The following is a 51,695-nucleotide window of genomic DNA, read 5'->3' on the forward strand; positions in this document are numbered from 1 at the left end:
TGTTGAAGGGCAACTGCACTGTGCTGGAGCAGAGAGGAAACAATTCCTCCACTCGATCATTATTTAACCTTTAATGCTACAACAAGAGCGGCGGCATCACGCCCTCCAACCGCTTGTTCGGAGACCCAAGATAAGATGCCCTTTCTTGTCGTTGTTCTGTTTTCGTTTTCCCTGAAAAGCAAACAAACGCGAGCAGCGAACCAAGTCCTCGCAAACACTCCCAGAGCCACCCTCTGGACGACTCGGCACCAACTTCGGCCGCAGCCCCGCGGGCGATGCCCTGACGCCTGCGGGAGCCCCGGGACGGCTCCCCCGGGGCTGCGACCCCCGGCGGGGTGGCGACGGGACCGCTTGGCCCCCGCTGCGGCCGGGGGGGCTCTGGGGAGGGGGTCTCGTCCCGGGGAAGGGGGCGGCCGCCGCAGCCGCTCCCGCCCTAGGGGGGCGGCGCGCTGTTACCGGCGTCAGCCCCCCCGGTTCCCCCCGTGCCCCCTGCCGGCGGAGGGGCTCGGAGGAGGGAGCTGCGCGCTCCCCCGGGCGGGGGCATCGCGGGGGCGTCGCCAGCCGCCGATGGCAGCCGCTGTCCGCCGGGCACGGCCGGCGCTGCTACGGGCAGGAGGCCGGCGGAGCATGCCGCCGGCGGCGGGGCGGTTCCGCGGGGACTGACAGCCGCGCTGCCGGAGGAGGGAAGGCGCCAGCCCCTCCGCCTCTCCCCGCCGCGAGCGGAGGCGATGCCGCAGGGCGCTCCGCCGCCCGGCCGCCACCCGCTGTCGCCGCTGTCGCCGCCGTGAGCGGCGCGGCCCCCGGCGGGACGGGGCGAGGAGCGGCGGGGCTCCGCAGCCCTCCCCGGCCGGCGGCTCCGCGCGGCGGATGCGAGTGCATGAGCTCTGCAGCGAGCGGGCGCAGGAAGCGCCCCCGCTCCGCCGCCTCCATATTCCCGGGCAGCAGCAGGACCTCGCCGCACGGCCGCGACTCCGAGCGGCGGGGCAGCGGCTGCGAGGGCGCCTGCACGACGCTGAGAGCCCTGGACGACTGCAAGATGGTGGGTACCGCGGGAAACGAAACAAACAAACAAAAATTATTATTATTGCTGTTATTTATTTATTTATTTTCTTTTATTTTTTTCCTTTTTTTCTCTCTCTCTTTTTTTTTTTTTTTTTCTGAGCGTTTCCGTGGCTGGCAGCTCGCCCATTCCCATCACGTGCAGTTGCACTATTTTTAAAACTGCAGTCCCCCGCCGGGGGGCTGCTGCCCTGTCGCGGGAGGCGGGAGGGAGAAGCGAGGTCTCCGGCCGTACGGGTGGGTCGGGACCGGAGCCCGGCTCCTGGTCCCGCAGGAGCCCGCAGCCCCGCACACGCTGCCTTCGCGGCGCTGACAGCGGGTGGAGTTGCTTTTTTTTTTTGCTAGATACGGCCCGATCTGTCCCCAGACTTGCACTCACTGAAGCCTAAACAGGTGAGCACTTGCTTCCGCGGCATCAGCACACGCTCCGCTTGCTGTCCTAGTGGGGAAAAAACAACAACAACCACTCTTGCCCTATAATCTTTCTAACTGAATCCAGAATTTGAGGCCACAAAATTCGTTCCCTGACATGCATGGTACCTGCTTCCAGTCTACCCAGAGTAGCTGACTGCAATTGTAAAATCTCAGGTCAAGCACCCGCACCTGTGCTCTTTTCAGAACATCATGTTACAATATAGCATTTTTCTCCACTTGTGCTCAAAGTGTTTGGATCTTGACACTTCCCTCCAAGCCAGCAGCATCTGGCTCCTCAGGCTACAGTCAACTGGGTGTTGGGGCCCAAAATTGCTCATCTCACCCGTCACAGAAAACAAATGTAGTTGCTGCTACTTTACCTCAAAAATTTGGGTCTTGCCACACACCTCTGTCCAGTAGCATTGGACATGTGTCTGCCACTTCTGCTCTGCTGAACTCTGGCAATATTTCTCTCTAATACTCCAAATTGTTCTGGCAGATATCCACTCTGATACTTCAAAATCGGCAGCAGCTCCCAGTGCACCAAAGAACAAAAGCTGCCACGGTAGCTGTATAAATATATCCAACAAGTGGATCCTACGGGGTCCTGCCTTTTCTCTCATTCCCAGTAGCTTAACTTGGTTAGTTAAACAGAACCGCTAGCTTCCTTTCTTCGTTCTTTATCTGGTAGAATTCAGTGATTAGAAATATAATACGATTTACAGATGGATTGCCAATATGCAGTGAGATTGAGGAGATCAAATGAGTGCATTTTTTCTTGTTCTGTCTTGATGCTGCAATATCAGCATGGTTTTGTTTTCCTTGGCAGTGCTGAGAATGCTCTGTTTAGACAGGGGATATCAGGTGAGAACCAGCAAAATGTGTCTGTCTTACCAGTGGCAGGATGAGAAGCTTTTCTCATGTTCTTAATACGGAATAATTATACCACAATGTAGTACATCTTTTTATCCCCATTGGTTTCTTGCATCCACCGAAGCTACAGAACAGGAGAGTTGAAGCCACATTTAGCAGAGTACAAAGATTGTGTCTGGGGCTTTGTTTGGTATGTGAATTTGGAGGGGGGGGGTGTTGTTTTTTGTTGTGGTGGTATTCTTGCAGATGTGTTGGAATGCATTGGGATTGTTTTGCTGCTCCAGAAGCAGTGAAACCTATTTGCTACTCTTACAATTAAATTTGAGAAAACGTGGCTTAAAATAAATAAATAAATAAATAAATAAATAAATTGGCCCTGATACTAGTTCTTAGTTATGCAGAGTAATTATAGTAGTACGCATGAAGAGCCAGCATGGAACTCTGCAGGAGAAGTGACTCACTTATTTTCTGTTTCTGAGTATGAGAATTAGAAGGCTTGACTTTAATGTTTGGTAAAACTGATAGAATCCAGGTCCCAGACCTGTTTTTTCACTGTGCTTGTATGCTGGGATATGTTGAACTCCTGGTGGTAATGATGGCTGCAGAATTATTAGCAGTCGCTCTTGTCTGGTTTTATATTTTGGAAATTGAGGTCAAATTAGCAAAACAAAGATAAATACATATTTTGTTCTAATGCTCCCTTCCTTCCACCCCCGCCACCATGTGGAGCAAATGGTCTGATGTGCTTCCTTTAAGATAGCAAATGCTTTGTTTCCTTAAAATATCATCCCACATTGTGATCAGTGGAACTAAACAATAATGATCTTTCCATCACTGAAAAATAACCTATGTATCCAGTAGCATCCGTGTGTATCTGCTGTGTATTAAATTTCTGTGAAAATGTTGAAACATTTATTTATTCCTTTGTCTGTTTTTCTCCCCACATTGGAAAAAGTGCTTTCTAGAATCCTAACTGGAAAGTGTGTATCTGGTACATCTTCTCAGCCAATAACTCCCAATCAGTTTCAAGTCTGAAATCTGGGTTAGAGGCCAGTGACAGAACAGAAATCATTACAAAATAAATTAGCAAAATCTCCAGTGTAAAAGCAAACGCTACATTCCAATCCCTAAATGTGCTGTTAATCAGGAAGCAGGAGGAGCAAAGGCAATCATTTCTGGAGATATTTTTGTCTTTAATGATAGCAAAAAATAACCTCATGCTACTAGTAAAACAGCTGGTTTTCTGTCTGCTTAATATTTAGGACTAATAACTCACACTTCCAGAGATTAAAAGCAGAAGCACTACTTTCCTGCAAATGAACATTTACAGCACACAGAAGAGGCAGCTGGCATGGAGGCCCTAGTCATTTATTAAATCTTAGGCACTTGGTCTTGTACTCTATGCATGCCTGCCTGGAAGCAGTAGGAACAAGCCCTAAATTAGGCATGTTTGTGTTTTTTTTTGTTGTTGTTTTGTTTTGTTTTAATTAAAAAAATAATAAGTTTTTATCAGTGTAGCTAATTGTCTCACGTAAGTAAATTGTCTTTGTTTTTCAGCTTGTCCAGGAGTTCAACACCCAGGTGGCTCTATACCGGGAGCTGGTAATTTCCATTGGGGATGTCTCAGTCACCTGTCCATCTCTGCATGCAGAAATGCACAAAACTCGAACTCATGGATGTGAGATGGCCTATCAGGCTCATCAAAAACTAGCAGCAATTTCCGGGTAGGAGACTACTTATGTTTAATTAAAGCAGTACTCTTACGCATGTCTTTGCTAAATATTACATTGAGGAAACATTCAGCAAGAGCATTAACTTGTGTTTCTGTTTTAGTCATAGAGAAATATGGCCACAAATCCTGCCGAATGTCTTATGTCCCTATTATAGTGCAATTTGGGACCAAATCCTGGTCCCCTTATAAAGGTGGTGTCTGACTGATTTCACTGGTTGCTGTTATTTAAGGTGAACGTGTTTTTTCTCTGTATCACTAGACAACTTAAAAAGATCAGCCTTGCCTCTCAAAGCTGATGTGGCAATAACTTCCTTCCCAGTTCTTCATTGAGTATATCTAACTGAACAGATTGTGACAACTAATTCAGCTCAGCTAGAAACTTGGCAAAACCAGAGGTAAACATAATTAGGTGAAAACTATGTAAGTCTAATTATTTATGTTTTTTTCACTGTATGGCAAGTGGGGCATTTATGTTAACACATAACACCTCCCGAGTTTTGTCTCACTGACCATGCTTTGCCAGAGTTTTCTGCACCTGCCTTATCCAACATAAACCACTGCACACCACGGGAAAATCTTTTCGGCAGCTATGACTAATCCCCACTAAAGTTCTTTCATCAGTTTAACATATATGAGAAACATGTCACAGATTTAGTAGAGCTGTTGATGTTTTCAGATGCGATTTTGAGCAAAGACTCTTCTCTTAAATTGATATCACAAACTCCAATTTTTTCCTCAAACATATATGCTTTTAAGACACTAAAGTCTGTAAGAATTTTTTTAAAAAAAGGATACAGTTCATTGTTACCAGTATACAATACCTCAAAACTATAGCACTGAAAGTGTGTAAACAAACAAACAGTAGTGAAATTGATTCTATGTACTTTTAAACTCAAAAAGAGAGACTAATACAAACAACAAAAATAGAAAAGGAGTAGCAGAACCTAACTTGGATTTTTTTTGTCTTTTTATTTTATTTTATTTTATTAATAAGGAAAACCATAGATACATGCTTATTTAGAAATAGAGAATTAAGTAATAATTTCACAGCTGGGAGCCTGTCATATACACAAAGATGTCCTGAAGGTTGTGCAGTTGCTGTGAGATTGACATTTAGCTAATCTAAAACTGTTTTAGGTAACTGTGATAATAATATGATATGCATAACAACTGGTAGGTGTTAGAAACCCTCTGGAAATTATTTGTTTAGTCTGACAGACATTTTACAAGATGTGCTTCACATCCACACCCTTATACAGCTGAGGAAAGCTATTTGAGCCACCTTATTATTATCTGTGAGGAATTCAGCGTAGAAAACAAACAGAAGGAGAGGAGTAGTGAATAAACATAGAGGTTCAGTCTTTAATTCAGCAGGAAGAGCGATATAGTGCATATGGCATTGGATCTGCAATGGGAACCTAACTTGGTAGGAAGAAAAACAAGAAGGAAGGAAAATATTTAGGTGCAGGAATGCATTAAATCATCCCCAATATTAAACAGTCAGGAGGGTAGTGTATTGCTCAGAAAACACTTGATAGGAGATGAGACAAAGGCTCACTTAGTTTGCTGCTTTACTTCAGAATCTGCAGCACTGCACTGTGCATACTTCTGGGTAACACTACCGATTTCATCTTCCAAAGCTTGGTAAAGATAGCTATTGCTTTCTCAGGCAGAGATAATAATAAAAAATAGCTAATTATGTTACTAAACTATAAAATTTCATTACACACCAGCATTTAATTAGTTAAGCTCATCTGTAACATTCAGTTAGTCACCTAACTAACCCGAGCATTTGCAGGGCACTCTGACTTTCTTTCAAGAAGGTGGCATCACCATATCAGACAACATTAAGTTCATTCATCTTGATTGTGTTGATATCCTCCTTGGAAAATTAGCAGACAGCTTTGTTGCTTCCTGTTTGAATACATTAATGTTTGAGACTCAAACCCACTCCTGATTCAGGCAGCACCTATTTCCCTCTTGGCTCACCTGTTCTACCAGACTGAGGAGGGTAACAAAGAGGAAAGGTGCAAAGACTCAGAAGGAAAGAAACAGGAACAACCCACTAGCACTGTTAAAGACAGCTTTGGAAGAAAATTTGGCAGTTGTTGGAAGAGAAAGAAATGCTGAGGTGAAGGCATTACATTATGAATTGGCCAAGAGAAAAGTCATGGAGAAGAAAAGTTTGGTCATGGGAACATCAATTCTGGAATATTAAAGGGACATCAGAGGACAGAGGTTTAATTCGAACAAAAAGAGAAGACTCTAGCTGTAGCTACTTTTGCTACAATAAGAAGCTAGGGAAATGGAGAGACTGAAAGCCACACTTAAATTAAAAAAAAAAAAATAGGGAGAAAGAAAAAAGAAAGAAAAAAGAAAGAAAAAAGAAAGAGATGATGACAAAGATAAGGAAGTAGCAAGGAAACATAAAACCTTATGAGACTGGACTGGATTAGATCATATCACCCCATCTAGCCCAAATCTGACAGCAACCACTAGCAGAAAGTCAGTAAAAAAAAAATAAAAAACAGGCTGTACATAGAATGATGCCTTCCCTAGCATATTTGCCACTTTTTGGCAATCAGTAGTTTAGGAGCTTCCTGAGTCAAAGACCATATCTGAACAACTAGTGCCTGACAAATGTAAGCTCTCACAGAAGATTTAAGGATTTGTCTAAATATTAGGGTCTTCTACATAGAAAATGCAGAGGATGACTAATGACATCTATACACGTTGGTGTGTATGAAAACTTTACAAATCAGTTTATTTATAAAAAAAAAAAAAAGAAAAAAAAAGAGAGAGATTAAGCTTATTGAGAAGAGAAACTTAAAATTCAATCTCTAATTTAATAGGATTTCATAGCTATTACATCCTCTTCTCAACTTGCTCTGTTATGTATTATTCTCTATGTAGAGAGAGATGTAATTTTCTTAAAGAGCAGAGGCATACCTGGGTTTACAAACACTGTCACAGCTTTTAGAGAATAAAGATTAGAAATAGAAATATTTTAAATTGAACTATTCTAGTTCTAGCAAATAATCTTTGAGTCAGATTGAGCTGTTCATTCAATGGTATCTCAGGACTTCAGGTCAATTTCTGCACACTATACTCACAATTCATACCAAAAAATCTTATTGATTTTTAATGAGACTGTCTTCTGAGGAAAGCGAGCAAGCTCTGGTCCTTTCATTACATTTTCTACTATATTAATGTAATGTAAATTAAATAACTGAATTACATTGTGCACCTTGTAGTACTGGAAATTATAACCAAACCTGGAGAAGGTAAAGCAGCAAGAAAATGGATTAGCATTTTTAAGTAAAGAAAGCTAAACGAGTGGGAAAATACTTGAAACAAAACGAAGAACAACAACAACAACAAAGTAAACCTCTATTTTAGTATCTGTTTTTTGGGGATGATAAACACTCTGCTAATATTTTAGATTAGAAGCTATCAAGCAGAGACCCAGCTTTATTAGCTGAAGTACACTATGGGATATAAACAGAATAATAACTCAGAACTGTGTTTTAAAATACAGGTCTACACAACCACGTGCACACTTTTTTAAATGTCCCTTTCATATTCCCAAGCACTTGATATGCTTACATAATGCAAGTATTTCTGTGCACTCTTGGCACACTGGAACCAGAACTGTCTCTGTGGTGGGCTGATATATATGTTGACAGTGTATTTTTCTTGGATGAAATAAAACTATGTGAGGAGCCCAGGGGTGGACAGCAATTTATGTGTGTGTGAATGTAACTTTCAAAGTGATTGTCCTGTGTTGTTCAGACTGGTACTGAAAACTTCTGAATCAAGGAAGGAATAACCCCACTCACCAGTACAGGCTAGGGGCCAGCTACCTAGAAGGCAGCTGTGCAGAAATGGACCTGGTGGTTCTGGTGAACACTATGTTGAACATGAGCCAGCAGTGTGCCCTTGTGGCAAACAGCCAACAGCCTCCTGTGCTACATTAGGAAGTGTCACCAGCAGGTCAAGAGACATGATCTTTCCCCTCTGTTCAACACCAGTGAGGCCATCTGTGGAGTACCATGTCCAGATCTGAGCTCTGTAGTAGAAAAGAGAAAGGGACATACTGGAGGGGACATCGTCAGTGGCAATGAAGGTAATAAAGAGCACACAGCATACAAGGAGAGGCTGACAGAGCTGGGACAGTTCAGCTTGAAGAAAAGTCTTGGAATGGGGATTCTATCTATATGTATAAGTACCTGATGGGGGAGTGTAAAGAAGACACAATCAGGCTCTCCTCAGTGGTATGCAGTGACAGAAAACTCCACCACCGCTCCAGTGTTGCCTGGAGAGGTTGTGGAGTGTCCATCCTTGGAGATACTCAGAACTCACCTGGGCATGATACTTAGTGACCTGCTCTAGATAGCACTGACTTCAGCAGTAGAGTGGACTAGATCACCTCTAGACGTCCCTTCCAGCCTGTGATAAAAGTTGCAGTAAATCTCCTCCTCAGGAAAATTCCAACATAAATGTTTGTCATTTTACATTGTGGTGCATTCATTACTTTTATAATACAGTTGTTACATGTGGCTTTTCCTGAGTTCAGGAAAGTAGAGGAAGTAGACCTAAAAATCACATTCTGATTGCATTCTTTCTTTGTGGCACTACACAGAAATGCAGCCACGGTGTTTTTTAGTAGCTTTAGTTCATTTTTACTTTTGTTTTCCAATTCAGTCTACACTAGATTTCTAATGTTTCCGTTAAGCAATAGAAGATAGTTTCTCAGACCTAATTAATACTAAAGCAGCTCCTAAGGTTGTGTTCAAACACTTTATTGACACCCAGTTGTGGCCAAATTTGTGTTAAAATGTCTGAATTTTCCCCAGATAATGACACTAAAATTAGTACCTACATACTAAAGCATATAAGCAAACAAAAAAGACTGATCCATAACATTTTAAAAATTAAAAGAAAAAGAGACCATGCTTGTAAGTTAATAAGAGCTCTGTTAAGACAGACATAATAGAATCCATGTTAACTATTTAACTTAAGATGTTAAATAAAGCACTGCTGACAGGCAGCATAGATCAGCAGAAACTGAACATAGCAACACTCAGCTCAACAGGGAAGAATTTTTATAATCATGAATCAAAACTAAGGTAATGTTAGCAGACAGAGTAACAAACTAGAACTCTTCCCAAGATACATATCAATCATGCAGCATGCATGGAGATCTCTGCCTTCCTCGTGTCCTTAAAATCCCTGCCATTGTACTCCCTCTCTAACCATATGTACCAGAGGTTAACACTGATCCCTGGAGATCTGAATTACAGGCACTAGCCCTGTGTCCTCCCTCAGTTAAAGTCAGTGCTTTAACAGCCAAATGAAAAGGTAAGGATAAGGTAAACTTTTCATAGAGGTTGCACCATGATAATTAGAATATGACCTATTGAGAGTATAAATAAATACTAAAAATAATGTGATGAAATGTAAGAAAACAAAGAAACATGGAAATGTTTTGGGAAGTAAGCTCTGATTCGGATATACCATGAACTAAGTTTTTACAGACAAGCTAGAGCACAACAAGTGTAAAACAGCTTGCCCACCTCTGAAGAGAATAAGACTCACATACATTGCTCTCACAAGGTTCAAAATGTCTCTACACAACAAAACTGGTGCACCTGAAATGATGAAAAGGGGGCATCAAAAAACTACAGTAATTTTCTGTGGAGCTCAGTCAAGACGTGTCCTGTTGTTGAGAATAACATCTATTTCCTCAATTTAAGTTGCAGGGGAAAAAAAAAAAAGAAATCGTTTAAGTCAGATGTCTCAAGTTTAATAGGCAAATTTAGAAAGCAAATAATGGAGGAGAAAACAAGGTTACTTACTAAAGCTAGAGTTCTCAGAATAGCTAACCTCCACAGACTCACTTTCCTTTGTATCTTTGTCTTTATGCTGTGCTCTTGTAGACAATTGGGACTTAAATATACAAGATATTAATATCTCCCTTTGTGGATTTGTTTTTTGTAAGTGGGGCCAGGTTTGGTAAAGGACAGATGTACCTAAAATTGTATTTAGCATTTACTTCTCAGTGTGCAAAACAGAAATTCTGAAAAGCCTGAAAGTTCTATAACGTTGTTTTCAGAAAGTGGAAGAGCTAAGCACCTTGCTTAAGGGTAAACCTAAACAGCAGGCAGAACTGGGGCATTCCTCCTTGTCCAAGCTCTAACAAGCTTGATCCCATAGGCACCATCAGAGCATCCTTAAAGCCTAACAGTTTTGTACTCGCCAGAGAACACAGGGGCACCCAGCACTTTCTTTTAAGGCAAAGCCAAAGGTGAGTAAACCTAATTTTTAGAGCACCTGTGCCTACCTCCCAGAAAAATGCCCAGGCTTCCAGACTACAGTCATGGAGAAGAGGAAGCTAAAAGCAAGACAGGCATCATCTTCATTGATCATGAAGAAGTTCTTGGCCCCTTCCTTCCATCTCACGCTTAAACAGCACATTCACTGCAGCTCCCTGGGCAGCATCGCCACCTCCACAGCACTTGAGGACCGCACAGGCTGGGTAAGGTAGGTAGATAAGCCTGCCTCTTAGTGGAAGGGTCCTCTAACAGAAGAGAAGCTGTGTCCAGCCCTGAAGCCGGAGACTCTTCCTCATGTTCAGGGATCACTGCTGGTAGGCAGGATAGGCATTGTCACTTTTCCTCTGTGCCATGACCTGAAACTGGGAGGTAACTGCAGGGAAGGAAGGGGCACATTGGCATCATCTAGCCCGGTTGGCAGAGTATGGTGCAGCAGGGAGCAGTATGGTGCAGGGGTCCGCACTCTGCCTCTGTTTCAAGCAGTTCTAGTGTGGATAACACTGAAAACTCTTTAAGAAAATTCCTTGCTAGTAAGGAGAATCTGTATTCTAGTCCTTGCTGCTATGACATTTCTGTGTTTTAGGCAGATAAAACACAGAAGGATACAGGGGAGCAGAGATGGTGAATTCGTATGAGTGCTGAATGTTCTTTAGTGTTCTGATTTTTAGCCTGCTGAACTGTAAATTCATCTACATAAAACTTTGGTCTAGGGCTGAAGTAGGCTGCAGGATCAGGGTGGTTTGGCTTCTGTGTTGACAGGACTTCTGCATTCGACACTCTATTCTAAGTTCCGAACTCCAGCATGGAAGAGGATGTCAAAAGGTAGGATGCTATCTTAAGTCCTCAGTAGCACACGCTTTGATGTTATGCACATGCAACATTCCACTACAGCTGAGTGTGTGTTTCTCTAAAGCTAACTCAGGAACTGTGGAGTGTTACAGCTGTAGTTGAGCCTATGGTGTTTTATGTTCCCCTTTTTAGCTATACAAACCTTTGACATCACAAAATTGAAGTGAGAGAAAACAATATGTTTCAAGCATTCTCTAACTTCATGCTCTTCTCTTGCCCTATTTTGTCCTTCTTTCTGACTACCTAGCAACACTGTTGGACATAAAAGCTTTTCATGCTTCTTCTGTGTAAGCAATTTTCTTAGACAGTAATCAGCAAGAGGATCCAGCTGTTAGGTACATCTATAGAAGCAAGAAACATAGGGATTTTGAAATGCATACAAAAATGTATTGACCCGTTTACAGTTGCTGTTACCTTAGCTTCACTACAAATTTTCTCATACCCTCTTCTCCCTTGTTTTCATGCCTTTTCTGCAATAGTTCTCTTTCTTGCACTTTTTTCTCCATCACCCATCACCAAACAGTAACTTCAAGGCAAACACAGTATGTACGTTTTACTATAACAAGTTCACCAACATCCATTTACATTTGTTTCTTTAGCATTACCAGTAATAACAAAGATTGAAACGAATAAAGAATGTTTTGAATATATATATATTTGTTAAATTCTGGGAAATCTTGAAAATCTTTCATTCAGCCTCTGCTAGATCCTTTAGGTTAATCATGCACTAAATAGGTGTAGCAGTACTTATTTTCTTTGAAAAACACTGTGTATATTATTTAACGCTTCTATCTCAACTTCCAGTCTTTTGAGAGAAGATATAATATTAAAATATTTTATTATCATAACAGGGTTTTCTAATTAAAGTATGTGAAGATTACATGTTTATCATGTAATTTTCCTAAATTATTTCTTTAAGATCTGATTTTAAATTATCAGTCTGATGGAATATTAGACCCTAGCACTTAACAGCACATAGCATTCCTATATTTATTTTCACCCATCACAAGTGTAATCAGTCATTCCTGAGCAAAAACTTGAACAATACTAACTTACATCTGTAAATAATGCTTGAAAGGGGGATTTAGAAGTAAATTTTAAAAGGTATTAAAAGACTAAAAGGCTAAATATGAGGTATCCATATCATGCTAATGACCCTAAGCCCAGAAAAATAAGGAGCACTGAAATAGCCTACCGTCAGGCTATCATTTGAACTCATTAATTACATTGATTTGATATTTTGAACCCGTTAATTAAAGACCTACTGGAAATAAATGTTTCATCTCAGTATTTCAGAGATAAGATATTTTCTTGGAAAAAAATTTGTTAAAAACGTCTATTGAAAAGCAGTTACACTGAAGCTTCATGCCCAGCTTCACAGATGTAATTGAAAGTTGGTGGGTTGGACTGGTAAAGCACCATCCCTGTAACCACAACAGCCACAAAGAGCTTCCTTCTGTTCCATATAGGTCCTCTGCTTTGAGATCTGTCTCACCAGCACATTTCAGTAATTTTCTTCTCTAGATCTCTAGTTAAGCACAGTTGTGGCCATGCTGAGATTTAGTCATGAGTTTTACATGCTCCTTTCATGACCATTTTCTTAAACATTGATTGATTTAACAAAATCCTACATTGCTGAAATTTTTAGTTTTAAACACTCTGCTTACCTTGGTTCTGTATTAGCTTTGATTACATTGTTTTCAGAAAATTACTTGGGATTCTCACAGAAGTTCTAGTAACCAGACTATTTTAGTGAGATGTTGATATATCCTCAAGGAAGAAAGAACCTGAGATAATAGCTGTGTGTTAGAAAGACTTAAACATGGGGCCCTAGAACTACCTGTTTTCTGGTGATTTTGTTTGTTGTTCTTTTTTTCCCCCAAATTCCTTAATTCCTTTTTAAGTTTTATGCTGAAAATTTCCAGCTAGCTCAAGTAATTTTGCTAGTTCTCAGTATTCCTCTAGATTCTGTAACATTTTTCTCTGATTATATTTTTTTCTGTGTCTCTCATTGAAATCAGCCAGCACAGTTGCTAAGTTAATTGTACAGCCCATGCAATTAAATGTGTGTCCTCACAATTCATGTTCTCTCATGTGCCTTCAAGTGTTAGACTTCTTGCAGTCTCTTCTAAAAAAGATTTCCTATTTATTGTGACCTCTTTGATGCATGGAGATTTGCTCTAGCAAGCAAGTGCCAAACGATAAAGGATAACTGCTCTTAACAGCACCATCAATAATTTGCAAGATCAGTTATCCAGACAACCAAGGAGGATCTCAGACCTGTCAGGGAAAATTGTAACCAAATCTGAATTAATTTTAAGGTGTGTAAAATTTGTTCAAGTTTTTCTAGTTACTTTATTATTCTTTTTAATAATAATTAAATATTTGAAGCTGTTATTAAGACATTAAGGTCTCAGCTGAACAAAGCATTAAATTAGGCATTCCTTACTCAGGAATTGGTCCAGTACTATCAATTAAATGATGTGTAAATCCATGTTTTAAGAGTAAACAAATACTGAATTGCTTCTGGCTATTATTGGATTCTATTTCCTCTTTCCTGGATATACTTGCAGATCTACATTTAGATTTTCTACACCACTTCTAACTAAAAGAGAAATAATATGATCGTTTATTTGTACACAAACAATTAAATCAGTGTAGTTCTTCCTTTCTTTTGTTCTGTGTTTACCTTGTTATTCTTATCTTCTTTATGAATACTTTCTGGATGAACAGCATTTCCTGACAGTGGATTTGGCATAAGTATTCAAATGCTATCACATTATACTAAATGATGTACTCAAAGTTGTTGAAGAAACTGCCTTCCCGTAGGAGAAGAAAATTTTGTTTATATCAGATGAGCAAAGAAAAGCTCATGCTTTGTATCGCTATCATGCCAAGAGAGATTGTTGCAAGTGATCTGTTGTTAATGTTGCCAGCATAGGAAATAGTTAAAAGGCAAAATACTGTAAAGTGCTGTGTTTATACAGCAACCCCCAGTTCTGTTGCTGGAGCTGTTCTTGTGAAGCAGAGCTATCCACTTATACTCATTTAACTCCTTCCTCACTCATCCACAAAAAAGCAGTACATGCATGTTGAAGAACACCAAGGCTGCAAAGTCAGGGGTCTGTTTCAAAGCCTGTGTATTTAGTTTAGCTGCAGACTTACCCAAAATAGCATACATACGACCTCGCTATTCCTTTTACATCATTCAGGAAGTAGAAATTGCTAGTATATCTATGCAACAGTTAATGCAGAATACTGGATGCTCGAGGAAGATTTTGTGAAGGCATTCTTGCTTGTTCCCCAGGAGGAAATAGGAACTGGGAGGGGGGGTTGGGAGGGGGGGATGTGCAGAAAGTAAAGCCAATTCACAAAGTCAAGTGGAGACTACAGCAGGATTAAAAAACTCCAAAGTGAAAAAATGCAAAGTTCCTTATGCTAAAAACACTGCTTCCTGAACACATTTTATCAACAGATGGTTTTAAAAATTTCTTTCTCTCAGTACGAATTTAAACGTTTCAGGAAGCTAATCTATTTCTTTTTTTTTTTTCCTTTTTTTTTTTTTTTTTTTTGACACATTCAAGTTTTCTCACAGTCTCTCAGCTGTGATTTTTAGCTTAACTACTCATATAGATTAGATCTGTGAAATATATGGTGCGGCTGTGTAAGATACTTCTTTATACCACAATTTATTTTTCACATGGAAGACATTTATGTAAAAGTATTTGGATATTTGACTAGAAAAAGGTTAAAAAAAATAATCCATGGCATAAGTATGACCTGTTCAAAGCACTCCTAGAAGCATTTGATACAGCCAGAATCTCTCAACCTTATTCTGAGCAACATAGTAGTAATCTGTTCGATGGACTGTTTTCCTTCCAGTGTATGCTGCTTCTAGTGTAGCAGTCACATTGACTACAAGTAATAAATAAATATTTTATTTAAAAAAATTAATGAGGATGTATGGATTTTTTCAGTAGTTTTAATGCAGTATTGTGCAGTGTTGTTCTTATCTGAACCCCAGTGGAGCTAACAGAACATTTTATGTTTGGTTTCAGTGGTTCTTATTGCAAACAAAAGCATCTTTTTTTCCTTCTTTTTCTTTTTTTTCTTTTTTTTTTTAAGGAAATACAAATATATTTATCCTCTCTTCCTCTCTTCACATCTCATGTTTTTCTCATTTTGACATATGGAAATCCAGAAATTTAACTTACAAAGAGGTAACAGGTATCCAGACCACACAAGCGCTTTATGGAATGCCCTTTGGAAAAATCTTTTTAAAATTTATATTTGAAGTACGTATTAGAAAAAGAAAAAGGGAAAAACAGAGGTGTCATAAAATCAAAGCAGTCAACTGGTTTAGTGTCCTGTGCATGGTCAACAGCAGATGGCATCACTTGCCTGCAGCAGACTTCCTTCTAAACCCCATATGTTAGTAGTTTGTTATGACCTAGATCTTGCAGCAACAAATACCCGAAGCATTTTATTCATTTTCAAGCTTTTCTGGGAAATCTGACCCATCTGGGAAAATATGTTCACACTGATCAGAACAAATTTTCATAAATTGTTCCACAAGAGATAATTGTTTTAATACTTGTCAAAGATTCAAACATTCTCTTTCCAACTATTAACCAAAGGTACTAGACAAGAGTGTAAATGTGGATTCTTAGCATTTAAGTTTTGCATACTTTTGTGATGCAGAGTTTAGAAATTAATGAACAGTAAGCAAATAAGGACATTTTAAAGAACTTGGAATCTTAAAATCAAAGGGGAAATCTATAGACAGTATGAGTTTTATTTGTCTAGACAGGTTATAAGGGTCAATATTGAAGTAGACTGTGTTTGAGCCCATTGGCACAGGCAACCTTTCTGTGTTCTCATTACTGGTTTATCAGAGAAACTTGTTTGAGAATTACTTGCATTTAGATGCTGACAAAGCAGGGTGCTGAATACGAATTTCTTCATGAAACTGAAAAATGGTTGCATTCAGCTAATCTGACTATCTCCTTGGTCATCACAGATGTTTCCTGGTCTGTGCCAAAGCTTGGGTATATCTATTAATTAGCAGTGTCTGTTGTTTTATCTGAGGCAGTGAAGTGTTGAGTCAGATTGCTGGTTCAGAGCAGGCTAGAGTGAGGCAAGGCTGATTTGAGAGCTTATCCAAGTGACTGCTTTCATCTAACTTGATGCTACCTCTTCTCAATGAGGAGCCTGATAACGTGCAGAGAAAAAGGTCCTGTTCAGCTCATCATTGGATAGCTCAGGGTCTTATGGATTTCCCTAATGTGAAGGCAAAGGGCAATGAGTTGAAGAAAAAAATGATGGCTTAATGAGGCTTATCATTAGTTTCTGTAAAGGTATGCTGGTCATGTCCTGCATTTACTTTTTTTAGAAATCTTCCAGTAAGCACAATTACAGATGCCTGTGCAATTTCACTTAGAACTCTAAGTGCTTAGAAGTAGCTTGTCAGGAATTTTAATGTGGTTTGGTTTTGTTTTTATCTTATTTCCTTAAAAAACAAACAAACAAACAAACAAACAAACAAACAAAAAAGCTATGATAATACAGTACTATTTGGCTAGATGTTGTTGCATACTGCATTTTAGGAGAACTGTATGAGAGACTCTCTCTTACACCTTCTAGGAGCTCTGGAAAACTTTATCCTTCTAGGATGGACTGGGGTTAGGACCATAGTTAGGTAAATGCTATTGCCCTCAAGCAGGAATCTTGGAATATAAAGCCCAGGCGTAACTTGCTTTTGGACAATTGTGATGAAGGGAACAGCCATTCCAGGAATTCTAGAAACAGCAATTCCAGCTTTGCCCAAGGAAGAAATTAACTGTCTCCAGAATGCCCACTCTGGTTTAGTTAGTGTGGTGGATTGGCATTTGCCAACAGCCAAAATCCTACCCAGCTGCTTGTTTACTTGGTGGGAGCAGAAAATAGGAGGAACAGGAATGAGAAAGCTCATGGGTCAAGACAAAGACAGGAGAGTTGTTCGTCAATTACTCTTGCAGGCAAAAGGGACTTGACTTCAGGAAGATTAAACAAAACACACGAACAAAAAAGAAACAAAGAAACAAAACCACAAACATTAAAACAGCACCTTTTCCATGTGAGGGCTTTTCCATTCTCGGTTTCACTCCTTCATTCCAAACTCCTCTACCCACCCCTTGAGCAGCACATAACGGAGGATGAGGGCTGAGGGATTATGATGAGTCCTTTTGTGGTGCTCTTTCCACTTTTGTGGTGTTCCTTACCTCTTTTCCTTTGCTGCAGCCTGGGCTCCTCCACAGGCTTCAGTCCTGTTAGAAAATTCTGCGCCAGCATGGGCTCTCCACCGGTGGCAGTTCCCTCAGAAATATCCATCTGCTATGGCATGGAGTCCTTTGTGGGCTGCAGGGAATATCTGCCCTGGTGTGACCCTCTCCACAGGCTGCCAGGAATATCTGTTCTGCCACAGAGAACTTCCTACTACTACTTTCTCTGACCTTGATGCTCCCTCTCTTGTTTCTCATGCTTTTTCTTCCCTCCTCTCCTTCTGCGGTGTCTTCATCTCCATTTCAAGTAAGTTTTCAGTGATATTTGACTGTTGGGCTGTTGGCAACATCCTGCAGTGAGGCCTCTGTGGAGCTGGCTAGAGCTGTCTGTGTCTAATAGGGGACAGAGGCCACCTCTAGCACATGCCAACCTGCTGTGGCTACCGAAACCTCCATCCAGCTAGTCTTGCCTAAGTGCACTGCGGAGTGGGTTTGAATAACATTTCTTATAGTGCTGTTCTATGTACATTCAAGAAGTTCTGTCAACTGGTCAGAACCTGTTTGTTTTCAGGTAGAAAAGTTTGGGTAGGCTTGTGATAATTCTTGTCCACACTTGTGCATTCAGCCAATAAATTCACTTCTGAGAAAATCTACACTAAATCTAACAAATCTAGAAAATTTCAGTCTGTAATTCTGATAGTTTCAAAACAGATTTTCTGAATAGCACCTGCAAACACTGGATAACAGCACCTGCAAAGTATATGCACAACTCTTAAAAGAGTTTGATATTTACTTGCTCTCCTGATAACAAAAAGTCAGGGATGTGGAAGAATCACAATATTAATGAGTATTTAACAAATTAATTTTAAAGGCAAGATTACTGTGTCTGCAGCTATTATCTCATATTGTGAGTTTCCAAAACAATTTTAGAACTTTGAAAGAAAAAAAAAGGTACAAGACTTCAATAAAATAAATACTATTTTTTATATATATGTACAGTATATATGTATACTATATGATTATATATGTATACTATATGATAAATAAAAATATTTAATGCTTTATAAAATATATAACACAGTCTAATAAATAATAATGATAAGATAAAATAATAATAAAAAATAATAATAAGATATAATAAAGATATAATAAAGATACATATATATATACACTATATTAGAGTGAGACAAAAAAAATCAAAATGACAATGATTTGCAGACATATATCACCCTTTGTTTATAAAACATATCTATGGAAGTTAACAAGATTTTCCTGAATGGATTAAAACCAAAAAGTATATTTCCCACTAGTAGCATTCTAGCTAAACTGTTCTAGCTTGGAAATACCTAAACTGCTGTCAGTTTGGGAGCTAGAAATGTATCTATGACATGAATTAATGCATTGTGTCTTTATTCTATTTGCATTGTCATACACTCAGAATGACTCTCTCAGCCTTATCAGAGTAACTGGAGACTTACATTGGTCTGTGACCAAAATCTGGTCACATATCTCCTGTTACTGAGAGAGCACTCAAGAGCGTAACTGCTTCAAAACAACTATTTAATGAAAACAACACAGCAACCATTTATAGGTCTACTAGAAAGAGCTTGCCCTTTTCTTCCTCTGATGGACTGGGATGTTGTGCAGCAGTTGTATCACATTATTTCAGTGTATTAGTAGAACAACAACAAACAAAAAAACTATGATAATGAAAATGGCAGTAATTTGCAAGACATACTTTTATTTTAGAACAAAAAAATAACCCTAGCAGATGGGAGGAACACAAATAAGAATGTTTTCTCAAGATCTGTTCAGAATAAAATATTGTAGTTTGATGGCTTTTCTACTTACATTCAAAAACATGAATGATGGAGTGTAAAAGAAATAATGTGTTTAAGATACAAAAGCAGAGACAGGTTTATTAGGCTGTTGCACCTGAGCCATAGCCAGAGAGGACTTTTGCTGCTTTCCCTCAGTGTCTAAGGAGATTAAGAATGTACCTTCACAATGTATTTGTCACATTTTTCACTCTAGCAGAACTATAATCTGCAAGGCTGGTTTGTGGCATTTTATGCAATTCCTATATATTTCTAAATGACAGTGTCTCTGCACCTAAATTAAAAGACATTTTACACGGTAATATTTGTGGACAGTGAAGTGCATAAGTTATTTTCTATACCATATTTTTATGGGAAGTACATCTAAGGGTTTAAGGCAGAATTTAATTAATTAGTTTTCACTTTTAATTTGCCAGAAGCTTATTTTATTTTAAACACACATTCTAAAATACACATTCTTTGTTATATATGCAGATATTTGTTTTTTGTTTGTTTGTTTGTTTGTTTTTATCTCATGATAAAAACAGCTATAAACAGCTGTTAGTACTGTTCATTAAAATAATACTCTGCCTTATAGTAAAGGATGTAATTTTTTAACACAATATTTTTACCAAAAAAGTATATCAAGCCCTTTATATAACTTACCCATTCTTTTAACCACATACAATATACCCACATGTATTTTTAAATGTTGTTGATAGTACTGTTCTATTGTAAATGCTTGACTAAAGCTTTTAAGTTAAAATCAGATTCAGACCAGAAGATTTGTTCAATTTTGACAGTCTTAAATTTCACTGATTTAAGTGGGCTATGAATGCTGGGCACCAGTGGCAATCCAGGAATATCTGAAAGTGTTTTCCAGTTCTAACCAACATTTTGACAGTACAATAAAACCATATATCAACCATTTTTGGGAGAAAAAAATATATATGTATTTCCTTTGAAGCTGAAAAATAATATGCATTTTCACTCTTTACCTTTTTATGTTATGGACAGACATTTTAAACATGTATTCTTGTATCTTAAAATGATTATTCGAAGTGATGCACTCACCCTTTTTATACCGGGTAGAAAAAATGGTATAAGAGCTCCCTCTATTGGTTTTACTTAATATCAGCTTAGGAAAACCCAAAATAAATATCACCTTGTCAGTACTTCGTAAACATAATCAATTGAACAACTTCATCAAATTTTAAAAATCCTAATTTTATAGAAATAAAATTATGAATTTTGCCAGTGGACGAAGTATATAAAATATGATAATGCTATAGATTTATTTATTTCAGTTGTATTTACAAAAAAAAAAAAAAAAAAATCATTGCAGTTTTAACAGCCTGATAAACTACTGGTGTATAAACAAACAAATCAGCATTTTCTGTTTGTAACTACTTTTAATAATTGTAGATATCAGAGCTCTCAAACTGCAGAAGTGTGGCTCACATAGTAATCTGAATTTCTCATCAAATGAGTATCATTCACATCTTCAGATAAGGATTTCTATTCTATGGCACCCTTGTGATATTTTATCGAAGTGATAACTACATAAATTCTTAGTAAAGGAAGGGCAGGACATTAGAAAATATTTAATATACAGCTATAAGCATAATTTAGGAGAGGGGGAAAAAATAAGGAAATTAGAGACAGTTTTTCTTGGACATCATGAAGTGTTTTTAGGTCACATAATTAATCCTATAAATCTCGTGAAGGTAAATGTAGTTGTTAGTAGTAGTAAGTTAACAGGTTTTCTTTCAAACAGAGTTTTTATTATTAAAAAGAAAACTGTATATACATATATAGATATAATATTTTAAGGGTGAAGGAGCCCATTCTCTTAGTTCCATTTGAAAGTCAGAGCCTACATTTATTTTGTGAAGAACACGCTAGAGTGAAGTTTGATACAGTTATTAAACAATATACCAGCTTGTATGGGCCTCTAAACAATACCCTACATGCAAAATGCTTCCTTAAGTACATTTACGCATCTCACCATTTCTTAAGCACACGTACATTTATCTCACCGTTTCCCCTTCCTCAGGTGTGGGAACATGTGCATCTTGCAGCTTCACTGATAAGTCAATAGGCTTTCCCTGGGCAGTAGAATTCCAGCAAAGTCTCTTTGGTTTCTCCCTGTGTGGATCGTCCATGGCATTCATCCAGTTGAGGGCAGCAGCGCTCCTCTCTCAGTGGAAGTAGCGCCAAGAAGCCATCACATTCGTATTCAAAACCTGCAAATGTTAGCAATACCTGTTTTTCTTACTTAAATGCATAAAGAGAAGCAAATTTCTGTTCCATAAGGGATGCAGGCAGTGAGCACAATTCCTATTCAGAGCCTTGCAGCAGCTGTGCTCAAATGACAGTGATGATGTGCTCAGATGTGTTCAGATGCCAGGAACTGGTTATTGATTCATGGGCAGGTGATTGGTGCTGTGGTAACTCTTGTATGGCCAGCAGCACTTCACAGTATTAACCAGCTCCATTGACAACACAATTTATCACAGGAGTTATATGACATCATATTATTTGAGATTTTGTTTCAATATCTAAGTGGTCTTCATCAAGAAATCAGCCAGACTGGCTGAGGTAGCTGGTGTTTGGGGTAATAATACATGAATCACATAATCACAGAATTTCTAGGTTGGAAGAGACCTCAAGATCATCGAGTCCAACCTCTGACCTAACACTAACAAGTCCTCCACTAAACCATATCACTAAGCTCTACATCTAAATGTCTTTTAAAGATCTCCAGGGATGGTGACTCCACCACTTCCCTGGGCAGCCTGTTCCAGTGCCTCACAACCCTTTTGGTAAAGAAGTTCTTCCTAACATCCAACCTAAACCTCCCCTGGTGCAACTTTAGCCCATTCCCCCTCGTCCTGTCACCAGGCATGTGGGAGAACAGACCCAACCCCCACCTCACTACAGCCTCTTTTAAGGTACCTGTAGAGAGCAATAAGGTTGCCCCTGAGCCTCCTTTTCTCCAGGCTGAACAAGCCCAGCTCCCTCATCCGCTTCTCATAGGACTTGTTCTCCATGAACTTGTCTATGTAACTAAACACAGTTTGGTAATATAGTTACTTCATAATTAATCTATAATTAGCATTCTGAAAGTTATGTCTGTACCAGTCCCCTGTTCAACATTTCTGGTGACTTAACACAGGACATATAAGCATACAAATCTATTGAGAGAAGTGAATTTGCTGATACTTTGAAAACACATTTTAAGCTCACAACAGAGAATTTACATCAAGGATTATAAAATAAATCTTTGTAGGCATTAGCATTTAAATGTGTGGCTTTCAGAGATGAAAATGAGGCTTATATGCATGCATAGGAGAAAATCGTTAATTAATGGAATGCTTGTGGTCATTATTGCTGTTAAAGACTGATTAACCAGTTTGAGACTGTTAGGGAGAGTAGTGGCCTGGAAATAATTCTCATTGTATAAACTCTGGATAATTAAGAATATTTTTCTTGGATATCACTGCTGTTACTCTGAATTTGCAAATTAGAGAAGAATTTTGCCAACAGTCTAATTACAGATGTTCCATGTTCCTGAAAAAAAAAATAATAATTAATTAATTTAAAAAAAGGGGGGGTCAGACAATGTATATATCAAAGATATATCCTCTAGTTCATATTTTGTGCTATTCACAAACCTGAGTTTACAACAAGAGTCTATTAGACTTACACAGAAAAAAAAAAAAAAAAGTCAATTAAAATACCTATTACTGTGTTACTGTGTTTCCCAATTACTGTTATAGCTCATCTGTGAAAAGAAAGCCATTGATAAATTAAAATTGGCTTATGTGCCAATCCTCTTGTATATAATTGCTGGTTTCTTAGTTTGCACGATTAAAAATTCTATCAGCAAGTGCAAAAAGGGGACCATTTTTGCTTCTCAGAAAATAAATAGCTGTACATGTATGAGGAACTTACTCTTTTCTCATAACTATGGGCAAACCCTCAATCTTTTTCCCAGTGAGATGGGAAAGGAAAAAATACCTTCAAAATCATAAATAAAGCTCCCTTAATGATGGTGATTCCTAAAAAATCTGAGGATTTCTAACATTTGAAACAACACAGAAAAAGATAGGATGACAATCCAGTTTTATCTAAATCTTCTACACGGGAATTATTATTGTCTCATGACAAATTTTCCATAGTGGTAGTCTTAGGGTTAAAGAATTTCTTCTGTTTTCAGAAGAAATAGGTAGATTTAGCTGAGTAGATCTGTAGATCTGTGTCTCCCTGTGAGAAAGTGCTCTCATTACTGAGCAGAAGGAGGTCATTGTTGCCATCTGTGGTGTCTTTATTTAGTGCAGGTTCCACTGTGCACAAAGAACAGTTATGGGGCAATGCCCTGCATGTGGAATGTGCAAATAAATGTCCCATTTGTCCATTAATAGTTGTGTAACTGTTCATCATCAGGACAGAGGAAATCCTGCTTAGAAAGAAAAGTCTAGACTTTTGAGAAGCTCAGTCAGGCTCTTGAACATGCTCGTGTGCATATTGGGACACAAGGATTTAGGAATTAGAGGAAAAGAGCAGTAACTGTTAAGAGCTGAATTTTGGAACTGTGTGTTGAATGTGACAAGTGTGACGACTACAGTCTTTTTGCAAACCTTATCTAAGTAAGAATAGCTCAAAGGAAATTACTGCATTCCAATAAATCCAGATGATGGAAAAAAAAAAAAAAAAAAAAAAAGTTGTATCCCCATCAAACCCGTCTAATGCAGTAATTTCATGGTGCTGAACATTCAATGCACATCTAAGAATATAAGTGACACTAAAATGTATAAAAACATCTTATGTAAGCAAAATGTAGGACAAAAGCCTCCAAAAGGCCATTTATTATCTAAATGTGTATTTTATGGTTTGTACATTTAGTTATCAGAGAAATAAAAACAGGTGTATATATAACCCAAAGTTCAGAAATTTAAAATACTAGTCCAGAGAAAGAAAACATGGTGTGCTCTACTTTTGCAGTATTTGGCTAATTGCTTGTTCATGCTGTATGTGGGTAGATGAATTCTGTAAGGTTAGATTTAGTCCTGGGACTGTCTCTTCAAACATCAGAATCCTATTCTTCTCTAGGATTTATCCAAACCTGTAGTAACTCTTGCAGAAAATGCTGAAATTATTGGGAGTACTTCGTGCAAAATGGAGGGCTAGACAGTATTCTCGAATATGTTAGTGTGGTTCAAAAATAACAGCCTTCTTCAGAAGAACTATTCCTGATTTATACTAAAACAAATTACATTTAAATCTGTGGTATATGTGTTTTATCTTCTTTGGTTAATACAAATAGGATTACATTAAAAACTGTTTTGCCATCTGCCAGTTTGAAAAGAAATGCTGTTAAACATATTGTGGTTTTTTATGCAGAGAGAAAAGTCCAATTCTAATCAGCTAAGTGATCACTGATCATACAGGTGCAATTCTTATAGGAGATGTGTTGCTTAAAATGAAAAAGACAGCAAACAAAACTGCAGAGATGGTTAAGATTTAAATCTTATTAAATCAGTACTAGATACTGTAGATTACTGCAAGATAAAAAGTACTACAAAATATTGTAAAATACATAACAGAACTTAAAAGTGTCTGAGGAGTCTTAAGTTAAGTACAGTTTTTAGGATTTCTGTTATCTCAGAGTAATTTTTTGTGCATTTTAGTATGTTTTATTGCTGTGTTTTCTAAACATAATTATCAGTTTGAGAATTAGCATTCTTTATTCTTTTAAAATACTGCTTATGCAGTCACTGAAAATATTTTCATATCCTTTGAAAACAATATGAGATTTGAAAAAGGATCCATTTTCAGTACATGTTTTTATAAGCAATGAAGGACTTGACTCTGAATAAACCTAATAATAATAATGATAATAATAACGTCTGTCAGGTACTTAATATTTCAGGAAAACTAATCAGGGACTTAAAACTATCAAATGTTTTCAGGGCTGGAGTCACTGAGAAGAGTAAGAAATACTATAGCAAGCATCAGAAAAAGTATCTTTAAGGTGGAATCCCTTCTTGTTCTGCCCTAACAGCAGTTCTGTAGTAACAATAAGCTGCAGAAAATACCATGTCATGTATTGTACAGTTTTCAACAAAGGCAGACTTCAGTTTAAAAGTAGAAAATTAGATGTGTCTGAAAAGAAAAGCACATATTATAGCCTAGCCGAAGAAAATAAATCTCCTGGGATGGGCAGCTTTATCATTATGTGTATGGTTCCAAAGCAACACAGATCACAACAACTGCAATTTACAATTATCATCTCCTGCCTTTTTTATGAGTTCTACTTTGTAATTGATCAAAGCAGGTGGGACCAGTCTTCCTTTGTCCCTTTTTACTAAGTCCAACATGCTTTCTTTACAATCCTCAGTCTTTCACAACCTTCTCTTTTTTTTTTTTCTATTTTGGCTGCATTTTTTTGCTTGCTTAAGCGTTCTTAGAGCAGCTTATCACTACTGTGATTCTTAACTGTTTTCATTGGTGTGTACAAACATCAGCAGTCTTCCTTGATTGTTCTTCCTTGGTTGTTCTTTCCTTTTAGGAAGGTTCTAGTAGGTTCTGTGAAACTTTCGTAGTTCCATTTGATTTCTGATGTTGCTTGGAGGGACAGGAACCATTGAGAACCTTGGAAAGCCACACAGTTTCTCCTTCATTGGAGCTAGATAATAGCAAGTCCATGCGTCAAATATTCCTTTGACGTTATTCCCTTCTTCTACCCACAGAGCCATGTACACAGAAATATAACAAGACCTATTTTACAGTGGCCTCATCTATTTTCTTACCTCAGAATATGTCTGAGCATTTTCTTCCTTGGTGTCACTAAAATACATGGCAGAAGGTACATCCTTTCTAGGCAACGTATGGTCTCCTTTGTCAGAAATTATTGTGAATCTCAAATACAAGAATTAACATGTTTTATTATGCAATATTCATTTGAACTGGACTACAGTAAACATGTATCTGCACAAACTGATAGGATTTTCCTTAAAACACAGTATCTAAGCATTTCTGGCAAAAGAGCTGGACTTCACATTTTGACTGGATTGAGGTGCAAGTAATGACCTCTAAATTTTGGTCAGAAAGAACCTATTTTACTAGTTCAAAAATGTATTGTCTGCTATGTGTCTTAAAGTCTTTGGCCTAGAATGGTATTAAGAAATCATTTGAGCATAGCAGTCCAGTCTAGCATTGCTGCAAATAATTTATTGGGTAAGTTGCTTTGGTTTCCATGAGGAAATCTGCAAGTCTAATTTTATTTCATATTCAGGAGGGTCTTTTGAAGCATCAGTTTAACCACAGGAAATTCAATCACTGTAAAGAATGCTAGCAATCTTTGTATTGTGAAAGCTTCGTTTATATTATTCATGGGCTAGAAATCTGAAAACGTGCTGAGAAAATGTTTTTCATTTCTTGGTAGTAGTATTCAGAAATGCCATTAGGTTCAGGTTTACTAGAAAAACAAGTTTCTGAATTGTCAGAAAATCCAGTCTGAGGGGTTGTTTTACCTTTTAACAGGACTATATAGCAAATCAATAGCAAGAAGGTCTGAAACTGAAAAGGCCCAGATCCTGACTCTTTGATCTTACCAGTTACTTCCCTATTGAAAACACCTTTGGAAAGGGTGCTGAAAACCTAATTCTCAGGTAGATCACTTCTTTTGTACTCACAGAAACAGATGAGTTATAAAAAGTTGTATGTTTATGCCCATGCAGAATCCTCAGCCCACAAAAGTGGCTGAATCTGAGTAAATTATTTTCTTAGTGTCTGAAGCAACTAATTGGACGTGTAGGATTACTCCTGATTTCAATTTTTGTTTTCAAAATTGTTATTACTGAGACACACTGCAAAGATAGTTTTTTTGAAAAAGATCTCTAAGCTTCCATTCTCCTCAGTGTTGTATCACATGATTAATATTTTAAACACTGGGGAAAAAAAGGAAATTCAGGCAGAAGCTATAGAACCTAAAGACTACAACTGATTAGTTTCCAATTAGAGTGTTTCCAAAGAAGGGTGAATTATGCCTCATCCAGCGTTTGTAACCTGAACTGTGACTGTGAAAGTGGCCCTGCAATCTCTTTATGCAGCTGCATCAGGACCAAAGGTAGCTGAAACAGGATGGCAAATGAATCCTTCAATCTACCAGAAAATGTTTCTTTAAAGCTTCTAAAGAGATGGAGAGAGCTCAGTCACTTATTTATGCCTTTACACAGGGGAATAAAAGGACCATGTAATCTTAGCAAAAACAAGCCAAGCTCAGCTGTTTTAAGCCCAGAGCTTTATAGAGCTAAAGAATTCACAGAATCACAGAATGACTTGATTTGGAAAGGGATCTTTAAGATCCCTTTTAGTTTCAATTCACCTCCCATTCACAGGGATGCCAGTAGATCAGGTTGCTCAAAAATCATTTTTAAATACAGTTTAGTAAAAACAGCTTTTTCATAATATATTTAGTAGTTTATGAAGTAGATTATTATGCAGTTGCTTGCAACAGTAGGAAGCAGATTTGATGACTGTCAGGTCCGTCCAGTCCCACTCCTAACTACTTTTCTTCTTTTTTGTTGCAGCCCGGAAGATGGTGAAATTCATCCTGAAATCTGTAGACTATACATCCAGTTGCAGTGTTGCTTAGAAATGTACACAACAGAAATGCTTAAGTCCATATGTCTGTTAGGATCACTGCAGTTTCATCGGAAAGGTATTGAATTGCACAAATATACAGATGTTGATTTAAACAAAAGAACAGTCTTTGGGGGAATGCTTGGGTGTTCATGAAAGACAAAGCACCAAAGTGTAAAAGGAACTATAGCACTGAGTCTTTTTAGTTACTGAAGAAAGCTGTATTTCCATTTCATTATCATAATTCTTACAGAAACATGTAGTGTCAGGCGTGTTGTGTCAGGCATATGTCACTAATGTCTCTGTAGTTTTGAAGTCTGATTTTGTTTTAGTATTTTGGATGACTAAAATGTCATCTCCCACGTGGGCTTCCTAGGAATTGTGTAAGGTGATATCTGACAGAGCTGATTCTGGTGCTGTGTTTCCAGCAACGTTATGTCAGTGTGTCAGCTGCTTTAGCCACACTGTCCTTTTGGGCTGAACCTGCCACAGTTCTGTCAAAGAAATCCTGATTCTCAGTGGTGTATGTTTTGCCTTTTCTAATGGTTAGCCCACCTGTAAGAAACTGCTGATGAACTAAAGGAATAAATAGTATTACTTGAAGAACTCCCTAAAATAAGCAGAACAATTCTGATCACAATGATAACTGTATTGGTATGGAAAAAAAAAAATAGTCTAGTAAAGAAACAGCTAAATCAACAGAAGCTGATTACTGCATAATTACCATGTTGAGATATTTCTTGGGTAAAATATTTAATGGCAAGTGTTTGGTTGAGCAGTATGACGGTGTTAGCATTAAACCAATCCATTACTATATCCAGCAATGCCATCTTATAGAAAAACATGGATAAATATTAAGAGCATTTTATGATTAAAAAGCTGTCCACCTTTATAAAAATAGATACTAGATTTAGAACTGGAACCTGCCCAGTGGGGTATGTTTGTACACAAAGGAGATAGCCTTCATTAAGTGAAAACGTGCCTCTCTAGTAATTTCATGTTTCATTAGCCATCTGTTGGCTGAAATGTAGAAATGCAGGTAACTTAAGATTTGCTAATGGGATACACTGATTGGAACTATATCTGTGATAACAGTAACTACTTTTTTTCCCAGGTAATATCTCAGACAAAGTTCTTGTTTTGTAGTAAACCTCATGCATTTCCTGTCATGCTGAAAAACATCTGTAATGCTTTTTCTATGTCTAGCTGTAGGGTACAGCTAATGCCACTGGTACTTTTTATTATGAAAATAAGTATTAGAGGTTTATAACTGCAGAATAGAACTTCTTAGTGATTTTCTCAAGTCAAAAAGAGATTTATAAAATTTAAAGTGGCAGAATTAACAGAGCTATCATCTACCAGCTGCTAAAATGAATCTTTTTTTTCTTTTTTTTTTTTTTTTTCTTTTTTTTTTTTTTAAGACAGAATGTACTATAATGTTTCCTAGCATTGGTTACAGTTGTCAAAGTACTTTATGTAACTACAGAAATTCTGTTGCCTGGAGTGACCCAAGTAACCCAGATGAGTCTGTGTCCCCTTTATATCTGGATGGTATCTACATGATTAACCTAAACTAAACTTATATTACATGTCTAAAGTTGGATAAGAAGAATTACAGCATCACGGTATGAGCCAACTCATTTCCTATCTGTCAGTACTTTTGCTATATGCAATACGCATTGGTTCCTCATCTCACCATACAGAAAGTCATGGTAGCTATTCTGCCATGGCTAAAGAAAATTATTTTTATCTTGCATCAACGTAGAGATAACAACAGTAACTTGGCTCAAAATTTCTGTGACATTCATAGAGAAAAATGTGAATAGGCCAAAATTGTATTATTACAAGGATTTTAATACATTGAATTGTGGAACATAGCTAATACAATGCTGTTTTAATATATGAAATACCTGGATATTTACAATGCCTATAAGTCTTGAAAAGGCATCATGCAACAAAGGAAATTCCAGTTACATGTTGATTACTTTTGCACTGTGGTGGTGGTCAAACATTGAAACAGCCTCCCAAAGAGGCTGTGAAATCTCTATTCTTGGAGATACTCATAACTGAGAGGGACAAGACCCGTTTGAGGCCTTGCAACGTGACAGAAGTTGGCACTGGTTTCAGCAGGGAGTAAGGCCAGATAGCCTTGCAGACAATTTTGTTCTGTGATTCTACGTGTACCAAAACATATTATTTCCAAGAGAACAGAATAAACCATTTCTTTAATTTCTTTACTTCTGGAGAATGGTACTGCAGTGTAGGCAATATGCGTAAATTTATCTCTAGAAATTAAAGAGACAATTTCACCACTGTAAAATATATTGTCATATTGCTAGTAGATAGCTTTTACTTTTTTGTCTGTTCAGTTTTTCACCAGTTTTTCACCATCTGACAAATCATGCTAAACAAAATAAATTGTTTCTCTTGCCCATGAAGAGGACTACCCTTAGACACTGAATATTTCCAAAATACATTAACTTTGATAAATTCATGTCTGCATCTGATTTCTTGCCATATCTTGAAGCTTATTTTGAAGGTATTTTTTTTCCATTTGTCTATATTTTTTTCTCTAAACTGTTGGATAAGTGGTTTGTTGGGCAGCTAAACTCCACCACAATTAAAAGGCCAACAGGTTGAGATAAGGATATTTTAAGTAAAGGAAAATAAAAGAGGGAAAAAACAAGCACAGGCTATGCAGAGGCACAGAGAGAGGAGAAAAAAAAAAATCTCTACTTCCCATCAATGATCAACGCTCAGCCACACCCTGGGAAGCAGGGCCTCAGTATGAGTAGCAGCTGTTTTGGTGGACAGAGATTTTCATAACAAGAGCCACCCATCTCCTTCCCCTTCCCCACCTTTTAGTGCTGAGTGTGACACCACATGGTATGGAATATCCCATTGGCTGATTTACGTCAGCTGCTCTGGCTGTGTCTCCTCCTCACCTCTTGCCCACTCCTGGTCTGCTGGCTCTGAGGGGTTTGGAGGGAGCCATGGTGCTGTGCCAGTATTGCTCAGCAGTAGACAAAACATTGGTGTGATACCAAGGCTGTTTTAGCTACAAGTATAGAGCACACCACTGTATGGGCTGATGCAGGGAAAGTTAACTCCATCCCAGCCAAACACAGTACAGGTTTTTAAATCTCGTATAAGCTTTCACCAGTTTATATTCTTATTTTGGAGCCACCAGAGATTAAAGAAGAATAACATACAGACTGTTCTCACCAACCTGAAGTTAATAAATAATAATATGGGAACCGGTATCCTGACCTGGTACCTTGACCAGACATTATCAAATAAACTATAGAACAGATAAAGCTAAAGCAGTAATCTGATGCCCTTTTCCCAAGAGGAACACAGCCAATGATCCCTACTGGGAAACAGATGCTCTTTTATGAAACACCAAGCTGCAGTTCAAAGGGCTGAGCTCTGGGTATTTTCATTCTCTGTCTCAGCACTGATCTTCTCATCTCCCCTTATCTTTCTGTTCTACTGAACAAGCATTCCTACATGTACTGCATATTATATATCAAGCTTCCTGTACAGAAATTTCTTGCATATTTACAGTACTTCAGATTAACTTACTACTGTCATACAACCTCTGCTAGAAAAGTCAGACAGTCTGTTATTATTTATTTTTTTTGAGATGTAAGAGTCACAGTGAGGCCGAAAGCCATAAATATTTCCAGCTGTGTTATGCAGTAAGTAAACTGAGGTAAGTGGTCTCTGATAAATTTGGTTCTAAGATACATACACCACAAAAGTGCAGTGTTGAAAATACATTTTGATTGCAGAGTTCAATATTCAGAAGGTTTGCAAATGGCAAAATGAAACGTGCACTAGTACCCTTAATTCAATCTTTTTGTATGTATTATGTGTATGTATTATGTCTTTGTTTATCTGTTCATGCACTTTATTATTCCTACTTTTCACAGTCCTAGAGGTCCTAGCTAACTAATACACCTGTTAATATTACACCAATATTTATATGGGCATTCATCTGTCTTGCATCCTAATTGTTCAGTGCCATATATTATATTTATTGCACATAATTCTGTTCTAAAGGCATTCTGTTCTTCTGACCTTTCTTGGTAACTTATACCCTGATGTGAGTGTCTTCAGTACCTTGAATAGTGAGGTAGTAGCAATTTTTCCCATTGTAACTGAGGAACAAAGAGGGTTTAAACTGAAGGGTGCTAATTTAGAATTTGAGACTGCAGCATACTTTTTGTGGTGTTGTGTATATGTTTAGAGTAATTTCTCAGTAGCTTCAGTTGCAGCTGCAAACAAGGAGTCTTTGGGTTCAGCAAGCAGGTGCTTAAAAGTATTTTGTCAATAACTATTTTGAGGACCTGGGCTTAAGCAACTCAGATAGCAACTCATGAAAACTCTGGTTCAGAGGAAGGTATATAAGTTCAGTTTTCAGTGCAGCGTTGTGTCTTCCTGCAGTCCCTAACACCATGGCTTTAAGGATCTTGCTGTCCTTTTTTGTCAGAACAGGATGACTATGGCAAACATTTACTGGTGACGATGACAAACATGGCAGATGACAGCTCGTGTTCCATCTTTTCAAGGAAATCTGAAACTTCTCACATTTCTTCTAATTTTTTTCTGCATTATTATCACACTCTGGCAGGACTTCTCTGGATAGAATCATCTTTCTCAGACTTTGTCAAGCAATAGATGAGTTCTCTTACCTGGGGCCTGGAGCTTCTATTCTAGCCCTGGTTTTGCTTTAATTTGTCCAACTATACCTTCTGAATTGTATAGCTTTGAGCCTTAGGAAGCAGTGTCAAACACAGGTCTTAAACCTGGTAATACTTTTAAAATCATGAATTATAGTTTCATGGAAAGCAAGATATTCTAAATTAGTTTCGGTACCTTTCTGAAATGTTTACAAAATTTGGCTCCAATTTCTTTACGTGCTGCATGTCTCTTTTGTTGACATTGCATGTTGCCAACATTGACTACTTTGTTGGTTTTTCAAACAAAACCTATCTTAGTTCTTCGATATCAGAGGAAATGGTTGACATATTTTCTGTGTATGGAGGCTGCTGGATATGATGATCCTTTTTCTCAACTAATAGTGAGATTCTCAAGATCCTACACTAAGAAAACCCAGAATTACCTCACAGTTTTAAGTGTGTTGGTGTATTTAGTCACAAATATTTTAGGCTTAAAGGTTTGGATTGATACCTCATAAAGGAATTCATTGCATCTGAATGTGTAAAAATAACAGATAAAAGATCTTTGCTTATTCATAGATATACACAATAATAATACATTCCTTTCATTGTAAGGAACTGTAAAATATTACTATAATCACTGAATCATTAGAGTATGTCACTGTAGAAGTATATGTTACTAAAGCTTAATGCCAGTACATGTTTACCTAGAAACCATTAACTTCTTAGGATCATTTACAAATATAATTGGCTTGTTTGGCTATGTAATTTATTTGGATCATCTATGGATATAATTGGCTTGTTTGGGTATGTAATTACATATATTAGAAAATGTTCTAAGAAATTCAAAACTGCAGATTGAAAGCATGCTGCTACCTAGTTATGCAGTATTGGATCAAGGTCCTAATTTTTCTGTTTATGGGACTATGCTTATACAACAAATTAAAGGCATGATGGGACAAAAATTTTGAAGGTTAAAATGAACTTAGGATGTTTTTCAGAGTTCAAAATATGCTATAAAATAATTAAAGGTACCATGTCAAAGAAGTGTGATGTTTGAAAATGGTAGCCATTTATACCGAGATTGTACTAAAAAATTCACTGCTCATGTGTTGTAGTTTAGCCCTAGCTAGTGGAATGAAGGACAGAATCAGAAAGGTGAAAGTGCAAGAATTCATGGATTGACACAGAGACGTCTTACTAAGTAAAGCAAAAAACATGTGCACAAGCAAAACAAAACAACAAATTCCTTCATTACTTCCCATGGGCCTGCAGGTGTTCAGACACTCCCAGGAAAACAAAGCTCAGGGTAACAGTTTCTTGGGAAGACAAACACCATCCCTCCAAATGTGTCCCCCTTTCTCTTTCTTTACCCTGGCTGTTACTACTGAGAATGACACCACATTGTATGGGACATCCCTTTGGCCACCCTGGGTCAGCTGTCCTGGCTGTGTCCCCTCCCAGCTCCTGGTGCACCCCTAGCCCCCTCGCTGGCAGGGCAGCACAAGGTATTGAAACATCCTGGACTTTGTGTAAGCAGTGCTCTGCAAAAAATAAAACATCAGTGTGTTATCACCACTGAATTCATCAAAAATCCAAAACACAGCATGGTGTGAACCTCTACAAAGAAAATTAACTCTGTCCTAGCTGCAACCACGATATCATCTGGTTGTACAGATATTTTATTCTTATGGTTCAGAATCAGGTTAACCTAGTATAATGTTTGTAGCTTGTTGAAACACTAATGTACAACCATGGAGAGATAATTCCTGCTGTCAGATAGGATACACCCTTGTATGACATGGTCTCAAAGTCATATCTTGTCTTTTTCCAAAGATGTTTATACATGAATGATTTCTCAGAATAATGTATTTCTCAAAATATGTTAGTGCTTGTAACTTACATATTATTCATTCTTACCACAAGTCTTTTTGGAAGCCCTTAAGAAAAAGAAACACTCCTATTGCTGCAACTGAGATGTGTGAGCCGCTCTGAGTTGTATAATCAAGGGCAACTGACGGCAGAAGGATATCAACACTAGGATGCCTGAGTGGTAGCTACCTGAAGAAATTCTATAAATATTTAGATAAGACAGGGAGGAATTGAACACAATGGGAAAATTATGGTTACATGCTATGGACAGAATATACTACACTTTTGTGATGTAAATTTGGACTCTTTATTTCTTCCACTGTTGGTACATCAGAATGATAATAAATCACATATAACCGTGTATTACGTACCATACCAGAAATTCGTAGGATAACTGGTGTCTTTCCAGCATGCATTTTGTAATAGAAGCATACATTTCCTTAAAATAACACCTAAAAGTATGTGATAGATTATATTACAGATTACAAAAAGAAACTCTCAGTTTAGTGAAAGGATTTTTGTTTTATTTGGCTTTGTTTAAATTACATGCCATTTAGAAAAAGGAAGGATTGCTCAACAATCTCAGCATTCTGTTTGAAGACTGACAGATAGGTCAGACTTAGGGATCAGATGTGAGAAAAGAGAAGTACAAGTGTGGACAAACAAGCACTTAGAGCCCAGAGAATCACCATGTGGACACTGTGAAGAGGCCAAAATGAGCAGAAAAATCAATCAATCAATCAATCAATCAATCAATCAATAAATAAATAAATGAAAAGTAGATGTGGAAGGAGGAACAAAACATATTTTCCTCCACAGACTTTCTGTTCTTGATATTAATATTTACAATGAGCCAATCTCTTGAGTTCTGCAGTTCCAAGAGTAGGTCAAGATTGAAATACATCAAGCTCGTAGCTGTATTTGCAGCAACACATTTCCTTTTTACTTTCTATGTGAGTCTTTCCTATTCACCATTTTATGTTCTCTTTTTCATTTATTTTATGAGTGATATAGTGGTTTTATTCTTAATTGCCAAATAAGAAGTCTGCCTTCTTAAAATGCTGCCTTCTTTTTCAGATGTGTTCTCTTTGATTTCTTTCAGAGATCTTTCTGATTCATCTGCAGTGAAATCTAACTAGCTTTGAGGGATCTATCATATATATATAAGTATGCATTATGCAAGTTTCTCTGGGACACAGGTGGTGATAAGTGGAAGGCACATAGGGTAGCATGACAGAATCAAATACAGAGGTCACCGTGGAAGTGGTAAGGAGCACAACAGGTGAGGGACATAAAGCACAGTGGTCACAGGTGGCGCATGTACCCTTACTGGAAGGATCATTTTCTATCTTATTTATCCTCATTCAAGTTGGAGCTTCAGCATTATTCAATTCATTTAATTTAATTTCATGCCAAAGGTGAATCTCCTCTTCTTAAATAAAAAGATATGCTGAATTAGAGGCTAGGAGACAAAGAATACATTGAGTTTTGTGTTAAAATATCACTAACAGTAAAAAGAGCCTCTGTCTAGTCAACTGGCACAAACAGCTACTGTGTGTCGACACCTCTGAAAACACTATATGCATGATCAAACTCCCACTGAAATTAATGAAAGTCTTTCCACTGAGTAAATAGAAAGTAAAACTTAGGTTTCATATCTCTTTTTAAGAATTGGTAATATACATGTAATACAAAGGACATCTTTACCCACAGTAGAAGTGTGAGAAGATTAAAGAGCTTTTGTTTCCCTACAGTGTGTACCATGTAGTACAAATGTTAAGCTTGAGTCATATACATTATTCAGGCAAAGCCTTTATTATTAGCTGACTCTTTAACTGTTTTCAAGTGATTGAGCAGATGCTCTGAAATTCAAGGAAAGCTTCATGAATTGCTCACAATACAACGGAATTACTGGTAAAGAGCTCTTTTCAATTGAAAGGAAATCTGTGCTGTTCATTCTGCTAAATCTGCAAGAGCCTTCCTTTATGCTAACAAAAAGAACATTAGTCTCAGTAAGTCTGTTCTTGAGTTAGGAAAAAAAGAGTCTTTACTGTTTTTTCATCTGGGGGCAGTATTGTTTCGATTAAAACACCTTTAAAGTCCCTGATCAATGCATCTAAAGACAAGGTTGTTCTTGACAGCATGTCACCAAAGTTTGGGTCAGAGTTCCAACACAACCCTTCAAAATAATAGCAGAATTAACTAATATCAGTTGCAGTAATAACACCTTGTGATAAAGTAGATAGTTTCTGTGGAGTAGCCCCCTTTTACAGAGAAGTGGTGAATTATTTGTAAGAGTATTTTGTGTTACAGGCTCCTTGTACTGAGAAAAGTAATGAATAGTGGAGCTTACACAAATGAACAATTCAGATTGCACAATATGAACTACCCTAATGTAACAGCATAATCTGCAGTTAACAACTAAAAATGATCTGAAAGTTACATTGTTGTGGTTTAACCCAGAGGGCATCTAGCCACCACACAGCCGTTTGCTCACTCCCCTACAGTGTGGTGGAGGAGAGAACAGATCAAAGGTAGAATTCATGAGCTGATATGAAAGCAGTTTAATAAGACAGAAAAGGAAGGGATGATGATGATGATGATGATGATGATAATAGTAATAATGCATACATACATACATACAAAATATGAAGCACAATGCAATTGCTCACCACATGCTGACTAATGCCCAGCCAGTCCCTGAGCATTGCCCCCATCCACACCCTATTTCTCATATATAAAAAATATATATATATATGTCCTGTAATAGGGATTGTTCAGCATGACACTATGTGGTTGTATGGGACATCCCTCTGGCCATCCTGGGCCAGCTGTCCTGGCTGTGTCCCGTCCCAACTCCTGGTGCACCCCCACCCTCCTCAGTCAAAGGGCAGCATGAGGAGCTGAAATGTCCTGGGCTCTGTGCAAGCACAGCTCTACAACAGCTAAAACATTGGAGTGTTATCAACACTGTTTTCATCAAAAATTCAAAACATGGCACCATACCATCTGCCACGAAGAAAATTATCTCTATCTCAGCTGAAACCAGGACATACATTTACAAAGCGATGCACAGTAAAATGTATAATCTAACAAGTAGACTTAGGCTGCTGTTCCACAACTAGTTGAGTCAGTTTGTTGCCACCAGAAAGGCTTTGATCCCTTGGTTTCTATCTCCCCCCTTACCTTGCCTTCACTTCTTCCTGCCTTTTGCTGCTTCTAGCCACATGACCAACCTCCTTCTGTCACATGCCTGGAACATGCTGGGTTCTTTACTGACCTGATTTAAATCAGTACAACATCAGAAAACTGTTCACTGCTTATTTTTCCATTTGTTGGGGTAATCTTCTACCATTTGATGGGTTGAAGTGTCTCACAGATGATCTGAAACAGAGGAAGCTAGCTAGCAGTGGATGCCACAGAAAGCAGCAGAGAAGGGACGGACACAGGACATATTTTTTTATATATATGAGAAATACATTATGCCATCTCTAGGAATCACAGTTAGATGACTTTTTTGGAGGTGAGAGGAAGAAGCAGGGAGAAGTGTCTCCTACTGATTTTAAAGGATAATGAAAACATTAACAAAATATTTTCCATGTTATAAGTAATATCTATTTTGCCATTCAGACAAATAGCTGAGAATTATTTCTTTTTTCAATGAAGGAATAATTTACCAGAATACAACAGTTTAGATAACCTTCCCAAAGAGAGATTTTTAAGGTCCAGGAATTTCTGTTTTTTTTATAAAGGGTTTACAAGAATTCTTATTTGCGATGTGGAGAATTAATATGGAATGGTCTGTAATCTTAGTCTCTAATGGCCAAAAAAAAAAAAATAAAAAACACTTAAGAACCACTACTATGTTCTCATGTTCTCATTCTTGTTACTGTTCTTTGTCAAACCTTAAAAGCAGTTATTTGGGTTTGTCCATATGTGAAAATGTTCCAAGTTGCAAACATTGCTAGATGAAAAAACATTTACTATTCAACTTCTCAGTACCATTGTTTTAAACTTTGATTATTTTTTTTCTAGCGTAAGAACATTTCATTTGTTTCTTTCTGAAATTGATTACATCATTTTGTGAGATAACTAAGAGAGGAAAAACTTTAATTTCTCAGTAATGTGTTTGGAATGAACTCCAATTTGAAATTTGTTATTTAAATGATGCTTGCAAGTAGAATTTGTCCAATCCTATAGTTGTATAGTTGTACAAGTCTGTAGTTGATGATACAGTGGGTGGGTTCCACACTGGCTGTCCATGAGAGGTTTGCAAAAATACCAACAAATTCCCACAATACCTAACTCTCTTGCATGCTCTTGCATAGTCCACATCCTATATTCCGTTCTGTCTCTGACAAATGCCCTGGCAGATCTGTCATGAAGCCCCCACTCAGTTCCAACTACATTTTATTTTCATATAGTAAGCATGAATTAGGCAAGTATAAGCATGGAAATTCAGAACATACGGCATATTGGACTGTGAATAGCAGCAGCTATGTATAGTTATTAACATCATCAAGTATGAAACCGCACATTTTTGTCTTTTGCTTTCCCTTAGTACTGCAGTAATACTAAGAGACATGGATTACAGTGTTCTTTAATGTGAGAATTTTTGAAGTTGCTTTTAAAATGTATGCTCTAGTTCTCTATTTATTTTGTTCTGTTTTGTCCTGTGGTCCTTATTTTATGTTACAGCTGCTGGAATTTAACTTAAAATCTTTGTGATACTTATTAAGTAAAATTTGAAGCACCACACATGCCAGCATAATATTTATTATTGTGCAGTTTGGCAGGAGTAAAATACAGCAGCAACATGATTAACAGATTGGTGTGGCCTGCTCTGTCTCTGAGTGTTTCTTACTCAGAATCTGGATTCACAAATCTCTCTCATTTATGCTGTGTAAGATCAAAACCAAAACATCAATGATATAATCTGAGTGTACATTTTAATTTATTAATAACAACATTACATATATTTTAATATTTTAAAGGAAAAGATCCTTGTGCCCCACCCAAGATCATGGATACTAAAGTGGAAGAGAGCTCTGAAGTACCTATCTTGGAAGACACATCATCATCACCAACAGATATTCAACATTTATGGCAGGTTTCCACAGATATTGAAAACACTGAAAGGTATGTGTAGCATTTTATTCTTAAGTAAAACAAATTTCTGTCTAGGGTTTATTTAGTCTTTCCCAATTAGGCAGCCATTGTTGCTACCATAAAAGATGTTAGTAAATTAAATAGCTGTTAATATTTTTGTTATATGTAACATATCTGAGAGCAGATCCAAAAAGAAAGGCAGACAGAAGTGACATTTTTAATTTGGCTAATTAACGGAGGGTAATTGTCTAAAAGAAAGGGCGGGAAACTATGGTGCTCATGGAGCAGGATCTCTAAAAGGGAGAGCTTCCATCTCATCTTAAGTGGCTTCAGATTTTGTATCTAAAATCTGCTGGCCTGCAGTTCTTTATTCATCAAAAGAACAGAATGTACATGTAGTCCACATAGTTGCTTCTGCGTAGCGTTATGAATGTGGAAGCCTTAGGAGGGGAAGGAGAAACCATCCACAAGTGGACTTCTGTTACCCTCTTAGCTGCAGTTGGAAAACAAAACTGAGACCCTTTACTAAGGAGTAATCCTGATCACTAACATTTCTTTGTAAAAATATCTTTTTGATGGTTTTGTATTTTAAGCAGCTGCTGAGATTGTAAAGGTTACCCTGTTTACTTGTATAAAATATCTGTTCTATTGAGTAAATTTGTAAATATAACTGAGCAATGAGAAAGACAGAAGTAAGAAAGAAATGCTGCTTCATTTCTAAAAACCGTGTTATATGTAGATGAATGAGGCAGGACCACATTACTTTTAAATCCTGAAAGCCTTAAGAGATTTTGAGCCTGCACACAAAATTGCTGGTCTGCTATCTATCTGTAAAACAGGAACCTTTTTACAACGTCTGGCCTCTCTCAAAATGTATCTTTATGTAACTTGCTTTGTGAGATGGTATTTTGTTAGTATATTTTCCTTCTACTGCAAATGTCACACCAAAGGCCTCCTAAGAGGAGTGAAACAACCCTGTTTCTAAAATTTTCATTTAATGGCCAGGGAGTTTTAGTAACACAGATTGCCTATATGTATGATAATTGCCTTTTAAACAATGAAACACATTCGTGGCACAAGCTATAAAATTCTGATACGGTTAATATTAGTGTTTGTGCTAACTGTAAGGCATATTGTGCATTTTGCCACATGGGATCACATTGTGTCCACCAATTCATTTAATATTGAATATTCGAGAGCCAAAATGGGTCATAAATTTGGACTGGAAGCTACAAGTTGAAATCAGTCGGGCTTTGAAGTACACCCATATTAAATCTACTACCTTTTATTTTGGTATGCACTTTCTGATACATGTATTTCAACCATATGCTTGCCCAATACCTTTCTGTATTATTTAGTTTAGTTTATTGCCTCATTATTTCAGCATACAAAGCTATACTGTGAGCAATTCACCATTTAGAGTCTTCAACTGCTGTTCTATTGTATCTCTTCCAACTTTTGTTTCTACAGAGATATGAGAGAAATGAAAAATCTTTTAAGCAAACTCAGGGAAACTATGCCTTTACCACTGAAAAATCAAGGTAGGTTTAACATTTTCTTCATGTAAGGCAAATTAAAATAATTAAAGGTTTTACCTTCCATTAGACCTGGAAAAAAAAAAAATCTATTTTGTTCTTGCTCTTTTTTTTTTTTTTAATAGAAGTTACAGAAAGAAAAATCTGGGTGTAATCCCTTCCCTACTGATTCAGTAGAGACAGAATTTAATATGTGAACTTTGTCCTCTTGAGTTTTACTTGAGAACATAACCCTTTAAAGTACATTATTCTGGAAGTTTATAGGTATCTGCTATCTGTAGATAAAATAATAGACTTCTCCTGGTGAGATGGAGGTAACTGATTCCCTGTCTCAGGAGGCTTTCTTTTTCAAATGTAATGAAGGAATAAATTGCACAGACTATCACTCAGCATGATAGGGATCATGCTGAGTGATAGGGTTTACCTCTGCAAGGTCTGGAGCTTCTGTATCATGACTCAGTGATAAGACACTGACCCTATACAGAAGGGATACTTGCCTGGAGACTGCTGATAGCTTGCTTTTCCCAGTAGTCAGGTATGAGGCGTCCTATAGCACACTGGGAGCAGGAGGATTTCCATCTTATGCATGTATTTAGCAAACATGCCTCCATTTTGTGGCATAACAGTCAAATATTTGGTACCTATAGGGACTGTCTTCATGTGAAGAACAATGAAAAGATAATGATTTCCTTTTTTGTTTGTTTTTCGTTTCTTTTTCATAATGAGTATTTCTTAAATGCTGTGTAGTCTAGCAGCTGATGAAGTACACCTAAGGTGTCCTAGAGCTTGTCTCAAGTAACTAAGCAGTCTAACATTCATAATAATGTGTAAAAAGATAAAGGTAGAATGGATGATTTCATCATACAAGTACAAGTTTATGTCAGGGATAGCTTGACAAAAGAGAAGGGGAATTGCTTAGCAGAAGAACAACATGGACCCATTAGAAAGCCCAGAGGAGTGCTACAAAGATGATCAGAGGGGTGGAGTACATCTCCTATGAAGCTTGGGTTTTTCAGACTGGAGAACAAAAGACTCCAGGGAGACCTTACAGCATCCTTCCAAGTACCTAAAGGGGGCCTGCAGGAAAGCTGGGGAGGGCCTCTTCGTCAGAATCACAGTACTGCAAGGGTTGGAAGAGACCTCAAGATATCATTGGGTCCAACCCCCCTGACAAAGTAGGTTCCCTAGAGCAGGTAAAAGGGAGTGCAGTGATAGGACAAGGGGCTTTAAACTAGAAGAGTGTAGGTTTAGATTAGGTATAAGGAAGAAATTCTTTGCTATGAGGATGGTGAGGCTGTGGAAGATGTGGATGCCTCATCCATGAAAGTTTTTTTGGCCAGGTTGGATGGGGCTTTAAGCAGGCTGGTCTAGTGTGAGGTGTCCCTGTCCATGGCAGGGGGATTGGAACGGAATGATCTTTAAGGTTCTTTCCTACCTAAGCCATTCTGTAATTCTGTTATTCTGTGATTATAATGCATGATATTGATGTGCTATTGTAAAGACTGGGAAATAGTCATAAAGTCTGTGCCTAGCCTAGAAGAAAGGAGCACGGTAGAAGAAAGAATGAAAAGACACATTTTGGGGTATAAAGCATATAGAAACGTGAATTCAGAACAAAGACAAAGGCATACTTAATTCTCTGCAGTCTTGTGTCTATACTAGCCTTCAACACTGGCACAAAAATCACTGATCACATATGTGGCAGGCTGGGAAACATGTTAGAGTTTGAAAGTTCTGAGACATGCCTCATGATCCAGTAAACATGTTTTTGTTTTTGTTTTTGTTTTTGGTTTTGTTTTGTTTTGTTTTGTTTTGTTTTTATTGTTTGTTTGTTTTTGTTTGTTTGTTTTGTTTTGTTTTCTGCTCCCACATGGCACAAATATTATTGTAGTTTACTGCTGACCTCAGAACTGATGCCTCAGAAATGGCCAGTTATACTCATTATTAATACAGAACCTATTTTTTTAATATTCTAAGACCTTTGATAAAATTACATTAAAGTATATGTAAATAGAGCAAATGAATAGCACTATAGGTAATTTATGTGGTCTGTACTGTAACTTTCGCTTTTATGTGAATTACAAGCATGGTTTATGAGACGACTGAATGCTATTGAATGAGTTGGTCTTTACAAGACCTGATCTTGCTTTCATTTAATTGAATGTTTCACTTTTGACTTCAACAACAGCCAAAAGGGTTAAGGTTGCAAGCCCATTAAAGCTTTACATAATGTTGATGACTGCTTGCAGACCTGTTTTTTGTATGGAATCATCTTAAGTGAAAGCAGGGATGTTACTATGCTAAGAAGTTGATGTGATTTGTAAACTTAGGAGCCATAATATTAAATGACGTCTTACTTACATTCTTAAGCATTTGTTTTACAGTGGTGTCTAGAGCCTACAACCAAAACTACCTCATGTGGTAAGAATAGGAACATTCTTGTATTCATTCCTGAGCACAATATGCTTATTAGCCATAGTTCTTGGTCTGAAACACTACATAAAGACAATCAAAATTAAAAGTAAATTCTAAAGGTTTTTCAAGATTGACAGTGCATGCATTCAGGTAAGTATAAGCATTTTGAATTAATTTAAAAGGAGGCGTCATTTCCTTAAGGTTGTGTCATTGAACTGGTATTCGTCTTGCCAAAACTTCTGTTGCATTATCAAGGAAATCCTGATAGCATTTTAAGACTCCTGTAAAAAGTTCAGCATATTATTTTCTCTATGCCTAGAACAACAGGATCTAGTCCTTGGTCTTGTAGGTGCTCTTAAGACACATAAAAGATATAACCTGTTTTGTGAGTGTGCATGTTTATATTAAATTGTGTTGTGTTTTTTTTTTCATCACAGATGATAGCAGCCTCCTAAACTTGACTCCTTACCCATTAGTAAGAAGACGGAAGCGAAGATTCTTTGGACTGTGTTGTCTTGTCTCAAGTTAGAAGATTAAATACAGAAACATGAAGAAAATCATAACTTCGATTAAACCACTGTCATAATGTTCTTTCATCACTGAAAAGAAGAACATTACTACTCTTGATTATAAAATATATTTTCTATGCTGGCCTATTCCTTTTTCTCTGTTGTTCCATCCCCCTTTTCAAAATAAGGGTTTTAATAGTTTAAAGTTATGGTGGTCAAGAATCAGTTGTGGAATAGATCTAGCATAATTAAGAATGTTTTTAAAATTTTTTAAAGTATGTTTTGCATGCTTACTTTCAACCACTGAGAGAAAAAAGAAGAAAAAAAAAAAAGAGAAAAAAAAAAACATGAATTATGGTTAATAGGTCATTTTTAAGTTTTCTATTGTTTGAACTACAGCAAAAAGTTTGTGCATAGTACAGTATTCTTATTAGTATCATATTGAAATACTTGATCATATTCTAACAGTCTTTAAGCATAGAAAACTATTTAACAGCAAAAGTATTAAACTTCTAAAATATTTAAACAATATTATAACAGAATTTGCACAAATCTCCAGTCGCTTTTTGTGCTCTCATTCATAATTAGTCTTCCACTATATCTCAATTTAAAAGCTTCATAGAAAAATATCTTAATTTATGATACACGAAGCATATATAAAAGTATTTAGAACTTGTAAATACAGAAAAATCATAATATCTACATACTGTACAATGCATAGAAGTAACAGATTTCCTTTTAAGTCAATAGTATCTCTACAGGCTTTGGGGAAAATAAATAAATAAATAACTTATTAAATGAAGATGTAGTAAAATAAACAATGTAAAACACAACAGCAACCCATTTTGTTTCCAATAGAATTTAAAGCATGGTGTCTGCATATCACTAAGTATAAACTCTTATAGGGCATGCCAGAATTATCTCAGATTGTAAGATATTAAACGTTTTACATTGTTAATAAAGTTTTTTATTTAAATTATCCTGTGTCTAGTTATATTGCCAGAATATGTGTTTTTGCTAATTTTATTGTCAAAAAACTATACAAAGCTTTGATAATTTTTTTAATTTCAAGATGTGTGTTTACAAGCAAACAAAATATTATAATGAATATATGAATGCTAAAATAACAAGAAGTAGCAGTAACAGATAAGAATACACCAGACTTGTACTGATATTTCAGGATGGTAGGCAAGATACCAGAAATAAATTTGTGCTAGATAGTCACACTAATAAGTAACTATCATACAGAGCAGGTCACCTTGCCCATGTAATGTATGATGAAGGTGACTTTCTTCCACTCCATCATGACCCAGCATATTAACAGGAACCAAATTGCTTCTTACTGTATAAGGGTTTAGTGATGGATAAGGAGGAATTGTTTACTTGTCACAGGAAACACCTACACAGTTATATAGTCTATGTGTTTTGTTTTAGGCTGGTTGGTGGTTTATTTGTTTGGTTGGTTTTGTGGGTTTTTTTTTTGTTTGATTGGTTTGGTTTTGGTTGTTGTTTTTTTGTTTTGTTTTGTTTTGTTTTTGTTTGGTTTGTTTTTTTGTTGTTTTTTTTTTGGCAAGACAGTCCTCAAAACAGTTTATTACAGAAAGCTATTAACTGAATCGTATCTGGCAGCTATTACATTTGCTCTGATTCATTTTTCTACCATTTTTTTTCTCATGAAAATGCTGAAAAATTTTTCAGCTCTCTGCTGAAAAAGTAAGAAAACATGCATATTGTCAGAAGCATTAATGTACTACATGGCCAAAAAATTGAGATCTAATTTAATACAAAGAGAGGAAGACAGGATTTTTTTTTTCTTTCTGAACTGTGATTCCATCAGAGGCACACCATTCCAGTTTCAGGAAGCCATGAAACAGAGCTTCCAGCATTTCCCTGAGAGATTATTTTTCTTTTCATTCAGACACAGCAGACAGTTTTTGGTTGTTCTTGTTGTTGCTTTTTTTCCAGGTTGTAGTCATCTGCTCACCTTTCACTCTTCCAGACAGAAAAAAAATATTTTTGAATAATCACCCCAAACAAATCTTTTAAATGCAATGAGGACAAATGCATGTAAAAAGAAAAAAAAAAAAAATTAATAGAAATTATGTGTTTCCATGAGTAAAATGAATTCCATCTGAGGAATGTGTGAGTACATACTTCAAGAACACATAGCTGCAAGCACAACTGTATTCTTTAAATAGTACAGAAAAGGTAACTCCAATGTGTTTTACGATTGCAGATCACATTCTTCAGAGCATACGACATTTAACATGAGAATACCCCTATGTGGTCACAAAACAGTGCACATACAGCATGTGCATGTATTAAAGAAGCATGGAGTCAAAATCCACAAATCTATGACAATTTCCCCACAGCAATGTCTTCATTAATTGGATACTAGATTTCTGTAAAAGTAACAGAATGTCCAAGAGATGGCAGCACTGACGTGTTTCCATTGAAAGCCTTCCAACTGATAGATGTGCTCTATACCACCATCCCCAGAGAAAGAACGGGATTTACAACTAAGAGAACTGGAAAAAAAAACAGCTCTTGATGTTTCATGGTTATTAAAAAATACAATTTGGGGTGATGATCTGTAACTACAGTTAACCAATTAATTTTGATTCATCATAACTTAAAGAAACAGACAGACATTATTTAATTAATCCTGTAGACATTAATGCCAAAAAAAAAAAAAAAAAATGAAGACAACAATACTGTGTATGGAGCAAGAGAGAAAGAGAGAAAGCAGATGGCCTTTATACAATACAAGCGTATAGTGTTAATTCTTTAAAATCTTGTTATATTGGTACATACACAGAAATTGCGCTATCAGGTCAGTGTGGTGTCTTTTTTTAATAACTACTTTCAAATAAAGGCAGATTAAGCAGTAGGCATGTCTACTGCAATACTTGCCCAGCTCTTGTCACATGGATTTTAACATGCTATGTTACATGACAGTTCATATCTCTGTATCTTTATTGAATTTATTGCAATGGAATATGTATTAATGAGAAATATGTATACATGTCAATTAATTATGCAAAACTCTCGACATCAATCTTATCACAGTGAGTTGCACAACTTTGGCTCATCCTGTGATGGAAGATTTATGTACGTTGTCTTTAACGGTTCTAAGTCTTTTCTGTTCTCACTGTTTTGAAGTGAACAGTAATATGCACATTCTTGTACCTTTTGTTATTCTGTAAACCTTACTTGTTCCTCTTCTAAAGAACTAAAGACTGAACTAAAGACAACTAAAATTTCAACCTTTGTTCATTTTGAAACCTCTCCATAGTTCTAATCAATTTTGCAGCCACTCTTCATTCCCTGTTATTCCTTTTTAAATTTACTGATTCTAACGGGCACATGCTTTCACTTCCAAGCCTAAAGAATATTGGTGATTGGGAGCTAATGGATTGTCTTCCAGTTATTCTTTAATAGATGATGAGCATGATACAAGGCCTAGCAAGTATCCAAACTGAAGAGGCGCTAAGGGATAAACTGCCCTCTTCAGGAATACAGAGGATTGTCTTTCAATAAAATTTGAAAAGAAAAAAAGGTACCACAACTCTTCTGCATGGTAAGAAACAATAAGCATAATTCCTGCACCCACCAAATCTTTCTTGTCAAGGCTTTGCGCAAAAAGCTCCATCTTTTCAGACCAAAACCAAATCCTTTATAACCACCAATCATTTGTATTACCTTTCTTCTTTTCAAAGATATTTCATATTGTACAAAACGCATGTCTAAATACTCAGTTATCTATGTACAGCCTAAGGCCTTCAGAACAAAAGCAAAATACAGGCATATAGAAATAGACAGTAAATACATATTGAAGATTTCAGTAAAATGTTGTTTCTTTGACTAGTTAAGTCTTATCACCTTTTATCACTCAACAGTCTTACTTGGGATGAGACACAATACAAAGACACTTATTTTTCACCATAAGACAAGTATATAACTATAAATTAAAGGAAATTCAAGAGTTTGAATCCTAGAATTCACCAAGACTGCTTATAGTAAGGCTAGGACTGCTGCAAGAGATATTCAATATGTAACCTGAAACTTATTTTATCTGAAGCAGATTTAGAGACTGCAGACATAAAGACAGAAAGTCAGTGGAATGAATACAGTAAAATAAATGAAAACAGAGATATCTCAGAACAGTATTAGAGAGCACAACAACAAGCTTAACAAAACTGTTTTTGAGCACTGATATCATATTTACTTATCCCCTGAGGTTAACCTGTTAATATGCTGTCAAGGAAAATTCAACTTGTAGTCAGGCACTAGCTTCTTCACATGTGAATGAACAAGTATCATAAATGTAAAAGAAGCAAGGCTTTGAATTTAACAGATATATAGCAGTGAAGTGGGTAGTTGGGGGTAGGGTGGAGAGAGAGAAAGAGAGAGAAAGCTGTGAGATTTGACAATATCCAGATAAATGTAATAAAACTTTAAAGAATACCTTTACTTTCCCATTGTGTCAGAAATAAAGAGTAGTCAGCAAGGGATAAATACATCAATGATTTAGAAGTGCCTGGTGACGCTGCACTTGCAATATGTTGGAAATATTGACCAAAAAATATATACACAGCATATTTTTCATGCAACCTGTGAGGTAACTGCAAAAGTAGAACTATACTAGCTTCTATGTCAGTATTTTATAAATGCATGTGCTGTTGAGTCTATATCTATTTACATATAATTAATAAGAGGGACTTACACTCCAGAAGCATTGCTGAATTGTTCATATTTAATGCATAAAATATGTAGATGACTTCGAAACATTACACAAACTTGTCAAATGTGTCAAATGTCCATTATAAAAGCCTGAATTGATTCTAAGCTATTAAGCTATCAGTAATTCCTTAAAAATGGGTTGCTAATACAAAAGTGCATATATGTGGGCTCCTGGAATACAAGGAGTAGGGAATACCTTGTCCAGACTGGGGAATGGAAAAGAGAAGAGGCAGTTAGGGAATGCTGGCCCAGTTCTTCTGTTAACAGCCTGGAGTTATTCACTCAGATGGCTGAGAGAATAGCAGTATTCTCCAATTCTTAACAATAGAAAACTGCTATCCACAAACTGATTTCAACTGATTCTGATTTAATATGGTTAATAAAACCATATTGATATATTCCCTGCAGCTGACAGGGAACAGTTCTATGTACATCCACTCAAACTCCTGTTGCAAAAAATGGACAGAAACCATTGACCTCAGCGGATGGTGTGTTGAACCCTTCAGGAAAGCTAAGAACAAATGGCAACATTTTCAGGAGTCAGAGAAATCTGCATTTGCTTCCATAAGGAAAGCAATTAACCTGACTGTCTTTGTGGGACTAGAAACAAGAAGAGATGAGTTTATCACAGCACTGCCCAGCTCAAGACCCTTGGCTAACAAAGCTGAATCTGGAATTATAAATTGGTGGTTGGGTGCCCTATAAAATACACTGATCTTCAACACCTGAAGGCAGCATGAAACAGGAGCTGAGTTGCATAGTCCTGTCACTGGCAGGCACAGACAGAAACAGAACATAAGATGCAAACACAATGATTTAAAACAGAAAACTCAGGTGCTTGATCAGTGATCATTTCCAAAATTAAAGCTTTGGTCTTTGGCTACTTAATTTGCCTAAGATCTACTATGTTTTCTTTTGGATCTGGTCTAGACATGAGAGAATGGAGCAAATGTCTTATGCTCTGATTTGGGACTCTTACCCACTTCTAAATGAGATACGGTTTGCAAAGTAGCTGCCAGAATGTGATTTTCTTTCTCACTAGTATTCAGCTCAGCCATGCATGTATGATCATTAATAAACTATATCCTAGCTAAGATTGATGAAGTTATTTTAAGCAACAACAAAGCTACTGTAAAGTGTTTTCCTACTGACACAGAGCTAGAAAAAAAAAAAAAAAGGGGGGGTGGGGAAATAAAAGTGCAACAGACTTAGATCTTTGTCAAGTCCCAGGCAAGACTCCAGTATTAGCCCTCCTTGTCATGAAAGACAGTCCAGGAGCACACTGAATTTTACAACATAAAAAGAAATATTTTGAAGACGACCTCAGAGAATCTAACAGCGACCAACTGTTTTTTCAGGTAATTTCTATATACTGGTAAATACTCAGAGACAGGGAAGTTAACGAAATAAAGAGTTTTCTGACAGTACTGTTGAGATTTTACTTATTCAAAGTTGGAGTATTTTGCAGACAATCATAAACTCATTACAAGAAAAAAATAAAAGAAATTTGGGTAACTATTTAGTTCTTTTCTAGTTGAAAATACAATATAAATAAAATAAAATAAAATAAAATAAAATAAAATAAAATAAAATAAAATAAAATAAAATAAAATAAAATAAAATAAAATAAAATAAAATAAAATAAATACAGTTTCTCTGAAATTATTAATTCCTACTACTAATTACACAATAGATAGCATCTTGCAACTATTGAAGGAGTTCTCAAAAAGCATTCATAAGAGGCAGCCCTGTAATTCTGAAGCATAGTTTCAGCTCTGTAGCTTGTAGAAGACAAAAACTAGTCTTGAAATTAAAGAGGTTAATCTAAGTGTACCCCACATCTCTCCCAAATTATCTAAGTACAGAAGCAAAATAACAAAAATATTTTTCAAAAGATCAAAAGATTTTGATTAGGAAAAGCAAGTAGAAATTGAGCATGAGTGAACTAATTTACAGTGTAATTATTTTGTTTGTTTGTTTGTTTGTGTTGGAAGCAAGTTGTCAATATTTGTAATTCTTATGCAACTGAAGGAAAAAATATATATATTTTATTTTTTAGGATACGTTATTTTGATATCAGGATATAACACCTGAATTTCAGTTTATGTTAAATAATGGGATACTGGTATCTACTAGTTGTAGATAACTTAGAATCCAGGCAAGTAGAGACCATATTCATAGAGCTTTTTGCAGGTGAAAAAAGGCAGTTGATAAGTAAAAATATATAAACAATGCTCTTCAAATAATCCTATGTTCAGAAAAGTACTAGCTGGAAGCCCATCACTTTCAGTTCCAGCTTTTCTTTGACAGTATAAACTCTCTCTGATCTTAACTCTGATTCTGAGATGAGATATTACACTCCCCAAATGTCAATCCAGCACATCACTGAACAGTTATGTTTATTTCTCAGATCAGTGTCCTGTATGCTATGATTCCTCATTCCAGCATTCAGATAGGAATTCATCATGTCTCCTATTTACTATTCTACTCCATCCTAACCTGTTTTTAGTTACCATCATGGCCATCACATTTTGATTTTCTTATATGCAGGATTCCTACTGGATGTACTAGATACTGTCTTTATCTTCTGTGCATTTAATGATCTTTCCTGAGCGAATATAAAGGAATGACAGAAGTATCAAAGGTCACACAATAATTAAGAGGTTTGCTTTTCACATTGGTATGTTCAAATAAGTGTTCAGCTTACGTTTGTCAGAGAACAAATTTTCTTGATCAGACAGTTACATTGTAACCCAAATTCTCACCACAAAATGGAAGATCTAAAAATAAAAATCACAACCCTTCTATTCCAATGTAGAACAAACACCTTTGACCTTCT

General features: G+C 37.0%; 1 protein-coding gene across 1 annotated transcript; it reads left to right on the forward strand.

The window, feature by feature from the left end:
- Positions 1 to 248: 248 nt before the first annotated feature.
- On the forward strand, positions 249 to 45,092 carry RGS7BP (regulator of G protein signaling 7 binding protein). The gene is made up of 6 exons (XM_082784138.1): positions 249 to 1,039; positions 3,904 to 4,070; positions 27,937 to 28,067; positions 39,540 to 39,684; positions 41,125 to 41,195; positions 44,042 to 45,092. Exons 1-6 carry the CDS (start codon positions 878 to 880, stop codon positions 44,131 to 44,133), a joined length of 768 nt encoding a protein of 255 aa, XP_082640264.1. The 5' UTR covers positions 249 to 877; the 3' UTR covers positions 44,134 to 45,092.
- Positions 45,093 to 51,695: the final 6,603 nt, after the last annotated feature.

Source organism: Aythya marila (assembly GCF_965140915.1).
Source record: "Aythya marila genome assembly, chromosome: Z".
Lineage (NCBI taxonomy): Eukaryota > Metazoa > Chordata > Aves > Anseriformes > Anatidae > Aythya > Aythya marila.

Bases quoted from the DNA above. Each gene is read 5' to 3' on its own strand.
- RGS7BP (XM_082784138.1), top strand. From the start codon at position 878: ATGAGCTCTGCAGCGAGCGGGCGCAGGAAGCGCCCCCGCTCCGCCGCC. The intron at 4,071-27,936 runs GTAGGAGACTAC...TTTTTGTTGCAG, and splicing joins AAACTAGCAGCAATTTCCGG to CCCGGAAGATGGTGAAATTC. The intron at 39,685-41,124 runs GTATGTGTAGCA...TTGTTTCTACAG, and splicing joins GATATTGAAAACACTGAAAG to AGATATGAGAGAAATGAAAA.